At 31.2% G+C, this 70,879-nt stretch overlaps 9 protein-coding genes across 10 annotated transcripts; 4 read left to right on the top strand and 5 right to left on the bottom strand.

The window, feature by feature from the left end:
- Positions 1-7,516: 7,516 nt before the first annotated feature.
- LOC125849533 (uncharacterized) lies at positions 7,517-8,959 on the top strand. The gene is made up of 2 exons (XM_049529620.1): positions 7,517-8,288; positions 8,907-8,959. Exons 1-2 carry the CDS (start codon positions 7,517-7,519, stop codon positions 8,957-8,959), a joined length of 825 nt encoding a protein of 274 aa, XP_049385577.1.
- Positions 8,960-15,093: 6,134 nt separating this feature from the next.
- Positions 15,094-15,994, top strand: LOC125848163 (pathogenesis-related genes transcriptional activator PTI5). The gene has a single exon (XM_049527981.1). The coding sequence runs from the start codon at positions 15,219-15,221 to the stop codon at positions 15,765-15,767; it is 549 nt and encodes a 182-aa protein (XP_049383938.1). The 5' UTR covers positions 15,094-15,218; the 3' UTR covers positions 15,768-15,994.
- A 10,298-nt stretch (positions 15,995-26,292) lies between these two features.
- Positions 26,293-27,140, bottom strand: LOC125848859 (ethylene-response factor C3). The gene has a single exon (XM_049528803.1). The coding sequence runs from the start codon at positions 27,138-27,140 to the stop codon at positions 26,328-26,330; it is 813 nt and encodes a 270-aa protein (XP_049384760.1). The 3' UTR covers positions 26,293-26,327.
- A 3,461-nt stretch (positions 27,141-30,601) lies between these two features.
- LOC125849146 (GDSL esterase/lipase At5g45960) lies at positions 30,602-33,568 on the top strand. The gene is made up of 5 exons (XM_049529170.1): positions 30,602-30,911; positions 31,248-31,378; positions 32,293-32,526; positions 33,017-33,278; positions 33,375-33,568. The coding sequence occupies exons 1-5, from the start codon at positions 30,602-30,604 to the stop codon at positions 33,566-33,568; spliced, it is 1,131 nt and encodes a 376-aa protein (XP_049385127.1).
- An 820-nt stretch (positions 33,569-34,388) lies between these two features.
- Positions 34,389-37,442, bottom strand: LOC125849093 (GDSL esterase/lipase At5g45950). The gene is made up of 5 exons (XM_049529105.1): positions 37,090-37,442; positions 36,532-36,662; positions 36,042-36,275; positions 35,051-35,300; positions 34,389-34,649 (listed from the first exon to the last, which is right to left on the bottom strand). Exons 1-5 carry the CDS (start codon positions 37,361-37,363, stop codon positions 34,459-34,461), a joined length of 1,080 nt encoding a protein of 359 aa, XP_049385062.1. The 5' UTR covers positions 37,364-37,442; the 3' UTR covers positions 34,389-34,458.
- Positions 37,443-41,969: 4,527 nt separating this feature from the next.
- Positions 41,970-52,353, top strand: LOC125848459 (negative regulator of systemic acquired resistance SNI1). The gene is made up of 15 exons (XM_049528321.1): positions 41,970-42,158; positions 42,238-42,304; positions 44,212-44,305; positions 44,400-44,489; positions 44,586-44,663; positions 44,788-44,856; positions 45,787-45,868; positions 45,945-45,994; positions 46,117-46,338; positions 46,411-46,481; positions 46,561-46,630; positions 46,786-46,851; positions 47,978-48,130; positions 48,311-48,441; positions 51,797-52,353. Exons 1-15 carry the CDS (start codon positions 42,047-42,049, stop codon positions 51,867-51,869), a joined length of 1,428 nt encoding a protein of 475 aa, XP_049384278.1. The 5' UTR covers positions 41,970-42,046; the 3' UTR covers positions 51,870-52,353.
- Positions 52,354-52,464: 111 nt separating this feature from the next.
- LOC125848460 (uncharacterized) lies at positions 52,465-56,741 on the bottom strand. Its single transcript, XM_049528323.1, has 7 exons — positions 56,583-56,741; positions 56,386-56,477; positions 56,191-56,257; positions 54,428-54,458; positions 54,147-54,287; positions 52,915-52,940; positions 52,465-52,821 (listed from the first exon to the last, which is right to left on the bottom strand). The coding sequence occupies exons 1-7, from the start codon at positions 56,622-56,624 to the stop codon at positions 52,759-52,761; spliced, it is 462 nt and encodes a 153-aa protein (XP_049384280.1). The 5' UTR covers positions 56,625-56,741; the 3' UTR covers positions 52,465-52,758.
- A 763-nt stretch (positions 56,742-57,504) lies between these two features.
- LOC125848187 (peroxidase 19) lies at positions 57,505-59,786 on the bottom strand. The gene is made up of 3 exons (XM_049528009.1): positions 59,472-59,786; positions 58,875-59,075; positions 57,505-58,144 (listed from the first exon to the last, which is right to left on the bottom strand). Exons 1-3 carry the CDS (start codon positions 59,742-59,744, stop codon positions 57,563-57,565), a joined length of 1,056 nt encoding a protein of 351 aa, XP_049383966.1. The 5' UTR covers positions 59,745-59,786; the 3' UTR covers positions 57,505-57,562.
- Positions 59,787-61,432: 1,646 nt separating this feature from the next.
- LOC125849424 (glutamate receptor 2.9-like) lies at positions 61,433-65,876 on the bottom strand. Of its 2 annotated transcripts, XM_049529509.1 has the most exons (6): positions 65,601-65,876; positions 63,574-64,877; positions 63,088-63,400; positions 62,477-62,868; positions 62,179-62,368; positions 61,512-62,088 (listed from the first exon to the last, which is right to left on the bottom strand). In XM_049529509.1, the coding sequence occupies exons 1-6, from the start codon at positions 65,863-65,865 to the stop codon at positions 61,841-61,843; spliced, it is 2,712 nt and encodes a 903-aa protein (XP_049385466.1). In that variant the 5' UTR covers positions 65,866-65,876; the 3' UTR covers positions 61,512-61,840. The 2 variants fall into 2 exon arrangements, with proteins under 2 accessions (XP_049385465.1, XP_049385466.1); XM_049529508.1 differs by having other exon boundaries at positions 61,433-62,368.
- Between the last annotated feature and the right edge of the window lie 5,003 nt (positions 65,877-70,879).

Here is a 70,879-nt window from a genome sequence, read left to right as displayed (position 1 = left end):
AATTAATTTACTAATACAAATATAAAACATAAAATCAAGAAAATAAACAAAATGATTAAAATGATTTGAGGGATATTTTTGTCTTTACATAGACTTATCCCATGGTATTAAATCATATGTATTACTAATACCTCTAAATAGAAGATATTAGTAATACATCCTCTAATACCATGTAGGGTGCATAACTAATCCATGGATTAGTTATACATAGGCCCAAATTCTTACCAAACATTGTACTATATAATACCATACATAGTACATGAACTATTTCTCCTAATACTTCCTACCAAACATACCCTAAAAAAACTGATATATACATTGAGTTTCGAATAAATTTTGTCAATAATCCTTTGGTTATGTCCTGGGACTATTCACACAAAATCATGTTCTTTTTTTAAAAAATTCAAAAAATTTAAAGCTATTTCAAAGTTTTATAATGATTTTTTTTATAACAGAAAGTGCACTAGTCCTAAAGTTAGACTTAATTATGTGATCGACATTAGTCCACGTTCCGAGCTCGACTATTTTCCTTCTCGATATTAAAAAGGCTTTTGTGTCTGTTTAGACATGATTTTTTTTTCATTCACAAATTTTATATTTCTTGCAAATTAAAAATTAAATTTTTCAAATATCTTTTCTCAAACTTTTTTCATTATCACATTTTTAATGTCCAAACGCCTACTAATTAGTCTTTTCGTTTGGAAAAAAAGGAAAAATCTTCCTCTATTGCATACAATGGTATCGATATTTTTTTTTTTTTTGGGGGGGATGACGTGGAAAGGATTGAGAACAGTAATGCTATCGGTTTCCCTTTTTGTTTTATTTGATAGCACCTATATATATGATTGACAGATCAGAAAATGAAGTGATTTTATATTTATATTATTCTGCAGAAATATAATTATCCCTCCTCTCTTACGTACGTCATGATAACACTTAACAGTGCCTTGTTCTTTTTGTTGCATGAAACTCTAATTATAATCATCATTACCACCAAAGACTTTGGGCTAAAAAAATGTACAATTAGGAATATAGTTATGGTGCTTGAAATGAGATTCAAATGAGACAAGTGATTGATTGTTTTTCAAATTAAGTGGATTCAAAAGGAATTTAGGAGGAGTTGTTACTTAGTTGAAAAAATGTAGTCTTTCTGAATGTATCATACCTAGAATATTTGCCTTTTCACCTTATCACTCGAGATACATATATATTTCATCCGTTCCATTTTAGTTGTCATAATAATATTTAACATAATTCTTCAAAAGTTTTTTTAATAAGGAGTGTTATTTGATCAATACATCCCTTATTAATTTTTTAATCTTTATCTGTTTATATATGCCTCTTAATTCTAGAATAATTAATGTGACGGGCAAAGTTGGAAAAAGATAATTAATTTTCTCTTGATGTATAAATTGACAACTATTTTAAAACAAATATTTTTAATACAAATGATAACTAAAAAGAAACAGAAGAAGCATATACTAGCACATGATTATATTGCGATATCAAAGTCGGAGCTAGCATGTAATATACGTGCTCACATAAATTCAATTGTTTTTGTTTAAATTTCAATAGATGTATTGATGATAAATTTACTAACTATTAGTAAAAAAATGAATTATAAACTCAGTAATTATTATATATTATTTAAAATTACCATAGGACTAATAAACTTCAATTTCTTGGATTTGATTACATGCAGGGGCGGAGCTACAGTAGGCTTAGGGTGTCCAATTGGACATGCTTCATCGGAAAATTATATCGTATGTATAAGTAAAATGATCTTTTAAATGGTTAAATAACATATTTTAGACATCTAAAAAACAATATAGTCTTGGCGCATTGGTTTCAGTTACCCAGCGAAAGTTTAATGGCCAGCGTTCACCCGGGTTCAATTCCCTTAGCTGCACTTTTTAACACATAATTTTTTAATATAATATTATCAATTAAAATAATATTAAATTAGAGACCTACATTTGATTTTTTTTCTTTTCATTAAATTTTTAAATAAAATTTAAAAGTGATTATTTAATTTAAAGTAAGTAACTACTATTTTTTTTAATTTTTTTTATAAAGCTATTAAAAGTGAAAAAGGCTCCATATAGAATTTCTTTCTAAAAGAAAACTCGTTCGATTCTACTATTAATTTTTCATGTCTCGTTGTTAGTCCTCAGAGATTCGTGAAATCTTTAAGCATAAAAGTGATTTCATTCTAACTAAATTTTCTCTTTTTTTTCTTTGTTCGTTCACTTCCTTTTATATAAACATGAACATCAAAGCTAATTATTATGTAGTTTGAATTTATTTTTTTTGGTATATTTTTTAATTAAAATAAATTATCTTTAATGTAACGTAGTTTGATTTACAAAATTTTGGTACACGCATGCGTTAAATTAATTTTATTTACCTATGTGATTCTTGAACACCCTTCATAAAATTTCTTGCTTCGCCACTGATTACAATGACATATGCTGGTTTGTGAACAGAAACCACAATCAAAGATTGTCATTAGCCCATAATGCTATAGTACTACCCATCCAAAGGGTCTCATATTTGCTAGCACTTATGAAATCTAGGCTTTCAAGTCATAGAATAATAAGTCAAAAGGAGGAACTAGCCTTCAATAGACATTGACATGTTCATTTCTATCCAATATTCTAAATTCTATTTTCAATGTCTGGAAAGAGCATACCTACAAGTCTTTTGACAAAGACAAATATATATATATAAGCATGAGTAAAAGCTACTGAGTCTCGTAAATCTACAATCACATTCGTCACCTTTTCTTAAAAGAATTTAATTTATATATATTGACATGATTTAAGAATTTTTATATCATTAAAGAATTTTAACATATCATTGTAGTAGGTTATTTTTAACATTTTCATGTTATCAATTCTATTTTTCTTTATAATTATTTATAGTTATCTTTTACACACACACATTTATAATATATATATATATAATAAAATAAAATTTTAAAAATTATACTGTAAAGGTTAAACTCTTCCCAAAATTCATATCGTTCATTCGCTAGATATTCATTTTTGTAGAGGCAATTTTGGTGATGTCCGGCTCAACAGACTCTTACAAAAAATAAATAAGAAGTACACAAAGCATCTTGTATAAACAGAATTTGAAGAAATAATGCATCCCAAAAAGTGTAAGGTAAATAATCTATTCTAATTCAGTATTTTATTTGATTTCCACTGTGACAATGAGAAGAAAATATATTGGTTGTTGCCACCACATAGGAGAAACTACATTTACTAGTAAATTTCTAGTACTCTCTAATTACATTCCGTCCTTTTCTCTTTATATTCTATGTAAAAAAATATTAACAGAATTTTAAAGGTTAAACGCCGATTAGTTTGTGGTTGAATTATTTGAAAAAAAAAATATTCTTAATTTGAGTATATAACATAGAAAATAAATTGAAATTATAAAGATTTAAAAAGTATTATTTTATTTTTTTGGAAAAGATGATTAATAGTGTATTCTGAATAAAGTTAGGCCCCATAAAGTTTTAGTTAAGAGCCATTTCTCCTAATTTAATTTGGGCCGGTTAACATCTCAGGTTAGGTAGATCCTTGAAAGGCTGGGTCCTGCATTGGACTGGGCTTCAAAAGTCTTTAGGCTATGAATGCAATGATGTTTGGGTCATTCACACAAATGTTTCTATCTTGGGGTAATTTTAATTTTTGAAAATCAATTATAGTTAGGATTATAATTATGAATAATTATTATAGTTTACCTAATTACTATTCATACTTAAGGAGCGACAACCTTTGTCAAAAAATTACATTGTATATATTACATTATATAATTTTTGGTTTAATAAATATATATACAAGCATTGACATCTTTTAACACAAGTTAAAAATTTAATAATGGTTAGGTTGTGAAAATTCCTTGAGGTCATAACTCATGTGTTCTATCTCTACTAACATAGAGCTTTGATGATGTTGCTCAATAGGATGAATCCATTAAGTTCATAATTATATATTGGTTATTTTATATTTTTTACTACAATTATTAACACCCCTTAAAGAAAAGAAGTGTAAAGCTTTGACTATGTTGCTCAACATGATGAATCCATTAAGTCCAACCATTAACACCCCTTAAAGAAAAGAAGTGTAGAGCTTTGATGATGTTGCTCAATAGGATGAATCCATTAAGTCCTTCCTGTGGGAAGCAAAGTAGAGACAGGTAGTAGAGACAGATTCATGATTAAAATTTAATGAGCTTTAATCAAAGTTATCAATTTGAATAAATATATTATTGTTCATCAAAAAAATGATTAGTCAATTTAGAAGTCTATTAAAAAATTTGATGATGAATTCAATTTTGAAAGTCTTGTTTTAATTTCGAAATTAAGTATCAAGGTACCTTAAGAAAAAATATATTTATGACTCTATTCAATCCTTCTAACTTAACTTAGTAGCATTCCCAATGTAGTTTTGTAATTTAGTAGACTTCACAGTATAATTTAATTTTGTTCAAGGGAGAATCTTTGAATTAACACTTGTGTGAACCTCTTTGTATTTGTATTTCGAGTGCATGTAAATTGTATTTGTATTTCAAGTGTAAATTGTATAATATTTCGAAAGTAAATTGTATAAAATTAGATTGCTCCCACGTTAAATGTTTGTGTCTTTTTGTATAGTTGTAATTTCTCATCTTTCGATTTGCTTTGTTAACTTACGCATGACTTAAATCTTAAACGTTGTTAGCAAATCTCTTGGTGACAAGTAAGATTTCAGTATCAATTAAGTTTTCAGTAAGGAACAAATTTGTTGTAGTAAAAACTTATTGTAGTAATATACTTGAAGCAAATGTACTATTTGTCGAAAATGGTCTAGTGAGTGTGAGATTTTAAGTTTATTTAATATTGTTTTCTGTAAATATATTTGATACTCGTAACTTCTTAAAATACATTATCGTTAATTATAACTTGATAACTAATTTTTTTTCCAATTGATAATATAATATTTCTTATAATATTTAATAAGACATAAATAGACATATATGAATTATTGTACGTTATATAACACCACAAATGTTTAGATTTTACATAAGTTCTTATTGATTATATTTTGAAAACTTTTTGAATTGACTGAGTTGTTACACAAACTTATCAAAATTATTCTAGAAATATTTAAAAATAGAATTAACATTTCGCCTGATTGAGTTTGCTAAATAAACTATAATTTTTATTTGTATAATATTTCATATCATTTTTAATTACAAAATTAAATAGGTCTAAACAATATTATTGTAGTTATTGTTATGCTTTAGAAGACATCCAAAGATAAGATAGTGTCTTTTTAAAGTTTATTATTTGATAATCTAATTAATTTAAGCTTTAAAATATATGAGAAGACATCCAATTGAAGTGAACTAGACAAATTAGGAAGTAGAAAGTAAATTGCAAATTTATTTATTTATTTAAGCCTTTTAATTATAATTACATCAATTGTATTTTTTAAAAAAATAGTAAAATTTTGAAATATATGCATAATAATTAGAGCTGTCAAAAAGGGTCGGCTCATCCCCACCCGGCCCAAGCCTCGCGGGCCAAGGAATTTGAAGGGCTAGGGCGGGTCGGCGTTTCATTTGAAAGGACCTGAGAACACTCAACCCAACCCAACCCTAGAAGGGCCGAGGGCTAGGGCGGGCTATCCTTTTTTTTTCTTTTCAAACTTATAATTCTATAACATCAAGAAAATGAGAAGATTTTCAAATCAAATATGGCAAAAAATGGTGTTGTTTCAATAACACTAGCAAAAAATCTAGCGTAATTAGCATGTATCTCGCATACCAGATATACGAACAAGATAAAAAAGTCACAAACAAGATGGGAGGGAGGCGAGGACGCGAGATTTGTCTATGTATCCTAGATACATGCAAATCTACTTGGATAGAGTGAATCTAGAACAAATTAACCTAATTTTGAGTCCATATATTCTGAGATGTGCATGTATCTGAACGTATCAAAATCTGGTAAGACTAATAATATTACAACATAGCGTGTATTTAAGTAATTAGATTATATACTAGTGAGATTATTATAAGTTATCCATAAATAGAAAGTTTTGGCCCATGGGCTGACCCCGACCCGGCCCCGATCAAGCCTCAAGGGCTAATGGCTTTTATGGGCCGGACTTATAAGCCCTAGTTTTAAATGGCCGGGCTTGGAAAATCATATTCCAACGCTATCCCAATAACGGGTTGGGTTGGGCCAGCCCAATGGGCTATGCCCCTTTTGACGGCTCTACTAATAATTGAGAAAAAATGGACAACAAATTATTAAGAAAATTTCAATTAATACAAACAATAAATACATACTTCTTTTTAATATATTTTGTTGTTAAACTATAGTAGCTCTTTTTTTTTTACCTTTGTAAAAATAAATAAATATATTACCTGTATTAGAACCCTAATTGTACTCTTTCGCCTCCGTGTTTTGCTCTTCCCATAAAGGAATCATACTTCATCCATAATTAACTTATTATGCACCCTCAATAATGTTCTTTTTCCCAGAGCTTTTATACAAGAATATTCTACTACTCTGTTGTTTTGTTGATAGATCATCATCATCACCAATGCCGAATAACAACGACAATGATAATAATAATAATAGTAATAGTAATAGTGGAGAAGAAGAATTGCAGGAAGTAGGTAGCAATCGTCCGGCATGTGCTTCGTGCAAGCATCAAAGAAAGAAGTGTATTGTAGGGGATTGCGTTATGTGGCGCCACTTTCCAGCTAGCAAGATGGATGAATTTCTTGGAGTTCACAAGGTTTTTGGTATATCTAATGTTACAAAGAAGATTAAGAGTTTTGATGATGTTGCTCAACAGGATGAATCCATCAAGTCTTTCTTGTGGGAAGCAAAGTTGTGGCAGGTACTACACGCTCACTCATGATTTAAAGTAGTTTATCAATTTTAATATATATTATTGTTCATACAATTACTCAATTTAGAGGTCTGGTTAAAATTTAAACTTGATGATGAATTCAATTTTGAAGTTCTTGTTTTGAGTTGGAAATTTAGTATTTGTTGAAACTTTAGTGGGTTTTTACCATATCTATATATCCAATTTAAATATCACATGTATCTCAGAGCAGCAGATAGAGCCACAGAGAATAAAAGAATGTCTCCCGTTAGAAAATCTTTTTATGTTAGGAAAAGGTTTATAACTTATAACCTAGGAAACTATTCATTTCTTTTAATTTAGTAGCATTCACAATATAGTAAGCTAGAGAATTTTGTTTAGATGGAGAATTTGTGAGACAAAAGTATTATGTTAACAATTCTTTGTATTCCAAGTATATTGTGTGAGGATTTTTCTCTATATCTTGTGCTAGGTCGATTGGTAAATGTTTGTCTTTTGGTATATTTGTCGTTTGTCTTCTTACTCAGAGGTTTGAGCTTCCACATGACACCTCTCGATGACAGGAAGATCCAGTTCACGGGCCGTTAGGGGAATACAAGAAGTTGGAAAAACAACTTATGGAGGAACAAAGGAATAAACAACTTGAAATAGTTCAATTGCCTGATGTAGCCCAGGTTCCAATAACAACATCAGAGAGTACAACTAGGTACGTGCACGTGTCCCCTTTGGCAGTAGATCATAAAAATATGGTGGTACCAAGAGAAAATGGTGCAAATAATACTAATCATAATCAGCAAGATTATAACATGCTGAACTTAAGCGTACCAAATTATGCTAATCATTTGCAATGGCATGGACAAGGTGGAGAAATTCAAGGAATTACTAGTAATGGTCCTGATTTGATTAATATTGGTGGTGGCAACAATATGTTTGGGTATGGTAATTTACCATATCATCATAACAGACCAATCGAACAAATTCGAAATGGTTATATCCCAAGATTTCCAGGAACTGTTCATCATCAAGCTACTTACAATAACGGTGGACATGTTCAATTACATCAACAAAGATTTCCATACAACAATGTTGATTTGGGCCATGAAAGAAGAAGAAAGGACCAAAGTGATCAATTTGTGAATCCAAATTTTAGTGGTAGACATGTACGAGGAAGGGGAATTGGGTCAATTGGCCCAATGATTAGACATAATCCAATTATATCAAATTGTAGTTCTGGTCCTAATGTTGACTCGATTATTGTTAATGCTATGAGGACAATGGCGAATCATAGTGTTAATGGAAGACTTGTTGAAGATGGAAGAAATCAAAGAGCACAAGATGTTGCAACACTTCTTCAAGACTTCACTAACTATAACCCCGATGATTTACCAGGTAAATGTTTTTTAAGTTATATAGTGTAACTATACACCATCAGATTATTTTTGCCATACCTTTGACAAAATCAAACCCAATCCGCTCAATTCATGGGCGGGTCAATAGCTCAATCCATTTCAATTCAACCCATTAAAAAATGGTACATAGGTAATCCGAATTGGCTCATGAAAAATCTTGTCAAAATATTTTTAAAAAACTTGTTTTTCAATTTGATATGTTGTATATAGCCATAATAAAAAATTGTTTTTATTAGGTACTAAAATTGTTTGAAAGAACAAATAAAATAATTAATCTTAGTAGATCTTGACCCGTACTGTAACCCATTATGACCCATCCAAATTTGACGCAACTCATCCCGTTGCCACCCCTAGTAGGTAGGTAACATACTTATTTTCAAAATTTTAGATTGTACATTTTAAATATAGCTTACCTCTACGGTGTATAAAGATGAACTAGTTTCTTTCTCAGTTTTTCATCGCGGAGTAATATAAGTGCTAATATCATATTACTAGATGTGAAATTTTCAAGATTATAGTGATGCCTCCGATGTTTTAATTGTTAACCATAACGTATATATAGCTAATAATCATTCTGTTTGGTTCTCTATATTTGAAGGTGAACATAAGCAACGAGATTTGGATAATAGAGATCATTCAACCTCCAAATAGCACATTTTACATTATTTCTAAGATAGTTGCTAATGCTATGAGGGAAAAAAAGGTGGTAATCACAGATTCCTCCAACATTATTAATTTGTAAGTTTTCCTAAAATTCGTTATGTTTATTTTGTCCCATCATATTATATTACCCTGAATTTTATTTTGTACAATTTTTTTTTGGTAAGTAAGCATTTTATTACCAAAGAGAAGATAATCGCTAAAAAAAAACAACTAATAGCCTTCCATCTCCTAATCATCTATCAATATCTTTAGTTTGGATGGTAGTTCAAGATCGTCAAGTATTTAGTTAATTTCACTTTAAGACAACCTCTGAAATATACATCTTGAATTATTCTCTTCACTAGTACCGATACTTATCTTCTTTTGCCTTGAAAAACAATTTGGTTCCTCTCTTGTAAGACGATTCAATAATATATTGCTCAATATAATGATCCACTGCCAATGTAAGTACTTCCAAGTTCCAATATTGTTTTTGCTTGTCGTCTCTGTCCTAGCCATTGTAATAGCTTGATGGTGAGATCGATTCAAACAACCTTCCATGAGCAATCAACATTACAATAAACAACCATTTTGGGACAGAAGGGGTATTGCAAATTAACTTTTTCCATCTTACTTTTAGAAAACACCCCTTGCCCCAATTGGTACATCTTTTTTACCGAGAAATATTGCAATTTTTTGAATTGATCTTCTGTGCAATCTTTTGAATTTATCTTCTGTGTAACAAGTAACACACTCTTTAGCTTTGAAAATCTTCTTGATAAGTCAATATGCTTGTTTTGTCCGATATTATTATGCTTTTGATCAACTTCTTCAATATGTTGTAGTATTATATTAGTTTAATTTAGGCTAGTTCAATTTACCATTCAACAAGACGTCTCAATAAAATTAGTTTCCTAAAATAAAAAATCTGGGCAAAAGTATTGTATTAATTTTGGATTATTTTTTTGTTTTTGCATACTACTTGTTTTTAGTTTATAATTTTGCAAGACATCAAGCACATAACTTGACATTATAATATTATTATTTATAAAAGTAAGGATTAGTTTTAGTTAATAAAAAGTTAGACATTTGTTTGTAATATATCATGTTGAATTTTAATATAAAAAATATTTATTAATATAAAGATATGAATTGTTCAATTCAAAGTTCTATGGTATTCTTAATAAATGGTAAATATATTATAGGGATTATTTCAGAGACCTCCCCCCAGGTTTCGCTTTATAACACTCACCTCCCCTGTGGTTTACGATATTGCGTCTACCTCCCTTATTTTCATTTTCTTGTAACCATTCTTTAAATCTATTTAAAATAAATATAAATTAATTTAGATTTGACATTCTTACCCTTCTATGTATTAATTTCTTCATATTAATAAATATTATATAAAAAATACTCATTTAACAAATACTTTAAAAATAAATCAGCACAAATAAATTTTCTTAAGAATTAAAAGTCGTCTTCTCTTTCAACTTCCACTTTATCAGTCTTGTTCAAATTTTCAGCCATCTTCCCTGCAAAAGCAAGCAAATTAAGTATTCTTCTGCAAACCTCATATCATCACTGCTGCAATAAACAATTATGTCGTCACTTTAGAAATTACAAATTCAATTGCTTTGAGAAACTAACATCTTCCTCCATTATTGACCACTCAGGCAAGCTTAGATCTAATTTTCAACGATTTATCTCTATTTCTTGGATCATTTTCCTTCTTAGCTTGTGGAAATGTTTATCTAGAACAAAATCTGATCGTTCTTATCGGATTTCTCTCTTGGGGTTATATTCGATTTGAAGAAATTGTTGCCAAAAAATGATGGGTTATTATGGGGAAAAAATTATATGTGAATTGGTAAAGGTGAAATGAAGATGAAGAGTTAATATTTGGTGAAAATGGTGGGTCAGCTTGAATGAAGACTTTGATCTTTGTTTGATTAAAAAAAAACGCGCGCGCGTGTATATATATATCATTTACTTTTTAAAGTATTTGTTAAATGAGTTTTTTATATATAATATTTATTAATATGAAGAAATTAATATAACGATGGGTAAAAATGTCAAATCTAAATTAATTTATATTTATTGTAAATAGGTTTAAAGAATGGTTACAAGAAAATGAAAATAAGGGAGGTAGACGTAATATTGTAAACGACAGGAGAGGAGAGTGTTATAAAGCTAAACCTGGAGGGAGATCTCTGAAATTATCCCTATATTATAATGTTCAATATTTATTGTTTCGTGTGAAATTAAAATCATAAAATTCATCACTATAAATTTTTTGAGGCCTCAAAATTTTAGAGTTTAATCCAGACGTTTTACTAGCCTTACCCTTTGAACCACGAGACAAGACTACACCCATTATCTTGACTTGAACTATGTATACCAAGTTAAATGATTTTCAAATATACATGTCTCTTTTTAAAAGTTAAATATATTTGCACCTAATTTTGCACAACAAAATGTGGGCACAGTAGTTTGGCTTAATCCTGATCATGTGTGATGTGTCGTGCCTTTTGGGTTCAAATTTTCCACCATGTTTATGTTAAGAGGGTATGCCTAATGTTATATGTTGCAAGGCAATTAATTTTTAATTGTCGCTAAATATATATTTTTAGTGGTAATTAGCACTCTTTGTTTATGTCCCTAAAGTCTTTAGCGAGATTGGTTTTAATGGCACTTAATTAATGTCGGTAAAGACTTTAGCACTCTTTATTAATGTCTATATTTATTGCCGTTAAAAGTTATTTTTGTTATAGCGAGTCTTGCAAATAATCCACAGCAGAAAACACAATTATATATATATATATATATATATAATTCGCAGCCAAAGACTAGGGGTGTACATGACCGGGTTGGTTCGGATTTTTCAAATATCAAACCAAACCATTTGTGTAAAAAATTTAAATTTATAAACCAAACCAAACTAATAAAATTCCGATTTTTTCGGGTTTTTCAACCTCGGGTTGGTTCGGGTTTTTCAAATACCAAACCAAATCATTGTGTCGAATTTTAAAATTTATAAATCAAACCAAATTAATAAACCTCGGATTTTTTCGGTAAAGTTTGCATACAAACATATAATTAACTTGTGCTCCAAATATTTCTTTAGTCCAACCAAAATACTATTATCTAAGTTGTTTCTTAAGAAAATAACACAAAATATGAGATGAGTACTGATGACACTAAAATATTCAATAAAAAATAATAATGAAATCATCATATAAAATAAATATTGCAAAGTCATAATGAAAATGATCATAATTTGAAAGTACTAAATCATGCTAAAATAAGTTTAATAAGTATTAGTTACATTACTAAATATTTAAGAAAAATTAAAATTAGATTATGTATTTTAATTGTCTAAACCAATGTAAAACTAAAGAATAAAAATTCAATATTATTGTCATTCTTAGTGTTGAATTGATTTTCTTTTTGCATTAGTATTAATTTGATTTTAATTTAAGTTTTATTATAATTATCAACATCTATGAACTATAATCTTTATTGGACCATTCCAAATTCTAAGTTTTAAACTTGAAATAATTTATTAAAAGATAAAAACTATGAAATAGTATAAGAAATATTTTAAAATTATATCAAAGTAAATTTTTTTATGTATAAAATAAAATTTTAAAATTAAATATATAATGTCGGGTTGGTTTTTTTTAGTTAAAACCAAACCAACCCAAATATAGGCGGGTTTTTTTTTTCAATACCAAACCACTAGTCGGTTTTTTTTTTCGATTTGACTCGATTTGTGGTTTGATTCGATTTTCGGTTCAATTTTGTACAACCCTACCAAAGACTATTGTTTTTATAAAATTCTTATCCTATAGTATAATATCAAATTGAATGCCCATCATTTCAAAAAATTAAATTAGTCATTTGAGTGTCGATATCGTTGTTTAAAATATATATATATATATATATATATAATATTCGCAGCCAAAGACTATTGTTTTTATAAAATTCTTATCCTATAGTATAATATCAAATTGAATACCCATCATTTCAAAAAATTAAATTAGTCATTTGAATGTCGATATCATTGTTTAAAACCATGTGAAAATAAGATTGTTCTTCATCTAAATTACTCACTCAGTCGTTTTTTTTTTAGTTCGTTACAAAAAAAGTACTCAATTCTTTTTTTTAGCAACTCTTAAATTTTTAATTTTCCACATAGCATGTTTAAAACCACAAAAATAAAAAGCATTGAAACAGATGGAGTAATAATTATCATTATATAGATGAACAAATGGGTAGATGTTAGATCCAATTCTTACGACAAGAAGTCAAGCAAATAAAAGTCTAAATTATCACTTTTTTTTTTTTAATTTATTGATAATTCATGATTCATGAACCTTGTTTGTTAAATACTAGACTCTATATTAAAGTCAATTGTAAAACAAAATGTCTTGGAAAATTAGATCCTTTTATTGGCCCACTAAATAGACCAAGGAAAGCCTTACGAACCCAGTGAAGTCACATCGATGTGTAGTCTCTAGAACGTCAAATGTGAGTCATCTTGCTCATCCTTTGTGGAAGTTTCTTCTATTGGGTCAAATAACGAATATGTGCCACTCTAATCGCATTGAATTGTAAATATCCCCCTTTTGCTATCAAGAGTGAAGAATCTAATCAAACATACCATTTGCAGATTATTGAATTTGTTTTATTAATTCAACAGTATAAGTTTAATCATATGTATGTAAACACGAACTATAATAAAGAATCATACTCTATAAAAAGTTAGTGCAATGTACAATATTGAAGGAGTCCTTAACTATTGTGTCTTTTAGTTATTAATTTAAAACAAAAAATTATTTATATGATCTCAATTGACCAACACATGGATGACTTGGATCTAATTTCTTCAAAGAGCATTATATATCTCATCTTGTTTATTAGGAGTACTATCTTTTCTTATTTCATTGAATGACTAGAGAAAAGGCCCAAAATAGTCCCTCATCTTTGGGTTAAAATTTAAAGTCATCATTTAGTTTTCACATGTAGCATTAATAGTCCCTCATGTTTGCAATATTAATTGGTGCATTTTTGGTCCTCCTCCAAATTTTTTCTATTTTTAACATTGATTTTAATCATAATTTATGTATGGAATGTTCAATTGTCATTTTATATATTTAGTGAAAATAATAACTCCATGTGAGAGAATGTGAGAAGAAAAACACATTGTTTTGCTTAGTAGAAACCGTATTGCAAGTAAAGTCGAGAGGTTCATCACGACGATTTCACGTGCAATAGTACAAAATTTTCTTTTCTTCCAACGTCATATGTTAAGATGTTCTTAGATTAACTGCATAATATTTCTACTCAACAGAACAAAGTGTTCTACTTCTCACCTTCTCTTACATAAAGTTATTATTTCTACTAAATATATATATATAAAAAAAAATTGGACATTCCTTACATATAATAGTGGACAAAATTAATGTTAAAAAATAGGCAAAAATTTGAAGGAGGACCAAAAGTGCACCAATATTGCAAACACGAGGGACTATTAGTGCTTCATGTGAAAAGTGAAGGATAACTTTGAGTCTTAACCCAAAGATAAGCGACTATTTTGTGCCTTTTCTCGAATGACTACAACTAAGCATATTTTTGTTCTTTTGAAGATTAGCATGCACATAAAATTATAATCAAGGGCAAAGTTAAAGTGTCAGTTACAAACTCAACTCAATTTAATAACTATGATCCGAATCTCGTATAAAATAAATGTATTTCAAACCTCGTATCATTTTGAGCTATATGTAACTGAAAACGACGTTTTCACCACTAATATCCACCTCAAAAAAGGCGTCTTCCACGGGCAACAACTTCCCTTTAATTATTCTAAAGATGGTCAAATTACGTCCAACCTTTTTTTTAATAAAAGGCATCAATACTCTGGAAAATATTGTTTGACAGTTCTCTTAAATAAAACCAAGTATACATCATTGTACATGTACACAATTAACTAAACTTGAAATATCAACGCAAACAAGGGGTAATTAATTAAACCATGTCATATCCCATCAAGACACCAACCATATAATATATATTGTATAAATTGAAAAAGACTTGCACAATTTTTCACTTGTTTCCTCATACTTTCCTCTTTCTCCACGAGATAAATAAAATTCATAAAAATCCCACGATTAAACGATTACTTTTCTAGTATCCCTTTATGTTAAATACCTCATAAAACTAAACATTTTCCCCAACAAATTAACCAAAATCCCTTCTAATTATAGCTATGGTTCCAACTCCTCAAAGTGATCTACCTCTTAATGAGAATGACTCTCAAGAGATGGTATTATATGAAGTTCTTAATGAAGCTAATGCTCTAAACATCCCTTATTTACCTCAAAGAAATCAGTTACTTCCAAGAAATACTAATAATCTTCGTCCGTCACAGTGCATAGGCAAGAAATACAGAGGCGTACGACGTCGTCCGTGGGGAAAATACGCTGCCGAAATTCGCGATTCGGCTAGACACGGTGCGAGAGTATGGCTAGGTACGTTTGAAACTGCTGAAGAAGCTGCGTTAGCTTATGATAGGGCGGCTTTTAGAATGCGAGGTGCTAAGGCACTACTTAATTTTCCATCTGAAATAGTGACTGCCTCTGTTTCAGTAGAAAAATTAACTTTGTGCTCAAATAGTTACACTACCACTAATAATTCAAATTCAAGTTCGAAGGAAGTTTCAAGTGGAACGAGTGATGCATTTGAATCAAAAATTTCCAATGAGTTTTCTCAAGATGTTAAAACAGAGCTGTGCATGGAGAATTTCTTGGCGCTCTAAGCGAATAATGTGTTGACACGTAGGGAATATCTTTATCTATGTATTCAGGTGTACGAATCAACTGAACTACTAAAATTTCGCTGTTGTACTTATATTATGGGCTTCTCTTTTCTCTTATTTCCTTTTTTGAATTGTTTGCAGCGATGCACGCTATAATCTTGTGTAAAAAGATTGCTTAGGATACTTAGTATGTTTATAGGTTGTAATATACACATTCTATTTTCTAATTTTTTTTTCTTCTCAAAATTCAAATCAAACGAAATATTATATGTATAACCAAATATTTTTTCCGGTTTGATGGATAATTTGATATATTACTCATGATAAATAAAAGGAAAAACTTTTCTATCTAATTCGGTAATTATATAAATATAAGGATAAACAAATAAGTGAAAATAATTTTAAAGTTAGATCAGTTGAATTATAAACGACTTATCTTAACCGGCCAAGCACCTCACAATCCCAAAGTCCCATCTGTAATGATAATAACACTCGGACTTATATTAGCTCTGATTTTAAAGTTTATAAATTTTTATAATAATAAAATATTTTTCAATAATTAATACTATAAAATAATAAATGCATTTATAATTAATAATTTATAAATACTTTGTAAATTTTTAAATGTAAATATATGAATAAAAATTAATGAATTTTTCCGAGCTCATACTTTAAAGGCTAGATCTGTCTATATTTGTATAATGGAGAAAAGACAAAATTTGGTGAGAGCACTTTGCATATTGCTCAGCAATCAAAAGACACAATTGTCTTGAATATAAAGAAAGGATTGAGATGCAATATCTGCCTATTGACTTTGTAATTATCTAAAGTTGACTCTTGATTCCCCAATGTAACCGCCATATAAAAAATAAATGTATTATTTTTTTGAGTTAAAAAAAATTGTTTTAAGAATAGAGACTAAGTTATACTTTTAATATGATAATATTGACATAATATATAAACATACTCTTTAACTTGATTTTAGAGGTTGATATTTATATCTTTCAATTTTTGATGTGCATAAATAATCACTTAATTTTGAAATAAATTTGAACAAGTAAACACACAGGCTCTACGTGACATAATACACATAGGACGCCATATGGGATGTATATTGACCACATAGGACATATATGTCTACTTGTTTTATTTTAGATAAGTTTAAGTGTCTACTAATACACATTCAAAGTGCGAAAACATATATATAAACTGAAATCAAATTAAAGAGTATGTTGATCTGTTATGCTTGTTAATGTTGATTTCTCTCATAGCTTCATCTCCACTTTTTCTAGACTCCTCACATAATAAAAGAAATACTAATATATATATATATATATATATATATATATATATATATATTGTTGACACCCACTTTTGACCCTCCACAATATAAATTAATCATTTCAAGCTTCTCCAATTTCAAACGATTTAAAATAATTAGTTTTATAAAGTTTCCAAAAAATAATAATATAGTTTGCAAGATTTTTTTGTAATAGTTTTGTCACCTTTCATAAATTTTAGATGATGTACATGTTTTACATAATTATGTATATAATTAGTATATTTTATGATTATTCGAAAATCGTCAAAAAATAATAATTATTATTATATTTTAAATATTAGGGATGGTTATAGTTTTGAGTTAATAAATTTTATGAAATTCAAAATACTTTCAAGTAATTTTTTTAAAGTAATTTTATCACGTTTTAATAATAAGTATGTATATTTTTGCAATCACGCTATTTTATAAATATTTGAAAATTATCACAAAAGATTTTACATTTTAGTTAAATATTTTATTAATTTGCTTTAAGTTATAGCTAAAATTTCGAGTTAATTAGTTTGGTATTTGAATTAATTAGTTTATAATTAAATTCATTATTTTTTTTATTTCGTTGAGATTAAGAAGCTCATTGATTAATTTATATTAACTCATCTTGTTTAAATTTTAATCAAATTCACCGATTAAATTCAATTGGCTATAATTTTAATCAAATGAGTTAAATTGTCAATTCAAATTTAACCTCCCCCTTACTTCACACTAAGCCATTTGTGATAAACTGACCTGGGCCCTATTTGTAAATTCTGGCGGCCCATTTTGTCCAATTCTTATTTCCATTCCAAAATCAGCCCATTTCCCTTTTTATTCCTCAAACCCATTTCTCCACAATATTCCCAGCCCACCCATACATGCCACAATACAATAATACACTCCCAAACAACAAATACATACATAACAATACAAAAAGACCTTCCAGCCGCCTCAACCCACTCCAAAACAGTACCCAGCCCCTGTTACTCTTCTTCTTCACGCGAGCACCGGCAAGCAACGTTCAAATCCCAACAAATCCGGAAGTCTCGTCCAACTACCCTGCAGCGCCCATACTCACCCCATCCTTTCTACTGTTTCCGGAAAAAGAGGGATTTGAAATTGAAATTTTTAATCCGTTTCCCCTTTAATGGAATTCATTTTTTTCCTATATAAAATCCATCTTTGTTTTCGGTTTAGAAGGGGGAGATTTTTGAGTTTAGTTCTGAGACAATAGTCACTCACACGCTTGAAAATTTCGTATCTAACTTCCTGAATCTAAGCTACGAGAGGATCGACGCTTGGATTTTTTTTAGTTTGCCATCCTATTCGAAGTTCGTGGTAAAGGAATCATTGCTCTCAAGCTTGTTGTCGTCCAGTCGCTGCTTCGAGAGAGGTAAAAATTATTTCTAAATCTCACTTTGGATTCAATTAATGATTATTTAATTAGAAAATTTAGATTTGTTTCAGCAGTATCTTTGTTGGTTACATTGTTGTGTATGTATGATTACAACTCATTAAATTTTAATAGGATTAATTGAATTTATTTGCTAAGTGTTGTTTCGGTTTAAGCTCTGTCACACTTTCCCTATTTATGTAGCGCATCATTATCTTCTGCCCTTCTCACTTTACATCCTTACCTTGTTCATCAGCATCATATCGATATTTGAGTATAATCATAGCTTGAAGTGTTGTCCGTGATGTTATGTTAGTAGCTCAAATTAGTCTTGTTTTAATTTGGGTCATAGGTTCACTGCTAAATCACCTCTAAGTGTCTGTTTCTTTATTTTTTTTTTAACTATTTAAGGTCTCGAAATGGGCTGCCTCGGTTTGTTACTTACTAGTTAAAATCCGGAAATCTTATTCAACATTGTAGTTGTTCCTCCTTTAAATAACCATTTTTTACGTTAATACACTTCTTTGAAATCTGTGGTTTATTATAGTATCGTGTGAATATAATTTCATGTTTGCTTGCGTTAAACAACGCGTTCTTAGCATAATCTCTCCATGCATCCTTTGATCTCATGTGAGCTTCTATCGGTTCGAATTCGTCATGTTTATGGTTTTTTTTTTATTATAAAAAATCAGCTTACTATATTTTTCTTTTAGTTTATAAAATCTTCATGATAATTGGGTTTAACTATTGTTCGATGTATGGCAGACTGCCTCATTAGCAGGCCCTTTGTACTTCAAGTTGTTATTGAATGCTAATTACTTGTTCAAAATGAGATGATCTAATCCTATAATGCCCATGCTAATTTCCTTACAGCTTTCATTGTCATATCTATGTATGTCTCTATGTCTAGAACTTTAATAGTTTGGTGTTAAGTTTTTTTTTCTATTTTTTTTTTGCTTTTGTTTCATTTTCTCCTTGTTTAGCCTGCTTGTCATTGTTAAAGTTTTAGGTGTCTATATATAGCTAGTTCATTTTTGTCTTCTCAAGTTGTATGTCATTTAGAATAATGACTTTGGTGACCCTTTGAGTCTTGAAATACTTAAGTTATTCTCATTTCACTTCAAATCATGTCTCATTTTTTATTTTATTTTATTTTAGTTTGTTTATTATTTCAAATACTAATTTTGTTCTCTCTTTCGTTTCTTATATGAAACCCCTTTCGAGTTCATGGTGGAATTATCTTCCTCGTATTTTCAAGTTGAGCCATAAAGGCTTGATTTTTTGCTTTCCCTCCTTCTCGAGTCAGCCCCTACGTATTCAAAAGCTATTACAGGTCCTGGAGACCCAATATACTGCTGGAAATTAGATTATAATGTTCAAAAGCCCAAGAAATGGGCAGTATGCACGTCATACACAGTATTATACACTGATATACAGGTTTGGAGCAGCAAATATGTGAAAAAAAATGAAAATGAGGGTTGGAGGCGTCAAATTGGGTTGTATACAGTTAGTATACAATTCGGTATACAGGAAAAGGGCAAAAACACAGCCCATATGCAATGATATACGATCAGTGTATACACTGATTTTTGAACGCGGAAATGGGCTAAAGCCCATCCTTGTGCACAGCAGGTGGCCAACAGCAGAGTCAACTCAATGGGTCAAAGCCCATTTTTGGCAAATAATAGATTTAGGACAGGTTGGGCCTTTGGCCCAAATTGGATTATCTTCCTTTATCATTCATTTATTTACATTAACTCTCTAACTTTTTATTTGTTTTGATCTAATTTAATTAAATTCCCCAAAAGATGAACCATATTCCTTATGTTAGTTTATTTTAATGTAATTAATTTTTATCAACTCTTACACTTATTTAAATACTTTTAGTCAAAACTTTCCACTTATCTTTAATTAGATTAAAATAATTTCTTGGTTTATCTACTAAGTCGGCTCGAATTGTTATTTCTAAAAAGTGATGTAAATAAATTTTAACTAATCTAATTTTGTTAAAATCCTAATTGACCGAGTTGTTTCAATTAAGGTCCTATTTTCTTAAAAAATTAAAAAATTATTCTTTATTTAACTATGTTTATCAAAGTTAATCGAATATCGTAAAAATATATATATTTTGTGTTAAATTATTTTCCTAAATATTTTTGAAGATGCGTTCTTTAAGGGTTTTTCTTCATTTAAATCATCAATTTTTATTTCAAAATTGTTCTAAGTTAAGGATTTTTTTTATTTTGTTTTATTTATTTTTAATAAACTTTAAAAAATGCGTTAGTCAAAACCTTTTTTTCAATTGATTAATAATAACGATAAATAATAATAATAAAAAAGGTTAAACAAAATAAATATATATATATATATATATATATATATACTTAAAGCATTTTCTCAAAAAAGGTTTAGTCATTTAATAAGAAATGATTTTCATGCTTTAATGTATTAAATAGGTTTAAGTTATTTTAAAATGAATTAAATAAATTATAATTAACCTAGTTTTATTAATATTCCAATTACTTGTATTTCGAGTCGAATATATTATTTTGGATCCCTTCCTCTAAAAAATAAAGATGAAAAAAAAATGCGTCATTTATTTAATTATTTTCTTAATCAAATATGTTATAAGTTATTATTATTATTATTTTTTTTTATGTTAAATTATTCTATTTTTTCTAAAAAATAGTCAAATATATTTTAGTCAAGTCGCAGGTCAACCGCATGTTAGCGGACACTTCGAATGCTTAAACCCTTCTCGAAGTGTAAATTGAACCCCGAACCCCCTTTGGCATTTTCAAATGATTTTTTCTGTTTAAATCTTTGAAAATTATAAGTTTTCTTAATTTCTTTAAAAAATTAAGTGGCGACTCTTTCTAAGTATTTTTCTCAAATTGTTTTATACTTAGAACATTTCAAAAAGTGATTTTTTCTAAAGATAGGAAAATTACGGCACAACATATATATATATATATATATATAGTAATTGCCAAAGGATATTCTTTACAAAAAGGATAAATCTTTCCAAAACAAAGATAACGTTTTTTTGAAAATTAAGTTACTTAATAAGCACACCTTGATGACTTTTCGTTTTATAAACTACTCGAGAACAATAGGAATAGAATCATAAAAATATTTGTCACACGTTTACCATAAAGAGAAGAAAGAAAATTAATGCTGTAGATGTATAAAGAAACCAGGACCAAATTAAGCACGTCTAATTTTTCTAATTATAGATTTCAACGGTCTTCCCATCTAGAAAAACATTATACGTAATCAATGAAGTGTGCAATATTTATGTTAGATACCTACCAACTTTTACAGAAGGATCCATATTGCATTTTTCTTGTCAAGAAATAAATAACAAGATGGTTAGTCAAGCCTCTTGTCTATATGCGCGATCGGATGTATCATTATCGATGCGAATTTAATTGAATTTATAATTACTTTTAACACAAAACATAAATTTATATATAAAAAATTATTTAAATTGTAATAAATAATAGACATGAATCTATATATAACTTTAAAATGTTTAATACTAAGAATCACAAGAAATTGAACCCACAAAACTTAAAGGAAAAATTACCAAAGTATACACCATTAGTTACGGTATTCTCAATATTTCCCTACCATTTTAAAATAATACAAAAATTCCTTCTTTTCACTCAAAACCCAACTGTCGGATACATTATTTCATTTCCACTCCAAACTCACGTTTCTAACTCCTATATTTACTCCTTCAATTTCTCTCTCTTTTCACTCACATAATCAAATCAGTTACCACATTAATCAAAATTTGAATTTCAAGAGGTTTCTTTCTCCAGTCAACTACTTTCAGATTTGTAGGTACTTTCATCTTCTTCAATTTTCTTCTTCGTTTTTTCTTGTTTCATCATTTTGTCTAATACATATGAATGCTCCTTCATTTAGCATGGGGATTACCCAAAATAGTTACACTTAATACTAATCGAATCTTTGATTTTGATAATCTCAAATGGACAAAAAACAAATCTAAAAGGTTGCAAGATCCTTTAACAATGGCAAATCAAAGTTTAGAGAAGGCAAAAGCGAAAAAGGAAGTACATGCATCAACCTGCATCAGCAAAAGCGAAGGTTGAAAAACAACAACAAAAAAGAGGTAGAAAGGTTGCCCTTGCCATATCTCGACCTACACTATCCAAGGTATGTATTTTGAACCATGTATTTTAATATTTATTTATTTTGTTTTAAATTTATGTCTTCCCCTGTTGAACTATTGGATCCACAACATTCGTTTGAGGTGAAATTTGTTCAAGATATTATGCAACAAGAAAGCGACAGTTTGTAGCCATTGAAACAATTTTTCTTTACTTACACATTTGATATGTTTTTATATTGTATCTTCTTTTGTAGTGACTGTAAAATGTTTTTTATTGTTTTTGTTGAATTTCTGAGCGATGAATCAACATCCCATCTATAGATTTTCGAAGTGACTATCTTCGCACAAGATATGCAACACTGTTATGAAAGTATGGTCTCAACAAGGCCAAGACGGGATATGTTAGCGAGAATGATGATCCTACAAGGCCAAAGAATGACTACACTCCACCAACAGAAGATGATCTTGTTAATGTAGAATATATTTTTATGTATCGATTCACCGACAGTTGTTGATGATCTATTATTTTTAATACACATTAATTAGTGTTTTTGAGTATTTCTTCCCTTTTGAAGATACTACTTCTAAATGTGAAGAGTTTTTATGTTGAAAATTGTTTATTTTGTTTTCAATATATTTAAAACCTTGTTAAATTTTGTCTCTTATAAGTATAGTACACATCACTATAGTTGATACTATATTATTAGCAGATACAAGATTTTCCAAAAAATTATTATGTATATGATACACGATTACTTTCGATATAACAAATTTGTATGTATTAACACCTGATACTATATTTTTATACTTGATACAAATTAGCTAATTTTCAATATATTAAGTACCTTTTAACATTATGTCTCTTATAAATTTGGTACAAATAACTACACTTGAAACTATATTATAAGCTAATACAAATTTGTCAAAAAATATATTATGTATATGATACACATTATTATTTATCATGTTTTCAAAATCACAAATTGATGTATCTCACAAAACCTAATACTATATATTTACAATTGTTACGATCCTCTTAATTTGTAATATATTTAGTACCTTTTAACATTATGTCTCTTATCCGATACACATCACAACTCTTATCCGGTACATATCACAACACTTGATACTATATTATCCGATACAAAAAAATTCAAAGAATTAAGTATCAGATTCATTATGTTAAACAAATCAATGCAATGTAATAGTATTTTCAGTACTTATTAGCAATTACAGATACATTAATTACTTAACCAACACAATGTATATTTTAAAAATAACTTTGTATCAAATACAAAACAATACACAATATGTATACCAGATTCATTTTTATCAGAAATTAACAATAAAAAAATATAGGTAGAACTGAAAAACGTAACATTTCAATTTATTGAATCAGAAATTAGTAAGCTAAAAATACTTTTCAATGTAAACATTTGTAACAGTGGAAAGAAATGTTATAATTTGAGAATTGTTAGATCTGAAAAATAAAGTACTCCAAAAAAGTATTGATCAAGATTCTTTCAGGAAGAAAGTACAAGTTCTTCGATTGTGACCTTCTTGTCCACAGCCACAACAGTTCGTGTTTGATGTTAGTTTTTCATCTGGATTTTCTTCCTTTTATTCCTTGATCTACTGGACATTCTTTTGTATCTTGATGGCAAGACAACTTCTTCCAAAACACATTTCGAAACTAACCAATCACTTTTGTCTAACATTGATTCCATTGGAACTGCATAACACACTAATACATAACTGCAATTGTACCAAATATATTTTAATGTTTATTGTATCATTCCAAAAAAAAAATTACACTTCAAGATACATTATTATAACTCAGCTCAATGGATCATATATATTCTTAGTTTATCATACATATTATTACTGTCACCACAGTTTTACATGTTTTAGATACATATAAAAAAATGATACAAAACACACCCATGTATCATAATTACCCGTTTCTATTCATTGATACATTAAAAGAACGAAGAAGTATTTCAAACGTATATGATACTTTGTAATTATCAAGCAATGATACACAAATCTAAACATCTTACACATACGATGCAACACCCAATACATAAGATGTAACCTAATTATGAATATAATTTGCAAATAACAATGTATCATGAAAAATATAGTAACAAATAAATTCAAAAAAAAACAAAGAAAGTTATACAATCTGTGTATCACAAGATTATTTGGTCACATACCTTTTGTTATAAGATCTTTTAATTCAGCTGCAATGGCGGAAATAAGGTTCACGAATGAAATATTCTCCCCAATCACTATTCCATTACTTCTGTATCGCTCGTACCTAACATCACTTTTCCATATTCCGAATGCCTTAACAATATCAAAATATTAATTATGAATCTTCACAAAATTTCGCTGCAATTTTTTTGAATCAAGCTTCTGCAATTTTTTGGAAGAACAAGGAGACACAATTTGACAATTTGAAATTTTAATTTCCTAGTTATGTTACCTATTTGTGAACGACTGATTGTTAGAAGAAAGAAATGTACGCTTGATTTATGGGATTCAATTATATTTTTTGTTTTTAGTCCTTAGTTAGCGCAATAAACTGATAACATAAGTGTCTAAATTAATGTATCCACCCTCATAATTATGTATCCGAAAGGTATAAAAAAGAAGGATTTTTTATAATTAATAAAAGAGTAAGAATAAGATGTAATTTGTCTATTACACTATGTGATTTGCATAGTTTTTACAAACTTAAATTCTAAATTCATCTTGCGATCCAAAGAAAATGTATTCTCTTGTTAAAAATTAGGACTTTCTTTTTTTTTTGGTGATCTAGAGTTAGATCTTAAAACTAAGTCAAAATCACAGGGATGGTGGACGGGTAATGGCGTAAGGCATAAATATATCTAACATATTATATTACTACTCCTCTGTTCTATTGTAGTTGTCGATTTATCTCTCTTATGTTTATTAGAAAATAATAATAATAGAAGATATAATTCATTATGCTACTCTTATTAGATAAAAATAAATTGAAATGATTATCAATTTTAATTTTTTAAAATAATAATGATTTTAGGATAATATTTCCAAACTAAAGTGTAATTAATTAATTTGGGAAAGTGGGAGTTTAAAATTTAAAAAGTAAAAATATAAAAGACTCCTCGAAAATTAATCACTCAAAAAAAGGAAGTGGTATTATAAAATCAAGCAGAAATACTTTGATGATTATTCCAACAAAGTAAATTATCCGTTTGTATCCATTTATAAAATTGAATCCGATTTCTCTCCGTTACCCTCCAAGGCAATTATGTACATTATATACTTTTGAGCAATGCAATTCGCATTTTACTACTTTAATGGTATAAAAATTGTAAGAATAATTGAATCACACTGCTGTATACTTTAAACTATATGAATTGTATACTTCAAAAGTATACCACTTAAATATATACTGTATACTCCTATGTATACAAAATACTAACCGTCAATTATGTTCGACAAAGACGAAAGACAATAATATAAAATTTTGCAACTCAATATATGCATGAAACATGAAAGATAAAAGAGGTGGTGATTAAAAGCAAGTGGCACATAAGTTAATAAAAAATCATGATTCATCCAATAATTAATTCCTATACATATATAATACCCAAGAATTTTAATTTCCCTTACCTTGAATCTCCCCTAATTATATTTTGTATCTAAAACTTATTATTTCTTCTATTACAAAGAGGATAATAAACTATCCAAATAATCACTTCCAAGATCCTCAAACTCTAGGATATCCACGTCATTCAAAAGATCCTCCTCCATGATTTTCATAATTTTCTTCTCCTTAGGCAGTTGATTAATTTCATCCAAATTTTCATACATGTTCCAATCTCTTGATACCCTTTTTCTTGAAATATATTGACTTGATGATGAAAAGGTCCATTCTTTTTCATTAGGACAATTAGATATTCCCATGGCTTGAGCTACAATTTCATATGGGAAATTTAAATAGGCCTTTGGACCTCTAATTCTCAAAGCCGCCTTGTCATAAGCCATAGCAGCTTCTTCAGCAGTATTAAATGTCCCTAGCCAAACCCTAGCTCCTTTTCTTGATGAATCCCTTATCTCAGCCGCGTATTTTCCCCATGGCCTCCTTCTTACCCCTCTATAATGCCGCGTATTATTAATTACCATCTTCTTCTTCTCCTCCTTCTCAACGTTGACAACGTCTTCATCATCTTTATTTGTTGATTCGTCGTTTGAATTTTTGTTGTCATGGGGAGGAATAATAATACCATCAAGAATATCTTCCCAACTTTCAGCTCCCATTGATATCCACCTTTCTAAGCTTGGTAATCTTTCAAGAATTGGAAGTTGTTCCCAATATTGTTCACAACAATATTCATTTGTCACCTTTTGAGAATTTTGATCATTCTTGGATATGAAGTTTGCCCAAACATTCTCTAGAATCTCTTCACATGCTACTTGATCTTGTTGGTGATTATTCTTTTCCAAATGAGTAGGCATCTTTAAAGAATGTTTCATATGAAAAAAAAAATATTTGTTGAAATTAAATTAACTTGAGGACTATTTATAATATAAGAGATAGCACTCTTATCATATAATGTGCAAGGCTAGCTTCTTGTTTAATAATGACTAGGAATTAAATAACAGCTCAGCAAATGGTTTAATCCAATTGATGAATTGGAAGACAGTAGGATACTTGTATTACAAATTATGACTAAGCTAAATTCAAGGATGTTACTAGAATTTAGACATGAAGAAAGGAGTTCACTTTACTGTTTTTAATATTTTCTTGTTGAATGCTTTGGTTATGACTAATCGTTTTGTGTGTTGTTTGCTGGAAAAGCTATTTTTTAATATTTATTTATTGTGAAATTCGCTTTATTACTAAATGATTAATGAGATAACAAGCAAGTGAAGAGTATGAAAAAACTTGTTAAGTTGATTTTTTTTCGTTTTTGATCGCAATAAGTCCACATCTAATTTAATTTTCTTAAACTTCTTAGTTAAGGAAGGAATGTTCACATTGAATCCCTAAATTGGTTTTAAAAGCCCCCAATAAAACTTTAAAAGAGGTGAAAACTTACTGTTTTTATATCAAATCAATAGATGGATGATATGTGTTTGCACAATACTAAAATTATAGTTAATCATATTATTATGTTTTCTTACTTCATTAAATCACCGAATCATGTTAATATAGTTTGATGTAAACATTCTGTGTGGATAAAATTTTCTCTTCTCACTTAACCTCAAAGAACTAGAGATACCTTTGACATTTGTTTGCGTTGCTGGCTTATCACGATTTTATTTGTGTATCCAGAAAAAAGCCATTTCTTGCGAAATACTCTTCAAAAAATACAAATTAATTGGCGGTTTAGTGGGAAACGAACTTTTTAAGTTTATTCCTACTGCCTTTTTTTCCATGGCATTAAAGGTTTAAAGGTACTGTTCTTTTTCAAACCATTCCTGCTCAATGTACTAGAACTCTAATTGTATTTCCTTAATTTTTAAGTTAATAGTAAAAAAACAAATTGCTATTATCTTTCTTGAGTTTCACACTTTATTTATCGATTATTCTTTTTTTTTCTATCTGAACTATCATACTATTTATGTGTTAAAACATACGTCGAAGCTGATTAGATCAATTATTAGTTGTTCTGTTCTCCTACTTAGATTATTACCATCTACTCAATTAAGTGTGTTTTAGTACATAAATAATATTTAAAAAATAAAATATTTAGTAGGTGATAGTTCAAATAGAGAAAAAGGATACAACTAATAATTGGATATGAAATTAGCTCACAAAAATAGTGATAATTCATATGTATATTTGACGGTTATCTCTTAATTTTTCAATATTTTGTCACATACCATAAAACTTTTCATTATTTCTATCCCTCATTTATTTCTCTATCTCCGGACATTTTAGAATAGATTTGATTGGCAGATAGTGAGAATGAATACAATGATTTGACTGTTAGGATCTTAATAGACGAGCCGCAAACATACTTTTTATTCATATATATACTTACAGATTGAGTTAAGAACATAAAATAGGTTTTTGAATTTTGTGGTTTTAAATTAAAGATATGTAAAATGTACTAAAATATCATTTAATTTTAATGTGTGGAAGTTGAAACTAAGAGTTACTTGGAAAAACAAGTAAGTTTTTTTTTTTTTTTTTAAAAAAATGAACTAAAAAAGAAAATAAATTAAAACAAAGAAATAATTATCTTTTTAAATAATTGATCGTGTAGATACATGTGTATAGGTAGAATTTAATGTCCAAAGGTGCATCAATCCTAGATATATATATTTAGTGGAGAGTACTCAATATTGTCCAATTATAATCATAATTTATTTTATACAAACTCATGCAATGAATGGATTATCCAATACTACTCCTATTTTTGTGGGACTTCGACATTTCGCCCCCTTAAAATCCGACTTCTTTGTTTAATTGGTCCTCTTCTTCATCTTGGTTCAAAAGAAAGATAATAAAACACGGGATCTCCAAAACAAGCCACACGCTTCTCCTAGGAACGATGAATATTCATTTTTATTTGTTCAGTATTTAAAATAATTTTTTTATTATTTTTTATTATCTTTAACATATCAAGTAAAATAATATTTTTTTTCTATATTTAATTTACCCTCTATATTAATTACTTATTTTAAAATTATATATTAATCAATATAAATATTATGATAAGATATTTATAAATATTATGATAAAATATTTATATTAATTATTATTTTGGACGTGAAAATATAAAGTGAACGGAGAAAATAAATTCTAACACTTAATGGCAAAGCAAAATATTGAAAAGATGCTATTGCGGCTGTTAACATTCGATGTATTTGATTAATAAAATACTACTAGTTCAATATTAAGTAATTGATAAGGAATGTTTTCACTATTACTATTCATTTTATAACTTTCTTTCGTTAGTACTAGTGTTTTTTTTCTCCTTATTTTCTTTTCATGTGTAATTTCTTTACTTGGTGTTGCTTATATATACTTACAGATCGTGATCGTTTTTTCATCTTGGTGGTAGATGGGCGTGTTAGGTTGAATTTCGACGGGATAAAATTGACTAGTTAAGTAAAATGAGTTATAATTTTATCCTTCCGTATTTAAAGTGAGTAATTCAAAATAAGAATGAATAATTAATAATGAGGGAGATTGAATATCGCAAAGGTCATGACAAGATCTATCCTCCTTTTACCTATCTGGTCTATTATATTTTATTTTAGCTAGTCAATTTTAAATAATTTTCTATAATGATATTTTTAAAAAAAAAAATAGTCATGTTCAAACGGGAATTTAATTTCTTGTATATATCATCCTCAATGTACATATTTGATTGAATCTATTCTTGAACTTCCCCCAAAAATAAAAAGGACGTAAGAGATATTTTTCATGTAAAGAAGTCAAGCTAAAAATTAAGGAGAAGAAAAGCATAGCAACAATAAATAATATATAATATAATGTAAGGAAAAAAATAAATAATAATAAAATTGAAAAATGAGTTAGGTAGAGTATAATGATAACATAACAACATTGATAAAGAAAACTAAATGCGACCTTCATATTTTTCTATCTAGGAACATGTCGTGTTTAATCATCTTTCTCCAATACAAATTCAAAAGGTTAAAATTCACAAATATCAGTTTTATTATATGTCAAAATCTCTTTAATTGTAATACATCTACTAGCTAAGTTTTTCTCGAAAGAACCAATACTGGACTTGACTATAACCAATTGTATATGCAGTACTTTAACATGAGTTTAGACTTTTTTAACATAAAGTTAATTAGACATCAATGGTATAAAAAAAAAAAAAAAAACCAAACCAAGGTCCACTTTAATTACTACACCTACACAAAATAAGTATATATTACACACAATTCCACTCAAAGTCCAATTTGTGTCACCTCTTTTATTTTTATACCGTCTTTCAACGATTGGACCAAAAATGAGATGTTCTTGTCATGTCATGTTACTTCGATATTCTCCAATATTGTTATTTCTTATTTTCATCAGCATCATCAGTAGTAACATTAAAGGTGAAACTGGACCATTAACAAAAAAGAATGTGCTAATTAAGCCCTTCAATAATACCATTTCAGCTATCTTTGTCTTTGGAGACTCCACAGTTGACCCTGGCAACAACAACTGCAGAGCCACTGTTACAAAGAGCAATTTTCCTCCCTATGGAAGGGACTTTGTCAACCACATTCCCACAGGAAGATTCACCAATGGCCGCCTCGTCACTGATATGATGGGTACATTTATTCTAACTGTTATTCTTTTGTTTCAATTTATATGATTAGACATCAAATTTAAAACAAGTTATACGTACATATTATTGTGCTTGTAAATTAATCTTCTGATTAAGAAGAGAAAATTAGAATTTTAAAGTTATATAAGTGTGACATTCTATTTTGGACAGACTAAAAAATAAAAGTGTGACACATAAAATGTTTACAAGGGTCACAAGAAAGAAAAGAAAGAACAAATAAACAAAAATGTTGGTGTTTTATTTTATTTATTTATTATTATTATTATTATCTTTTGTCTTTAATAACGTAACCATGTTGTTTTTGTGTTGTATGGAACAGCTTCATATATAGGACTCAAAGAATTCGTGCCACCATATTTGGATCCAATACTTAGCTTGGAGGAGCTGATGACTGGCGTTAGTTTCGCCTCCGGCGGCTCTGGCTTAGACCCTCTCACCGCTCAAATAAGCGTATCTCTCTGTCAAAGAATTCTACATTATCGTGATTTACTTGAACTTATATATACTGACCGTATCGAAAATTCTACGATATAGATTTATATCAATTTATTGCAATAGTTTAGATGACCAACTGATAGTTATTCGAACCGTATATAAAAGTTAAACGCTTAGATTTATGATCAGCTTTAAATTTATAGCAGGGGGTAATCAACACGTAATCAAAATTGTGCATAAAAACAAGACAAAATTTAGTACTAGTACAAATTAATAATTAGTGCAAAATACACACATCACACATGCACTGGCTTTTTCTTTCTTAAGCAAATTGCTCTATCGCACATTTTTAAATAAATTTTTAATTAGAGGTTTATTTTTTTATAAAAATTACCTTAGTAATGTAATTATATAATACTAAGGATAATATGGGAAGAAAAATTCAATAAAATTTTCTCAATTTACTAAAATGGAGAGGTTAAATAAAACATCTATTTTAGACAAGTAAAATAAGAACATTTTAAGTAGCTTTCGAGTGAGGTCTATTAAATGCATCAACAAATAAATGTAACGGATCAGGTTTAATTTACATTAGTTCTTGCTTTTCTTTAACATTAATGAGTCTAGTAGAAAACAGTAGTAATATGGTTTTACTATATATTTTCCAGGCGTTACAATTTTGAATGTAAACTTTAGCAGTTAATATAATTAAGCTGTTCTTTTTCCTACAATTACTGTTTTGACATTGGTAAGATTATATACACATAGCAGGAGTTATGTTGCACAGTGACGAAGCTAGGGATTCCAATAACGAAATTCATCAAAAAAATCAAAGAAAATTCAACAATGAGTAAAATGATTCTCGAAATTTGTTTAAGACTTTTATTTGTCCATAAACTTATATTGACAAATATATATATTTGTGGCAGGGCGTAATTCCATTGGAACAGCAGCTAGAATATTTTAAAGAGTACAAAATTAGAGTTGAAAATGAGATTGGGGAAGAAAAAACAAAATTGTTAATAAGTAAAGCAATGTTCCTTATAAGTGCTGGCACAAATGATTTTGTTATCAATTATTTTAACACCCAATTGAGAAGACACTCTTACACACTCCCTGACTACCAGCAGTTTTTGCTACAACTAACTCAACAGTTTCTCAAGGTACGTAATGTCTCTTTCAACTAATTTTAAAAAATAAATTATGTTCTATATATACTACTCACTATATAAAAAAAATATTTTAACAATCGAGTTACTTATAAATAATTTTTATAACAAGTATTAACTTATGATAAATAAAAATAGTCATTAGTCTGTTACACTCGCATATTAAAGTGTTAAAATTCACATAACACTTTGTCATGTGTTCAGATTCTCAACTGAAACATATTATAATTTTATTGTCTAAATGAAATTTATTAAAATTGGATTTAACGATTGTAGAATGTATTTCTCCCTAGATTATATCACTCCACATCAATTTAATATGAAGCATCATATCATTGTATTAAATGTATGCTTGGTACGAAGGAAAGTATGTCTTTCATTGAAAAATGATTTTTCTTTGTAAAGAAAATGTAAGTAGTTTTCTTACTTATTTTCTTGTTTTCTCATCCTGAGTATATATATTTTCAATGTTGAATTGATTTAGGATTTAATGGCTGAGGGAGCTCGAGTCATCGGAATAGTAGGGTTACCACCGATGGGGTGTTTACCGGTGGTGATCACCATGAAGACGGCCGGCAGCCCATTGCAACCACGTCAATGTATTGATTCATATTCCGACGTAGGAAAAGAGTATAATCAGCTTCTTCAAAATATGTTAAAAAATATGAATACTTATGGAACAAAAATAATATATGCTGATATATACAATCCTTTATATGACATGGTACAAAATCCCAACAAGTATGGTGAGTGACCAAAATTTAATTCTTCTTTTTTTTGTTTAAGTAAATTATTTTTTTCTGATTAATTAATAAATGTATTTATCTTACCTTTTTTTATAGGTTTTAATAACGTCTACTCTGGTTGTTGTGGAACTGGGCTTTTCGAGCTTGCACTTTTGTGCAATCCAAATTCACTTGTTTGCATTAATGCTTCGGAATATATTTTCTGGGACGCAGTCCATCCAACTCAAGCTACGTATTATAATTTGTTCAATTCTCTGCGTCCCACCGTTGATGTTATGCTTAAGTTATAAAAAAGTATTTCGTTGTGGGGTAGATGTGTTTGATGATTAATTGGATATTGTCTTTTATGAAATATTTTATGTTGGATTTAAGTAAGATGTGAATTGAGATTTTGATTTACTATTCTGAATACAGACCTAACTGAATTAGATTAGAGGTAAGATATAAGCTTTATCCTATTGTTAGATGGAATACTTTTTTTTTTTTCAAAATATAAACGGAAACTCAGAAGTCAGAACAATAATTATTTTTCAACTATAAAGACTTAAAAACTAGGCTAAATACATATGCAGCCCCTTAAATTTGTCCTTAAATTTCATTTTGGCACTCCAACTCAACCTTGTTCTATTTTAACCCTTAATGTACCATTTAAACACAAAATTGCCCAACTTGAGGGAAGCCCATTCTCTGAAAAATGCCCGAGTGTAATAATTGGATGATTTAATTTATACTTTTTTATATTTTTCATGATGAAGTGAAATTATTCAAACTCTTAATTTATGTTTCTTGGAAAAAATTTCGAGTACATTATTATAATGACATCCAAAAATTAAAGTCTCAAGGTCGATAGCCTAGGTAATTGACCTCCATTAGATCGGCTCAAGTGGTCGATCCTATATTGTAATTTGTGGCAAGGCTTGCGTTCGCACAATTCCTACTTCTAAAACAAATTAAAGCAATTAATAATATTCTTGTAAGTAAAAAGTACACATTTTAAAAAACTGATAATTGAAGGAAACCACACGTTCGAAAGTTTCCAATAGCATAAGCTAACTTCCCTACATGCTAATTAATCTCGAATAATTAAGGCACAAAGCATAGAAGAAAACATGACTACAAACTATTGGTAGGAAACAAGCAACAATAATTAACAAAATGATTAAAAAGAAAAAGATGATTATTAGTCGAGTAAATCAACATTAATAGCTTTAAGAGCTTCATTAGCCATAATCTTATGCATTTTCTCAGAAGGATGAACAGCGTCCCAGAACACAAACTTTGTTCGATCACCACAAGTTTTCAACCCCTTACAACTCTCTCCATACTCTACTGTTCCTGTCCCACAACACCCCTTACTTGTCTCTGTAAAACCTGTTTCATTATATTTATAATTCATTAGCAACATATATAGTATCCATATAAAAATACCAAATATATTTTCTTGAAAAATATATTTTTTTGTTTACTTATCAAATATCATAATCTATGTGAGATAATAATGACTGAAACATATTTTTTGGAATACAAAAAAGTAGATGTGACAAATGGGCGGATTGAGTTGAATTTAGACAAGTCAAAATGAGTTGAGTTAATAAACCAGTGGGTTATTGATCTGTCCAAAAATTATTGGGTGGGTCAAGACCTAACTCACTCAATTCTTACTAAGTTTTAATTGTTTATTTTTTCTTTCATGCTTTTTAGTATCTAGTACAAATGATTTTATGATATATATTGTTACCTCTGACTAAGAACAATAAACGTAGATTTCTTACCGAATTTTTGGGGATTTTGGACAGCTTCCAGAATGATGCTATAGATGTCAATGTAGGCAACTTTAATCCCAAATAATCTTTTAAGAGCTTGCAATTCTCTTTTGATTTTGAGATTGAAAGTGAAAGCAACTTTGTTCAAATCATCATCGCATTTGGTTTCATCATCTCGAATGGTTCTAATAAGTGGTTCACACCCAAGAGGAGGAACTCCAACCACTGCTAATCTTCTTGCTCCTTGACTATGAATTATCTGTCGAAAATAGAAAAATTTACTGTCAATTTATATAACTTAAATTCGTAAGTATTAAGCCATTATAAATTTATAATAAGTGTGTAGGTAAACTATTGAAATTTTTCTAAGGGGGGCGGATATACTAAATTAGGTTCAATAAACAAATTGCATGTTGATTTTGTTTTCACGGTATGTTATGTTTTTTTGGAAATAACTATTGAAATTTTACTAAGGGGAGCGATATATATACTAAATTATATTTTGGTAAAACTTTAATTAGAAAATGAATTGAAAGGGAAGTACAGTATTCAATATAAGTTCCAAGAGAACACATTTCTTTTTCTATGCCTTACGTACCCCACGCTTTGAATCTTTAGTGGGACTAGGCAGCTGGAACAGGTAACGTATGTACGTACAAGTCATTTTAATTCCACCAACCAAACTTCGCTGAATTTAATTATTATCATTAATTCAAATAGAATATCAACAAGTTTGGTTGCATATAATTGAATTGGTTTTGGATCCTACCCCAACAATGGTGAATCTTTTTACTAAAAAAATAATAATCTAGAAAAGGGGAAATAATGTGTGTAATTGCGACTGTGGTCCAATGGTCAATGAAATATCTAAATTTTGATAGATCGAATTATAAATTACTTTATACTTATGTTGATGAATAAATAATAGTATTTGGTGAAAGAATTGAAATGTATATAAGGTGTCGGATATCGATCAACAAAAAAAAAGAGAGAGGGGTACCTTGACGTGAGTAAACAAGGAACGGATCAAGAAGTTCTGATACTGTTCCACTGTGTATTGCATAGAACGTATAACTTCCAGAAAGTAATTTTGTAGGAAGTCATTAGTTCCCATACTTAACATATATAGTGCATTTTTCATAGTTTCTCTTGCTTTATCAACTCCCACCATTTGGCTCAAGTGGATTTCATAGTGCCTCAGATACTCCCTTTGCTTCGCTAGTGTCATTGCATTCTGATTTTTCAGCAAAAAAAAACATATAAGGCCAAAATGTTGAACAAAAACGGGACTACGTTGTTTTTTTTAAAAAGAAAAATTGAGGTAGGGAAAGGGGATCACAATTCACAAGGTGAGGAATCGACCAACTGAGATATTAAGATTTCTCAAACCAACTTTAAGATTGAAGGTTCGAGTGACCATAGAGCAAAAAAGGTGGGAGCTCGTAGGAAGAGGTTAAAAGATAATTTCAAAAAAAAAAAAAAAAACGTACCGAGAAATTGGCAGTGAGATCATCATAACCAGAGCCAGCTGAAGCAAAACTAATGCCGTGTAGCATATCCACCTTATTTATTTGTGGGTCTAGAAACGCTCTGGTCATGTTTACGTAACCAAGTGCCTCCGCTGCAAAACCATTATTTTACTTCAGAGACCCTCTTTTTTCAACTGATTAATATATTAATTAGACAGTAAATATAATAGTATAATTTAAAAGGTCCAAATATACTTTACAAACTGACTTAATATCAGATTTAACTTTTTTACGGTAAAAAAAATTGTTAGTGGAGAATATATTTGAGATGAAAAAAATTAGTGAAGATTTTCATGGATCAAAAGGTAAATTAATATTCTATTGTCAAGTTAAACAAAGTGGAGGCACATTGTTCATGAGTCAAGCATAACTACGAAATGGTGATCAGTATCACTATTTTACAAATTTGTAGGAAAAAAAAAAGAATTAATTCACTAGCAAAAAATAAAATAAAAATTAACTAGGAAATTTGTGGTGAAGAGATGGAATATATAGTAGCAAGATTGAGTAAGTAATTACCAATGAAATCTGTGGCAAGTTTTCCATTGGAGAACCTGCCAGTAGGTTGAGAATTAAGGTCCATCCCATAAGGCAAGTAATTAGCCTTGTCTATAGTAGAAAGATGGTTGTTATTTCCAGGATCTACACTTGAATCTCCAAACACCAACAAACATGTTACATTGTTTTTGGCTGCCAATTTCCTCAGCACAGCTACTTCAATACCTTGTACTACAGTATTATGATCATGTAACACTACCAGAGCCAGAAACAGGACAATCACAAGCCTCATCATTTTCACACACTTAATTCAACGTAAAATATGTAAGTTGTGTAGGTAATAAAGGTGAACTAGCTCTACTCGTCCTTATATAGAGTTAGGGGGCTGTATTTTTTGGTTCCCCAACCCAGTGTCCGTCCACATTGACTTCGTAACCAAGGGGACTCAAACTCGTGACTGATTAAAAATAAAGGAGTACTTATCACTCCACCACAACCTTGTTGGTGAGTTAAGGAACTTTAATATTGTTAGGTCGATTAATTAGCTAGCATAAGACGTTTGTATGATCCATGTGGCAAAATAACTGGCTGAGATACATGAGCATGCTAATTTCGTATATTTCCGTTCAATTTCACACACTAAGGAAGACTTTCTGCGAGATTTGACTTTATAACGCTATGGTTTGCATGTAATATTACAACTTTTTAAAGGTTCTATTTACTAGTCACTTCTAATTACTTTTTTTTTAACATCCATTAAAAAAATTAATAATAATCTCAATTATTCTCTCCAATTTATATTACTTGACTCATATTAATTAACTTAACATATGCCTCTTAAAAAGACTTTAATATGATTAGAGGTGTATTTTATTATATACATTATTAATGATATTTTGCAACTCCAAATTTGACTACTAATACTATTTTATGTAGTTATTTAATACTAAAGGGTAGTATGAACAATTAATAATAGTTTAACTTTCTTAATTTTGCTAAAATTGACAAGTACTTCGATTCCTCCGGCTCATATTAGTTGTCTACTTTATCCTTTACACATCCCTTAGGAAATCATAAATATAAGAATAATAATTTTACTGATTTACCCTCTTAAGATTTATTTTTTAAAACTTTATAAACTCGTTTACAATTTCAAAAAGAATTAATTAGAAGAATAAAATAGGAAAAATGTAGTCAATTTTATCTTAATTTTTTTAATTGACAAATAAAACGAGACAACTAGTTTTAATAATACTGCTCTAAAATAAAAAAATATATATTTAACACGAGTGACAAGTAAATATGAACGAATGAGCGCACCAGTCCCCTTCCTTACCTCTTCTCCTCCCTGCCAAAACAGAAAGGACAGCAAAATAAAATGCTTTATCTGTAATTAGTTGGGTAAAGCCCTTGATTTCAAATCAATTGTCATGTGACAATTAATAAGCGGTGGTACATCTCATAAATTTTTCAGCCAACCTTGAACAAGATTAATGGCCCAGCTGGTCTTCATGTCTCATAGTGTGTGTGTCTACAACAAATTATATAATCGGTCAAAGTGGAAGCAAATAATTCAAAATTTATTAAAATTTGTGATTGCAGATTTATCACACTATCATTGACAATTAACAAAATCACCAAGTCATGCAAGTAGTTGTAACTCGTAACGCTTAGCTAACATTATCTGTCCATTTGCTTATTAATGCAACACAAACATAATTTGACAGCTTTTATTTCTACTGAAATCTCGAAACGTATTTCATTTGAGTCGTCCTACTAATTTTTGTATTCATTGTTATCGTATAATATATTCTCACTTTTTTCTTTGAAACGTTTATGAGAACCTAAATTAGTGAAATTCAAACTCAAAACCATAAAATCAGCGTCATCAATCATCATATCATGTTAATGAAGAATACTTAAAATGGAAGTACAGATAATACTTATGAAATACCAAAATTCTAAAACTACTTTAGTACGTTTGTTAATTGTAGCAATGTGTTTGCACATGGTAACTTACAATAAGTGTATTTCATTGGGATTGTTCCACCTTTAATCAAAGATCTTTGGTTTGAGCCCAGGTATGGAGAAAATTTTGTTAGGAGCATTATCCCAAAATGAGCCTTGCAATGCTAATTCAAAATTAGTCGGGACTCCAATCTGAGCTCCGAATCGGATAGGAAACCAAAAAAAGAAGAAGTGTATGTCAAATAGGTTAGGCAATTAATTAAAAGCTTGAAAAAGTAGGTATATTTCAACTTCTATAGTTGACAATTGGTCTTAGCATTCCATTACTTTGGGCAAACAGAGTGGGTCAGCTAGGACTTGTTAGTACGTTTCTTACTACAATCAAACATAAATGAAATTTCAATTGCTACTCCAAGAAGTGTGTGTGGATGTTTTTATTTTTCAATGCAGGAAGGAATGAGAATATCACGGTGTCCGCAAGCATGGGTGCACCTCGAGTACGAGCTTTTTGGGGTACATGTTACATTCTTCCATCAACATTAGTGCTCGATAATTTTGTCCACCAATTAATACTTGAATAAAAGGAAATTACCCTAGTGTTTTTGCTAGCTAGAATTTGATTATGCTAACTCTAAGGTGCAAGAATTGGAGTTTTGTGTACTATATTAGACATTAACTATTAATTACGTGTTATACTGCTAATTAGCTACATTAGCACACCTTTCTCATTCATCAAGACATTAAGGGGTCGTTTGGTAGGCAACATTAAAATAAATAGTCAATGTATTATGTATCGTATTATTTAGTACTATGTTTGGTAGGAATTTGGGCCTATGTATAACTAATCTATGGATTAGTTATAACTCCTACATGGTATTATAGGATGTATTACTAATACCTTCCATTTGGAGGTATTAGTAATACATAGGATATAATACCATGGGATAAGTCTATATAAAGACAAATATATCCCTCAAATCATTTTAATTATTTTGTTTATTTTCTTGATTTTATGTTTTATATTTGTACTAGTAAATTTATTTAAATAAATTAGCTTACCAATTATTTATAGAGAGTTGTTTGTTACTAAATAAATTCAATACAAATTAATACAATTTTTGAAATGTGAGTTGTTTAACATTAACTAATTAAAAAGGCAAATATATCACCACATGCCGTTTGTGATCTTAATTGAATGAATAATTTGCTTTTATAAATATATATATATATATATATATATATATATATATATATATATATATATATATATATATTTGTCTANTCTCTAATTAAAGATAAAGTAATAAATAAAGTAATAATCATCAGTGACCACAACTCATGTTAATTTAATAATCACACTTTGGAAGAACAAGAGCAAGTTAGAAAGAGTATTATTAACCTTAGTTAAAATTGTTAGGTTATAAATCTGGTCTGTTGAATTGTTGAGAACTCTTAGGATCCATTTGGCCATAGATTTTTCAAGTAAAATTTGAAGAAAAATTAGGCAAATAATGTTTGTCCGTATAATTTATCATTATTTGACAAATATTTTTGATATATAACCCAAATTTCCAAATATAAGAAAAAAACTATATTTAAATCAAAACTCATTATTTGGAAGCTTTTAAAAATTCAAACTCTATACCAAACTTTCATCTTTTATAAAAACAAACTCTATAATAATTGTTAGAATATTACATAATTTTTTACATGATCACCAAAGTAATAATGAAATATTAGTGAATATAAAAGTGATGATACGATTAATGATAAAAATGATGAACAATCAACTTAGGATAATAAAGTCGTGTGTTTCTTCTACTTCATAATATATAGAATGACGATTGTTACTCCAATGTCATGAATACTAATTATTTGCTGCAAATATCCAATTGACTTGTTGCACAAGACATGAATCATGTCACAACTTTTCTATCTTGCTAAGTAATATAAACATATGATTAATTGTGATAGTTTTAAAAACATAGAATTTATAAGCAAATTACATAAATCACACTTTTAAAATAAAATTATAATTTATCCCTTCAAAGTTTATAATAACAAAAATCTATCAACAATAATATAAGCATTAATACATTTTTTTAATGCGCGAAATACATTAATCATTAAATAAGATACATTACATTTTATACATAATACACTAATCTGATGTACATTTTATACATGATACACTAATCTGATGTGCGAAATACAATAATATAAACACTAATACATTAATCTGATGCACGAGGTACATTAATTTAATGCACAAAAATGAGAATTTTGAAAATTTGTAAAACCTACAGAAAATAATGATAATAAATAAACTTGGAATTTCTATAATTTTTCCATAATTCTATGCACTGGTTATTTTTCAGGATCGTAACTAAATTGGATGAATAATTATTTTGGAAAAAAGTAGCAAAATTCAGATAAAACGTGAGCTAAAAGAATAAAACAACCTCCTAACACGAAATTCACAGTTACTAGGTAGATATAAATGTATACTCTCATAATTTATCTCTAACCATTGACAATCATTATCTATTTAGATTCCTAAGAAATCATTAATTCACAAATGATAAAAAATCTTTTGAAGAAAATCAAATATGTTCATATACAATTTCACAATAACAATCTATTGTAGTCTAGTTGATCAGGATATTTGGCTCTCACCCGAAAGACCTGGCTTCAAGTCCCGGCAAAGGAATTTCTTTTTTATTTTGTTCTTTTTTTCTCCTCAAACTTTCTTTTTTATTTAGTTTTTTTTTTCTCCTCAAACGTTCTTTTTTATTTCGTTTTTTTTTTCTCCTCAAATTTTTCTGGGATCCAGTGACAAGCCTGTGACAGATGCCAGGACGAAAGACCAATGAAATTAAATGATTATAAGTTATAAATTCTGAATCACCGCATCACAGTGGCGGGAAAAAAACCATAGAGGCATCAGGAGTGCGTGAGTCCACTCGGTTTTTTCCTAGGGTTTTGAAAAACGAAAGAAAATCGAAGGAGAATGGAAAAGCGAAAGAAAGGAGGAAGCAACAATGGAGGAATTGAAGAGAACACAATGGCGATTCTCGATACTTCTGGTTTCAATAGAGATTCTCACCACCGCCATGACGACAGTACGCTTTTAGTTTCTTTCTTCTTTTATTTGTTTACCTGTTTTCTTCTTCGATTGATACATTGAAAAAAAATTCGCAGGTCTTGCTTTTCTAGAAGCTGTTCGCTCTGCTTCATTGCTACCAGAAAATGGAACACCGCCTTCTAGGTATTTTACCCTCCTTTTCTCTGTTTATAATGGCTGATGTTGTATGATTATGATTTCCTGTAAATTTATATGTAAACTGAACTATATAGATGCATACACACACTGCGTATGCGTGTGTGTGTTTGGAGAATTGTACGGATAGTGGAGAATATCTAGCTGCTTTGGTTGATTGGTATGCGTACTTGATATTGTTGCTGTATCAGAAATTTAAGATCTTAATGATGATTTTGAGGACAAATGGAGTTCAAACCTTGTTAGTTGCAAATGAAGAACAACTAACTACACAAATTCGTTAGGTCTCAGTTATCCCTAAAAGTAGTGTCCTCTTGTATATCTGGTCTGTTTGCTCTTACTTCCCATCTTTGAATGGTTCAGTATTAAGTTCCTTTGCAGGGTGTTACAGAAGTTGTTGGTATATACTCATTTGCACACATTGTTTTTAGAATCATAAAAGATGATACCTTTTGCTTCTGCTGTCCGGCTACTGAAGCTTTAACCCAGCTTGTCCTTTTCCCCTTTCCATTTTCTAATTATTTTTCTTTCTTTTGTTATAAGAAATACATGATACTCTTGTTATTGTGGTTTGTTGCAAGTCTTTGATTTTGTCAATTGACTTTATTAATGCAGAGTTCCTTATTACATCTACTGGTTGATATATAGTCTCTCTCTCTTTGTCTACTAATAAGGAAATAATGTATTCTTTACCAATTTTGCATGAACTTACATTCTAGTCTTAAATGGTTATTTTTCTGTAAGCTCTTGGAGTGCATAGAACTTCTCCCTTTGTATAAATGATTGTGAAAACATCTTTTTGTCTAGGACTTTTGCCTTTTTATGTTACTTGTATAAGTACTTGGTACTATGATCATTGGGGGAACAATACCTAATCCCAAAGATGCATCTTTGTTCAGTTTTTGTGGCAATATAACCTTTTGCTTACTCTTCAAAAAGAAAAAGCAAAGAAGAAACCTTTGTTGCAAACTTGCAATGTAGTTGGCATGAATGATCTCCTCCCCCCTCCCCCATCCAGTGTTTTGGACGGCGAAAGGCGACAAGGGTCTGCCTCGCCGCCTAGCGGCGTGGCGAGCGGCGAGACGGTCGCCTTTTTGAATTGAGGTGCTAATTAATACCAAAAACTTAAAATATTTAATCGCATTTATAAATATCCAAAATCTCAATAGCAAATAACATATATTAGCAAATACTATATTTTTTAGTATAAAACTAAATTGTGTAGGGTAGAAATAAATATAGAAGGATTGATTTTTTTTTTTTAAATGTAGGCAGATTGCAGAAATGCAGTAGCTTCAAAATAAAAAAACAGCGTAAAAAACAGAACCTGATCTTCTTCTTCTGCATATGAAAGAAGAAGAGAAGAAAAAAAATAATCTAAAACCATACCTGCTGAGTGCTGAGCAGCTGAGGTCTCATCGTCAGTAGTGAGGAGAACTGGAGAAGAGAAGAAGAAGAAAGTCGCGAAGTAGTGAGGGAGGAGAACTGGAGAAGAGAGTCACGAAGTAGTGAGGGAGGAGAATTGGAGAAGAGAGGGTCGCGAAGGTGCAAGGAGAGTCGCGATGGAAAGAAGTCCTAGGTTTGCAAAAACACCAAATAAACCCTAATATTGCCTTTTAATTATTAAATCAGATCTTTTTTTAAAAAATAAAATAAAAAGGCGACGCCTTGCTGCGTCACCATTCACCTTTTGTCGCCTTTCTGAACTCGCCACGCCTCACCAGTAAAAGGCGACGAGGCATCGCCTTTGGTGAGAGGCGAGCGCCTTTCATAACACTGCAGCCCCATCTTAAATGTGTGTCAATTTAGCTTTCAAGTTACCACATAATGTTTGATAAAAAAAAAGTTACCACATAGGGTTCCTATTATCTGATATCACGGATATGCTGGTACAGCACGATGTGTGAAGCGATTTTCCAAATTTTGAAGGAAGAGACTTCACTTGAGCTAATAATGGGAAGTTATCAACTTCTAAATGAGTTGGATAAGGTAAGAGCTTGCCTTATTCCTTAGGTTTAACTTTTTATATTATTACTGCTGCATTTGACTTTCTTACATGGGATGGATTTTCTTTTGAACCTAGCGATTTCCTAGGGTGTGCTTGCCCAAAATGGAGGAGCAAGCATCATGTCTGCAACCAACCATTCTCAATGAACCTGTTGTAGTTGAAGAGGTATCTCCATCCTCTCACAGATGAAGACACAGTTGTTCACAGACGCAGTTGTTTTCTCAATATTAACTTCAATAATGATCGGCTACTCTATGTCAGGCCTGGTGTCCGTTTACTCTAGGATTGGATAGGGACGATGAAATAAATAAAGGTTCAAGTGGATCAATTGACCCCTTGGTAAGTCAGACTGTATGTGATGGCTACATCACACATTTACACCAATTTCCTATGTGTTTTTTACTGAACTTTATTATTCCTCTCACATGTATTTCGGCAGTGTTAATGTTTCTGGTGATTTTAGGGCTTTCATTCACTGATACAAGAACTTGGGGAAATGATCAACCAGAGGTCAAAAGCATTAGAAACAAAGGTCAGTCACCATATTGAAGCTTTCTTTCAATCTCTATGCCTTACAATATTATATGTTATTCCTATATTATCATAGTGTATCAGCTCATATATCAGCAGACATGACAATTTCAGCTATACTTACTAGTTGTTTGGCCAAGCTTCTACCATTTACATAATTTGGAGAAGTGATTTTTTGTCAGAAGTACTTTTAGAGAGTAGCAGTTTGTGTTTAGCTAATGAATTTCAGAAACACTTTTGCTAATATTAGAGTAGTAATTTGTAATTGGTCAAGGTTCCAAAAGTGCTTTTTTAGCTTGTATAAATTAAACTTTTGTTCTCAAAAACACATATTTTTTCCTAAAAGCTTGGCCAAACACCTCAACTCTCTAAAATAGGCATTTTTGTTTATTTTGAAAAAAGAAGCACTTTTGGCTCTCCCGAAGCTTGGCCTAACAGGCAATTAGTCAGGTGACCGGGTTCTTTTGGCCCATATTGTCATTTTCAGAATTTCCTTGATTTATGAGAAGATGTAGTCATTTCCTTGGGCATATAAGAAGTATTTAAGTTATTTGCCTTTCACATGTTTTCGTTGGAGCAGCATCTCGGGGTGAGGATTTAGTAATTAACCAAGTGCTAGAATGTGCAGTTAGCTTATGACCATTCTTGTCCAGTGTGCATTTTTAATTGAGCGTTAAACTCTGAATGTATTGACATATCAAATTCCTTTGTGGATGTACATTTAATTGAACAGCCCTCTGACAATCTTGACTAATAAGATAATTTTATGAGTTGATTTTGTAATTATTTCTTTAAGAGTAATAAGATAATTCACAGGTCAATTTTATATCTTTTGTCAGCCAGTTGGCTTGTGATTTGTGCCTAGTGTCATCATTGAAGAATTATCCTGCCTTTGTATCTTCATCAAATAGTCTGACAAGACCTATTGCAGATATTAAGGAAGATGCTACTACTTCACTATCTTGTCAGTGTGCTTGAAGGAGACTTTGTGCCTCGTAACAAAGCATTCAAAGGTAATGATTTTCAGAGGATTCTAGTTTTCATTTAGTGTCATGCACCTTAAGAGGTCTTCTCGAAACCATCTTGCAGAAAAGATGAGTTGGACCCTTTTGCGGGATTCATTGCTCAACATGCTTCTGGTATGTTCTCATTTTCAAATGTCACCATTATTATTTGTCTGTAATATTGCTACTTAGAAGTGTGAGTTTACTGAGGTATGCTTAGGATGCCACTTCTTATTTGTCTTCCTCTCATTGTTCAGGGGTCAAGAAAAATAATCTATAAAAGCTTAGTTAAGGACTGCCTGTTGGTTATAAGTGATGTGTTCTCTGACTTATATGATATATCTGAGTCCTCCTCTGACGTGGATTCAGTGGCACCTCCTTCAAACGAGATATCGCATAATTGCATTGCTGCTTTTGCACTGGCTTTACCTGAACTCAAACGGTCTACTTGTATCATTCTGAAGAATGTCCTGAGAATGGTGGATTCCCGAGCTATTACTCTTTAAAATATATGTTTGACCAATTCTAACTGTGACTTGTTTCACAATTAGATGATGGAGCTGGATACATCACGGAATGTGGCAGATGTTCAAGGCCTTACCACCAGAGCTGATGGTGTGAGGTATTTTGTTGAATGAATTATTTTACTTTAAATAAAACCATCAGATTGAGAAATCCAATTGATATCAGAGATAGTGCAGATCACCTGCTGCAGAGATCATTTTGGATGAACTCGCTTACAATTCTGATATGCTCTCCCCCTTTTTTCAGGTAATGTCCTTTCCTCTTAAGTAGGATAATGAGATGAAACTTATGTTTTTATTGGGACGATGTTAACATTTTATCCTACATGTTTCTTTGTCATTCTGATGTATCTTGCTTGTCAAGTAGAATGCTGCATAATATGATGAAATAATTTTCTGCAGGTCTTTGATGACCCTTGGTGGAAGCTAAAAATGATCATGCAGTACTTTCAGAAGTACATTCCTAAGGTAAATGTATTCTTCTATCATCGTGCCATATCCTAACTAATTTTTAAACCGACAGTGGAAGTATCTTCACTTAATTCACCTGGTACAGAGTTTGTAGTGGAATGTTGGCTAGATACAAGGATTGGGGGTTTGTTTTAGCTTATTGAATATATTTTCATTATGAAGCTTAATATTTTGTTATTGGCCTCTTTTGTTATTGTCGTTCTGTTATATTATGCTTCGATCTCTGTCTTATTTTCTTGGATCTTTGAAGCTGTCTAATGTTGTATACATTCTAAATAAGTCTTACTTGAGGAGTCCTCTGTAGATATTGACCATCAGACTCTTTTATTCGAGACATTGGCATACATCAAATGACTCCTTTCTTATTCTAGTATTCCATATACTTCCTAAATACAACTTACCGTTTGTGCTCTTTTAGGCTATGCTGTGCTGATCTCTTCATTTTGTTTTTGATGGCAGAAATGCAAAGTCGTCCATGCATGCATAGGAAAATCCTTGTCAAGATATTACCTTTAACCAGACTAATCATAAAAGATAACTATTTACTTTTAACCAGTCCGCCTGCCAATCTCCTTTTGAATTTAATCATGAATTCCCTACAGATTTCTAGACTCTGGTCAATGCATTGTTGAAGTACTAGGCATGATTGTGGAACCCTCTGTTGCTTGGTGCTTTGATACCCAGGAGCTTTTGCTTTCAATTCAATCATAATCAAGAAGTATGGATAGAGGTTGGACCCTAGATGCTTTATGGAAAATTTATATTGGGAATTAGGAAAATCTGGAGCATTAATTTTCCGAACCTCCCAGATGGGGAATGGTGTACAAGCAAGTTCCTTGGAGTGTTACAAAAGTCCTTTGTTTTGACAACTAAACCATTTTCAGCAAATTACTAGTTTGCATTTCCTTTTCAGGAATTCCAAAAGATCTATGCCCCAATTTTGTTTTTTGGTTCTGTTGGTTGTTTTCCTGTACCCTATATTAGTTGAGTTGTCATCTATCAAAAAACTTTCTCTATTTGGTTTTCTCACCTTCTTTGTTTGATGTTATCTGGTTTAATACAGAGGTTACAAGCTATAAGATTTTGAGAAATTAATACTACTTTAATGTACTTTATGTTGCAGTTTCCTGTTCGTACTAGGAGATCAAATAGTACCGTGAATGATTCCACATTTGAAGGTGTTTTGAAGTGCTTCTCAAACAGCAGGAGCACAAAAAATATCATCAAGAAAATTGGAATGGATGTTGCTCAGCTGCTTCTTGGGCATGCCTTTTTGGTGATTAATCCTTCTTGCAAACCAATTTGTTTACTTCTAGGATATCCAATTTTGATTCCTTGGATAGTTCTTTCCCTCGCAGAATTTCGATAAGATGCTGCAAAAAGATCTTTGAGTTCAGTTATAGATAATCATTTTGATTTTTTTTCTCACTAGGATAAGTATTTCATCCTCTTATAGGCTTACTTGTCAGTATCAGTGGATTCTTCTGCTGAAAATGATGATTTTGAAGAGATGGTGAAAGGAAGCTCTCTCACAGAAATCTGCAAGCACATAATAGCTGCTTTTACTTCTATCAGAAAAGAATACAAGTAAGATTCACTTTTTTTTTCTTCTTATTTTTAAAAGTAAGATTCACTTGATGTGTGTTGATTAGCCTTGCTTTCACCTGCTGAAGTTATACTGAATTTCGTTGGAAAAATTCTGCCGCCTTCTCACACATCTTTGAACCACCCATTGCACAAGCTTCACATAATGAAATAGGCACCTCTAACTTTCAGGTTCTATGGACAGAAATGTTCACTAGCACCTGCAACATGACAATTGAAGTACCGTATTTCTATTCTTTTTGTGAATTTTGTATGAATCATGTTCCTCTTAGCAGTTTAGCTTCTTTAGGAAACATGATGCCTTGCTTAGTTCCAACTTCCATATAGAGCTAAATTGGATGAGCAAAAAATTCAGAAATAGCATATTATAAGAACCTGTATAGAGAAACACATCAATGGAGACCTTCTTATAATAATGTTGAATGTCCAATGTTGACTGAAGGGGAAAAAATATCCCTGCAAGGCAGATTTGAGGAGAATGAAGTTCTAAATTGCCTAAAGCTATGTGCAGCCGATAAGGCTCCTGGTCCAGATGGGTACACAATGGGTTTCTTCATCAAGTGTTGGGATGTACTGAAGAAAGACATCATGGACACATTTCAAAACTTTTATGAGCAAGAAGTCTTCGAGAAGAGTTTTAACGCTACCTTCATTGCACTCATTCCAAAGAAAAAAGGAGCCAACGAGTTAAGGGACTACAGACCAGTTAGCCTCATAGGGAGCATTTACAAAATACTCTCCAAAGTTCTCACAGAAAGGTTGAAAGTTGTGATAGACAGACTGGTGGACTCACAGCAAATGGCTTTTATAAAAGGGAGACAAATTATGGATGCAGTGTTGATTGCTAATGAAGCTGTAGATTCCAGGATTAAGCAGAAGAAACCTGGCATTCTATGCAAGCTGGACATAGAAAAAGCATATGATCATGTGAATTGGAAGTACCTTCTGAAGATTTTAGAGATGATGGGATTTGGACAAAAATGGTTGAACTGGATCAGCTTCTGCATTTCTACAGTTAGCTTCTCTGTTCTGATTAATGGGTCCCCTGCAGGGTTTTTTCAAACTCAAAGAGGACTCAGGCAGGGTGATCCATTGTCCCCTTTCTTGTTCTTAATTACTATGGAGGGGCTGAATAATATGCTCAAGACAGCAAATATGAGAGGATGGGTAAAAGGTTTTGATGTGGCTAGAGAAAATACAGAAAGCTTGGAGGTGACACATCTTCAGTATGCAGATGATACACTGATTTTTTGTGGAGCTGAGGAAGACCAACTGAAATACTTAAGGGTGATCCTGGTGCTGTTTGAAGGGGTATCCGGGTTGCACATTAATTGGATTAAAAGTTCTATGTATACTATCAATGAGGTCAACAACATAGACTTGTTAGCTTCAATTCTAGGGGGTGAAGTAGGTACTCTACCTACAACATATTTGGGTATGCCATTGGGAGCAAAATCCAAGTCCTTAGAAATTTGGAATGGTGTGATAGAGAAGTGTGAGAAGAAGCTGGCCAGATGGAAAACTCAGTACTTGTCAAGAGGGGGCAGACTGACCCTCATTAACTCAGTCCTGGATGCTCTCCCAACTTACATGCTGTCTCTATTCCCCATCCCACCAGGGATCACTAAAAGACTAGACAGCATAAGAAGGAAGTTCTTGTGGCAAGGAAACAAAGAGAATAGAGGCTTTCATCTAGTTAAATGGAATGCAGTGACAACTGGAAAGAAGAATGGTGGTCTGGGAATAAAGAATATGGAGCTACATGGCAAAGCACTCTTAATGAAGTGGTTGTGCAAATACTCAAATGAAAACCAAACACTTTGGAGAAGAGTGATAGGTGCCAAATATGAGAATGAAGATAGTTGGATGACTAAGATTGTGACCACACCTTATGGGATCAGTTTATGGAGGTCCATAAGAGCATTATGGGAGGAAGTTAAACCCAAATTCAAGATGAAAGTGGGGAATGGGAACAAGATCAAATTCTGGAAGGATGAATGGCATGAGAAAGGTAACCTGGAAACTCTTTTCCCTGATATTTACAATCTGGCAATGTTCCAACAAAGAACTATTGCAGAACTATGGACACCACAAGGGTGGAATTTCATCTTCAGGAGAGAACCAAATGACTGGGAAGTGATGAGGTTGGCAGAATTCCTCAACTTGGTTGGAAACTTTACTGGACTTCAAGCATATGAGGATATGCTTTGGTGGAAAGGCAACAATAAAGGAGAGTTCAAAGTGCATTCAGCTTACAGGCTGATGGATCAATCAGGCCAGCAGAGTCCCATCTGGCCCTGGAAACAAATATGGAAGTGTAGAATCCCACACAAAGTCTCATGCTTTATCTGGCTGCTAGCTAAGGAAGCTGCCCTGACTCAGGATAATGTAATGAAAAGGGGGATAACCTTATGCTCTAGGTGTTTCCTATGTGGGGAAACTTTAGAAACTGTAAATCATCTATTTCTACACTGCAAATACACTCGGCAGCTTTGGAGGATTTTCTTGAGTCTTGAAGGCATATCCTGGACTATGCCTAGGAGAGTTACTGAGGCATTGTACAGCTGGGAGGAGGCAGGTGCCCTTGCAAAAGACAGAACTAGATGGAGAATTATCGCTGCTTCAATATGGTGGGCAATCTGGAAAGAAAGGAATTCCAGATGTTTTGAAGGCATAGAAAATAGTGTGCAGGATGTTAAACTAAACTGCATTTTGTTGTTATGTTTTTGGTGTAATCAATTAGACTCAAATGACACTGCCTCTATAGTTGATGTTTTAGACTCATTATAGAAATAGAGTAGGAGTGTCTAGAGTGCATCTGTATATAAGGTTTGAGTACAACCCATGTACTCTTGTGATATAATACATCGTTACCATTTTCAAAAAAAAAAAAGATCAGAAGGGCACATCTAGTCCAGGAAATTTTGATTAGAAGGTCTTACTTGGATTATTACTGTAGTTAGAAAAACAACTGGGTGAGACATAAGTCCTCTAAGAAATTAGAATTACTGGTATTTTAAACAATTGTTCAGATCTGGAAAAGAAAATGATTAAAGATGCAACTAGAGAGGATTACATGGTGATCTGCATTTATAATTCATTCTGCCGCTTCTGAGGAACTGTTGAAAAAAACAATTTAGCTAGTAAGTGATTAGAATAGTCTCTTTTCTGCAATGCTGGCTTTCCTATCCTTACAGATTCGTGGTATTAGAACACAACTTCTTTTGATGCATCAGATGATATACTAATGTGGGGAACTGTTGAAGTGAATTTAACATAAAAGCTTTTCTAGTTTCTAGCTCTGCACAAGTTAATAAGTTGACATATCATGATGCAGGAACACAGAAATTCTATTTTTGGGTAAAGAAGCGGTGTTTACAGCTGCAACCATTCTCTCAACCAAGTCATAGGAGAAACAGCAGTTACTATTTATTGTTCATGATGTATATTTGGTCAAACGGGGCAATTAGCAAAGCCTCCTACCTGAAGTCGGCGAAATGATGTTTCCACACAGCCAGTAGTGGTCAAATGCTGATCAAGGAAACCTCAGTGAAAGCTTCATTTGTGCCTTCCTCCCATGGTGATTGGTGAAATTTAACTTTCACCTCTATTTTGTAACGGCACTATATGACAGCTAAATAGATTCACATTTTTTTTTATGCCTTCAGGCTTGTGTACTGATTAAGGCACTCTTTAATAGCCAATGGAACTGTCCTTTGTAGTTCAAGGAAAACCAAAAAAGGGTACCTCTAAGGAATTTGGTGTATCATGTATGAATATCCGTAGCTCTAAGCTATGCGTTAATGCTAAATGGGTCATTCCAATGTTATTGTATCCTGTCCAATGATAGTCATGAAAACACTGAACAGAACAAAATGGAAACAAACAATGAAACTTGTCTGATGAGTTATTTGAAGCGTCATGTTCTCATGAGAGGTGTTGATGTGCTCTGTGGATGATATGCAGGATGTTCTCAAATAATTTTGGTGCAATGTACTACCGAAGTAGGTTTGCAGCTACTTCAACAAGTGATAACAACTATAAGCTGAAAGTTCATATTCGTGACACTTCAATCCAAGTTTGAGAGTTAGGAGTATAATCCTGTATGAGTAATAAAATTCCACCTGGGTATAACAAATAGTTTTCTTTTCCCTCTTTTGATTCCTTTCAGATTTTGAGATTACTAAAATTTTATAAAATAATAACCCAACACTTATTGGTGCCTACTTTTAGAACGCTAGATTTATCATTCAAATTATAATAGAAGTGCTAAGAATCACTTCCTCAATTGCTTCAGTCTCATTTTGACGGTTGTGCTGAGTCAAGATGCATCGTGACAGGCCCATCATTGACCAAGTTGACCTACCAAATTAAACAAATACCCAAGTCTGAGAATATCCTCCAGTTCTACAGAATTTTAAGGCTAAAAGAAATCATTTTTTCAGAGAACCTCACCTTCATTTTTGCTCCGAAGACACCATCTGCAATAAACAAAAAAATATAGATGGTCATCTCGCATTGTACAATGTCTGTAATTTTAGTATTCTCAAAAGAACAAAACAAAACTAGAAGTGCAGAAGTTACTCCTGTGGATTCATTATTCACAGAGTAAGCTAGTAAGGCGTTTTGAAAACATTTCAGTCTAATAGCTGAAGTTCTGGGGATTAACTAAGGTGAGTAAAAACTAGTATGACCAGAAAATAAGAGGATATAATACTTTAGACCTCATCAGTAAAAACAAGAGCATCAAAGCCAGTCAATCTTTGACCATTGCACAGAGAAATATAACTTCTTTGCACGTGCAGAAGAACTATCTGAAGAGAACAGTAATACTAACGAAGACCTTTTTTTATTACTAACATAGACTACAATATCTTCAAGAATTGGAGATTTTGAAAGAAAGCAGATATTAGTTCAGCTTTAACATCTATGATACTGATCTATGCTTGTGCCATTTTTCAAAACCAAGCAGATATAAGAGCCCCAATAATGAGATAGTTGACAGAACAACACCATGGATAAAAAACCAATAGCATTATCCAGTGAATAGTTATCAGATGTAATTACTATGACTGCATGGATGATGTTGAACGCAACAATTTAAAAGCTTAGGCTTTTCAAAAGCTCATCCAAACACTTCAATTACTTGGAAGAATATCTCACAATGGCTGGAGAAATTTAGCCTTGTGTTCCATATGTAATGATATACAAGTATTCTAGTCTGAGGAAACGATTACTAAACGTTCCTTCTCACAGAAGGGAATAGCTATTATATCACAACATTCCAGATTAGAACATATTCCAACATTACAACACTAAATTTCTTTAGTTCAAGGAAAAATTGTTAAGGGAGAATTAAGGCAAAAATAAAGTATTAGCATTCTGTATTAGAACCTTCATGGTTAAGTTATCAAAATGTATAGTCTGCAAATGGAGTAAAGATAAGCAAGTAATCCGCATTGGGGGAAATGAGTGCCCCCAGAAAACAAAATAGTTGTGCTGACAGCCTGGAACTGGTGCTGACTTGTTATGAAAGTAAGGTAGGAGTTCAGTCAAAAATATAGAAGCCCATTCAGCAAAAGAACAAAGAGAGACAAAGAGTTGATATCCACTTTTATCTTTCCATAGGACTATTGATAACAGAAAAGGAGATCAAAACTGAGAATGCACGGAAAAAAGTTATTTACCTTTGATGGCATCCTGTTTGTAAGCTTTCTGGAATTTCTCAACCAGAGAGGCATAGAAGGGTTTTGCTTTCTCAGGAGGCATCGCGACATGAAAATCAGGCTTGTTTCCCTTCAAAATCCCATATAGTGTAAACTGACTCACTGCACCACCCAGTAGAGACAAACAAGTAAATCATTATACATCCTGATCAAAGTTTAACTTATTTTCCCATCATTGAGACAGTCAAAGCATCATCTTTAAGACTTATACCACTGTGAGACTTGTACAACAGATCAGTTACCTAATAGAACTTCAAAATTCTTCTGAACTACCTGCCAATGGACAATAGAGGCCGACAAACTTAAGACTGAAGCAGTGACGTAAAACTAAGTAACAATTCTACACAGTAAATAATATATCTTTGGTCCAAGCCATGAAATACTATCATCATTTACAAAGATGCATCAGAATCTCTGACAAGATATAAAAAGGCAATGATATTTTATACTCTATGAATCCGCAATGCCTTAAAATAACTAACATGGTGACATTTCCGAATTAGTCTTGAGTAAAGATTTAAACATTAAACTTCTTCATACATGTATTACTAGTGGGTCAAATATCTTCTTCTATATCCTACTTTCGGCTTTTTGGACATTATCTTCCATGACAATGCCATTCAATTTTGGTAGAATTTTTTTTCCTAATGTTTACCAACATATGTTTTCATGAAATGAGAAGTCTTTATGATGTTTGTTGTTATTGTGTAATATGTGCCACATTTTCTAGTTGGTATTTGATAATACTCACATGGATAAATGTACTCCATCCATCCCAATAATCTAAACCCATTTGACTTGTGGAGTCTAAGAACAAAAAGTTCAATAGGTAATCACATGAGTTCAGTTGAAAAAGGAGGATCTTTGTCATTTTAAAAACTAGGCCAGACTATTTCAAATTGACCAAAAGATAGGTCTAATTAAATGGGAAAGAGAGAGTAAGGTCAATGACACAAAGGAAGTAAAAGAAATGACCCATTTACATTCTTTCTGAGTAGAAATGCAGTTCGTCTTATAGTTCAGTCTAAAGTTTGAGCGATGATTTTATTTCAAAATTTGCAGTTCGTCTTATTGTTCAATCTCCTATCTTTCGTAGAATCTCCAATAGAAGTTAAACAGCCGAATGCAAGCAATGAATTTTCAAAGTAAGAGAGGTAAGAATTGAATATGCCAATACATTGCAAAGACGAACTTCTCATTTTCTTAACAAATGTAACCTCCAGCTAATAACACAGGGAGTAACTTATCCATTTTATCCTACTTCCTTTTACAGTTTATAAGGTAGCACAAGTTCAATCAATCAGCTAGACCTAAATCCCAAACTAGTTGGTATTGATGATATGAATGCTCTATATGTTCCACTCTTTCTTTTCCCCTAATAAATTGGATATAGGATACTCTTGTAATGCAGCCAAATGTTCATCTCATGAGATGAACTGTTCTATGTCAATGCTTATCAGTGGCATATCTTCTAAGAATCAACTAGCATAAGAGGTCAATTTATTTACAAAATAATAAAGCATTGATTCAAGCAAAAATTTTTAGTCTCCAATCAGATAATTGGTTAGTAATGCTTAGGCAGTATATAGCTGTAAAAATCAGCACTCAGAAGCCACACATTATATCAGGCAAAAAATAAATATGCAATTCCATCACATAGCAACAAAAGCTCATGATGAAGGTGTTCACTCTAGTCTACAGCAGGAAGCTTCACTATTACATAGACAAAATGGATAAATGAATGAGTTGATTTCTCATATGGTTACTCAACTAATAGTTATCATCTCAGAAAGTACTACTGAAATTTTAAAGTAACTATTTCCCTATCAAAATGACTATTCAACCATTACTTCAATGTATTATTATTCCACAATACACTAGTTAAACTAAAAATTTAAACTCCATTCCAGTAAAATACCACCATACAAAATGAATCAGAGGGAGTAATGTTGTTCAAAAATTATTTTAACTACCACAACAGAGAGTGAAACAGAGAGAAAATTACACTGTGATCCCATGTCTTTCCAGTTTCCTCATTTGGGAACAGTCGCATATTCAACACTTTCCGGCATCTGCAAAATTACAAACATTAACAGAACCAAAAAATGAAACTAAAGGAAAAAATAAATTTGATTCAGAAATATTTATTTTCTATTAAGCATTTCAAAGTACCATTTTTTACTATACACAGTTCACTTACATGTAGTCAGCATCGGAATCGACGTCTGATTCATGAAGCCCGACGAGAACCAGCAAGCCCGGCCCGATTGCTGATACCGTACGCCCCTCGACCTACAAAAGAATTGGTATTATGCAGTAGGTGAGCAATGAGCACTATTATTCTAGCTAGTATATACATAATAAATAGAAGAAGAAAAAAATCTTCAAAGGTTTCACCTCTACACTGGCTGAAGCAACACGCTGGACTACGGCCCTCATTTTTGGTTCTCCCGATTCAGAACTTCTTCGTCGCCGGCGAGACAAGTCAGGTGGAGCAATTATGGCGCAATGTAGCACACCCTTGCTGTTCTTATTCCTGGCGCAATTTAGTCCGCACTCTAATTTTTTCCTTTTAGTAAAACAGAAATAAAAGTATTTTTTTCTTAACTTTTGACTTTTACTAGTCGTTTATTTTTGGAAAAATTATTGAATTTGAAATAGTCAAAATTATATAAAAAAAAATATATGAAAAAAAATTCTTTTTCCATAAATAATACATTTATTTTAATTTGTTTGTCTGATTTTGACTTGTCACGAAGTTTGAAGTTTAATAAGAAAATAAATTAGATTTTTGAATCTTGTAGTATTAAACGAAAGATTGATCGTACAATACACTTTTAAAAAAATATATTTTTAAAGGATACAATAATTTTATTATTGGTAAAAAATGGGAGCCCTTAAATTTGGGGCCTAAGACAAGTGCCTTGTTTTCTGTTGCATAAACCCGCCCTTGTTTAGAGATCCCAACCATCCATCACAATCGATGTTTGTAATTTAACGTGCTTATTTTGGTTACTCCTACTTATTATTTATTGTAAATTAAATTACCAATTAATATTATTAAATAAAATTAACTGCAATTTTAAATGATATGTTTGTGTAAATACTCTTTTACAATGTTATTGCACTTAAAAACACTTTTTATTTTCCTCATTTCCATTCATGTAATTGAGGGAAGCCAAATGAAAAATATATAAATGACAAAAAAAGGGAAATTTTTTTTTTCTTTTAATCTCAATTCTCCTCTGTCTCGGAGGAGATATCATAGATGTGTTCAAGCTACAAGATTCATTCAACAAAATTAAAAGAAATAATCAAATAATAAATAATAAAAATAAATAATTAGGTGAAAAATTAAATATCCAATAACACAAAAATCACATATGATGCATAGTGCAATCTTTTCTAAATTCCCCATGCTTTCTTCCCCTTTTCACCCCAATACCTCCCATTTTCTCCATAGCATCAGCAAAAGCTTGAAAAAACTTATGTTTATCCTTAGCCAATTCTTGGACCAATGGTTTAGTCCTAGGGTCCAAAGATAAAGCTTGATCAGAAGCCAATAATCCCAATTTAGCCTCTAAGTTCCCATAATAAGCATTGTCAAATGAGAAAGGTGTTGTCACATCAAATGGTGCTACAATATCAACATTTCCACCAAATTGTGGACATGACATTTTTAGGGCCTTGAAAAGCCTAGGATCCATGTAAGGGTCAGGTTTCTTGGTCCCCTTATAGTTATAAATTCTGTTCACAAATTGCTTGCAATGTGCAAAACCTATTGTGTGTGCACCTGAGAGGACTACAAGGTCCTCTGAGGTAAGTCCTTTAGAGGAAAATAGTTTTAAAAGTTGGTCCACTGTTGAATTTGATTGTGGAAGATTTTGGTGCACCCTTGATGCCTTTGATAACTTTCCATCCCATCTTCCTTTCTTCACTTCATAATAGGGTCCTCCAACCTATTCATCAAATCAACAAACCTTTATGATAAGATTTTAAAACAAATACAAAGTCTGAACCAAAATTATTGAATTTTGACGAACCGTGATTCAAAATGCTATGGCCATTGAATAAAGACAAGTCAAAAGTTTGTTATTATCCCAAGAATTCATTTGGAGTCCTCGGAATTATTAGTAGATTAAAATATGTAGCTCACATGTCATTCTAAATCTATTTGATCAGGTATGTTTTTTAACTGCCACTCCAATTGAGCAATCTTTACTGCAATTTGGTACTTTCTTGCCTACATATACATAGATGACTAATGTACTAATTGACAAAAGATAAAAAGTATGACCTTTGTCTTGTTTATCATATCATGCCAATTGGACAGCTATAAATTTGAACTTTTTATATGTCAAAATATATATATTATACCGTACGATTTTGGACTATTGCGTCCAATATATTAAACATTCGTCGAGAACCGTTTGATTCTTCTCATAAAATTTGGATAATATGAGAAGGAGACGATTTCGATGAAAAAGAAAGAAGACAAAATGACTCACTTTTTTCTTTTTATTTAGACTTATTTTGTTGCGTCTTTTGTGCAAAGTTTAGTACAAAAAGGAAAGGTTTTATTGAAGCAAAAATATATAGGAAAAGAAAAGAAAAAAAACTATAGTCTATAGTGCCATTTAAATTACAGTAGACTTTTAATTTGTGTGGTATTTGAGTTAGTAGACTTACTAAGTGGACAAAATTTCTGGTAGCAATGGCAAGAATGTCTGCACAAGAAACAACACCAGGACACTTGCTTTCTACAATAGCTTTGGCTTTATTTATTCCCTCAAATGCCTCTTTAGCTATATCCTTGTTATCTTCTGCATCTTTCTCTGCTAATTCTTTGCTTCCTGCTTTACTTGATATCAATATTGACCCATCACACCCCTGCATTCAAACAATGAAGTTAATAAAAACCATTTAGTATAATGTTTTTTCTTATAGCAACTGTGTCCGGGCGAACTTGGCACACCTTGCCACCATGTAATGGTACTCATAGACGGATGCACAATATTATTTACGAATTCAGTAGAGCTCAGTAACTTAGCTCAGACTCTATATATATATATTTATATTAAGAAGTTTTATAAAATATGTACTGATATGTGAACCTATAAAATTCAAATTCTGAATCTGTCTTGAGTAATTTTATTCATCAAGACTGAGGATGACAAATGGAAGGGATCAATTCACTTATAATAAGTAGCATTTTTGAACCTAGCTAACACGTATAAAATTCAAATTATGGTGAAAAAAAGCTACTACTGGTAAAGTGTGACTTACTTCAACAAAGCAATCATGGAAAAAAAGGCGAATGATAGCAGGACCAGAGGCAGGGGCTTCTTTGAACATGTTGGAGGTTACAGAGCCAACGAGAGATTCAACTTGAGGGCATGATTTGGCATAATAATTAACGGAGAGTTGTCGAGGCGTCCGCCGGGCGGTTGCGTTGATCAATGGGGACTTGAGCAGAGAATTGGAGAAGGGTAAATTGATAAAGAAGAAACAAAAGAACATAAAAATGGTGGCAGGGGAAGAAAATGTGGGAGAAGACATGGTTGTTTGGTTTAGTGGCTAAGACAAAATAGGAAATTGTGGAGAAGTATATAGGTAAAATCGAAAGGTGAGTGCTATAGACAGACAATAAGTAGCCATGTTCCAAAGAGGAATCATGGACCCATGAGGAGATGCCCAATCAATAAATATTGGAATACATAAATAAATATGATAGGAGACATCAAGTGAATATATACTTCTCAGTCATTTTCTATTTTTCCCCCCTATATCGTTACGGTAGTTGTGACCACTAACCAATGATTTTTTTTTTATTACGGTTTGTCGGCGCACAACTCAATTAATTCCATGGGATATCTGTCACCCCCTACCAACAACAAGTACTAGATAACTCTGTACATCAAGCTTAGGATAAATGAGCGCATTTTTTTTTTTGTCTTCATTGAGTTTTGAATCTGAGACTTCAAGATTCTTAACGATTTCATTGACTACTACGCCACACCTTTGAGTTCCCAATGATCTATTACACTAGCATTTATTCAAATAGGTAAATATTTATTTTACACCGGGGAAGGAAGAAAGGAAAGGAAATGCTATGCTACCGATGTGATTTAAACTCTTCACCTCAATTGTCAGTTCATCAAGTGAGCTAGCCCTCAACCTCGTTGATTATAGTATAGCTAAACTCTTTAAGTATCTTGACTAATTTAACTTCTTAATAATATAGTACGATTTGCTCTTTTTTTTAATCTTGGGATGGGGATGGAGGGGGGAGGGCACAAAAGAGATGGAACCATCTGTTAAGTTGTACACTTAAAGAATCTTATGTTAAATTTAGTGTAGTAAAAAAGGGGTAAGTAAAAGGTTAAAGGTGAGTGGAACAGTGACTAAGCTTTATGTCATAAAACACAAAATTTAACTGATTTGCTTTCTATGGTACAACAAAGAAAGACGTAAAGTAAAAGGTAGGTGGTCTGGTGTCTTTAGTCAAACATGATCAAATTCTAATAATATGTCCATGTTCACTAGTTACTTTTTCTCATTTTTTCTGTTTTATTATGCTTTCACCATTTCATTTTTATAATTAGTAATAATATAACCAACACCAAAAGAAGAGGAAGCTAGACAAAACAAAAACTTAAGCAAAAACAACTTGTATTTCAAGCAAAGAAATAATTAAGCTCGTGAGTATTCCTTTCTTTTCACTACCTAAAAAGCCAAAAGATAATGAATCTTGGATCTGTTAATTTTGTGTTTGCTTTAGTGAAATTGTTTGTTATGAGAGAACCTATTTTTGTTTTAAAAAACAAAAGTATTTTTACAGCATAACATGTTTGGTTTGAAATGGGCCAAATTCCATGTAGATATGCAAATTGTGCTTCAAAGGAATATTCACAACACAATGACGCACTTAAGAGTATGACCAATACGTCAATGAAGTAGGTGAAAGTCATCAAAAACAACGGTTCAAAAACAAAAGACGTTAGTTGATTTCTTCCAATTTGTCTTGATGAGTAGAGATATCCAGTAATACCCCATTTTAAGAGAAAATATTCACCTCAAAAGGAATTCCAACAGCTAAAGAAGATTTCTCGAAAGAACCTTTCTGAAGCTCAGATCACTTAAATGCATAGCATGTGCAAGTGCAATAAGAGACCTCACTTTCACACAAGTCAGCAGGTCACAGAAGATGCACTTTTTACTCTTTGTATTTAAAATTCAATCATCCCTTTGTTGACATCATTCAGAAATGAGCTCAGTAAATGCTGTGGACCATGCACTTTCAGGCTTCACATTTTCTCATGCCTAGCTTTAATTGTGGCCCTGAAAAAGGAGATATTTTAAAAACTATAAAGTCCCTTTCAAGTATAAATTTTTTGTTTCCAAGTGAGTGACCACTTTGTGAGAGTACATAACATTCGAACTTTCATGTTGTCATGATCATTCCACTTTTCCTATCCATTTGTCCATGAGTTGGAATCATATTCTACAATTTATAATTCTATCGAAACCTTTACATTTAGATTGATTCACATTTCAGAGGAATCAATGGTTACTTACAATAACTTAGTGCAGAAAACTGAAAACCTACATAGTCAAGTATGTTTTGACATTATGTTACTCTGAATAATCCCACTTCAATCTGACCATGAATTCCCCAATTCTATAGCAAGTTGAGGATGCTGGGAAGAACCATCAAAAATTTGGGCAGCGTCTGAAGGACTCACTAAGTGCCACTTACGCGAATCAGCCCTCTCGTCTACCCCAAGACCTGTTGCCCGGGCAGACGTTACTCTCCTTAAAGTTACTGTAGGCATGTCATTTTTGTTATACCGTATAATTCCAGCTGTCTTTGTCCAGAAACTTTGATCAGTTGATGGATGAACTATATTGTCACGAAATGCTCCAGTCAGTTGCCGGGATTTTCTGAATAAATGATACACATAAAATAGCAAACAGAGAGTAGATGTTGCACCAGAGACTAGGTATAAGCCCCAGAAGCTCCCAAGGGTGAGGCTTTCTGTTTCACCAGTAGGATCAACATTGTCACAATTCTTCGACAAAGCAAACCAGTGTTCTTCCAAGCGGTTAAGCGTACCATCTTGTGTTAGAATCAGTATGGCTTCAGATACATCATGAGCTAGCGGAGAGCCTTTCTGGAATGCCTGGTAACATCAATAAAGTTATGCAAATCAGAGATACAGACTATAAACAGAACTATGGGACTGATCATGGTTTTAAAAAGAGCAAATGGTGTAGTTATTTGTACTTACAAAGGCTAGTCCTCCAAATCTGTAATTAGGACCAGCTACAACATACTGGTTGCAATGCTCTCTAAGGAAAACCTTCTGATATGGGATTTCAAGAAAGGCGGCTTTGATGTTTCCACTTTCAAGTTCCTTTGGATAATCGTCCTGATTGCTAATGTTCTTGATATTTTGAAGCTCCAGGACTTGCTTCAAATAATCCTTAACAAAGGAATCACCATCACATCCAACGGTTGCGTTTGTTCTCTTTATCCACCCTATATCTTTCACACTTGGTTCCAGTCTTGGAAGAGTTAGCATTGATGTCAGAGAAGCTGTATAACTCGAGGTCAACACAAAGACTAGGAAAAGCCAAACCACTACTACAGTCTTCGTGTAGTTGCTTTTGATGTTTTCCCCTGATTATCAGCCAAAGTAAAAAAATGTTATCTCCTTGCAAGTTCTACTGTCTAAACAAAGCTAATAAGCTTACCTTATCGAAAAAAAAGTTCTACTGTCTAAACAAAGCTAATAAGCTTACCTTATCGAAAAAAATGAATATTTCATGGACACTTCATTTAGCATTAAAAATCACAAGTTGTTCAATTTCAAATAATATGTAGGATAGCAAAACTTACTGTGAGCAAAAAATAGTGAAGAGAATGTAAACCACATTACAGTTCCAAGTTGATCTTTCCACCGGCCTCTAAATTCAGGATTGGACTGATGCTCCATGAACCAAACTACAAGCATTGTGTAAACTAAGACAGCACCTGTCGCTATCCACATGTTTCCAGTGAAAGGCTTCAAGAACATCCATGCCTTATTCGATCTATCAAACTTCACTGGAACCACCATGGTCAACCCTGACTCTGCAAATGGCTGTGTGAACTCTACATATTTTGTCCTTTCAGCTAATATCGTTATATCTCCAACGATAGCATCATATGTCTGACAGAAGGAAAAATAACAAAACATGAAAAAATTACATGAGTCCAAAGCAAAGCCTCAAGTACTAAATGGTTTTTTGCCTGGTATAACACAGGGTACTGTGCCATAGAAAAGTAGGCGACAAGATGAAAACCTAGATACAGTATTTAGGATATCGGAAACAAAATGCTTACCCCATTAATCACTTGCTGAACCAGATCAGGATATGAACCATTATATGGTTCAAATTCATAAGGTAGTGTATAATTTTTCTCCAAAATTTTAAGTACTTCTTTGAAAAGATCAATACAGAAACCAGTATACTTCATTTCATTTGTCTCTGCCACTGTTTCAACCTTTACAAATTTCTCAAAAGATGTTCTCCCTGGAACTCCAATAATCAATGGTTTTGAATCAGTAGGCATTGCCCACCCTTTCGGAACACGTTTCAATTCTCCTGGCCATTTTACCACACTAAACTTCATAATATGAGAACCATTAACCCCAATTATCTCCCCATTTTCAGCTACAAGAACTTTCGAGAATCCAAACATTGATGACCAAAAGCCAAGTCCATTGTACCTGTTTCCATCAACGTTTACAATCCTAAACGTTGGAGGGTGTGACAGTACTCCATTGACAAAACTAATATTGCCACTCAAACCTGTGAAATTGCTGGAAAGAATTCTGTTTTTCATCAACACTGAGTCATTGGAACTTTTTGTACCCAAACTGTTCACAGCCTTAGCAAAAGCTGTGATACTGTCGTATGCTTTTAGAGCATGAATTCCAGGCTCTGAGTGATCTTCCATAGGATATTCAGAGCGGAAAATCTTTTGAAATTGACCTTTAAAATGTCGGAAAGACTTAGTGGCTTCTGGATAGTGATTTTTGATTCCTAAAGCCCCTTGGATAGATGAAATAAAGGCTGTGTCAACAGAATCCAAGAGATCAGCAAGAGAATCTGCAAGTATCCAAGCTGAATCTCTTCCCATAAGTCCAATTTCCTTGGCCTCTTTAAACAGATGATTGGCTGTGGATACTGATGAGCGAAGAACAATAAACACCCTTGATTGTTTCTGTAGTAACTTGACAACCTCTCGTCGAACAACCTCCCTTGGATCGGATAGAGAAGAGAATTGTGGAAGAATTAGTTGATGCTCTACTTCTACACCATGACCTTTAAGCGTTTCAGTTAGAACTGCAAGCATACTAGAATCACTATACATGTCATCTTCATAAATTACTATGACTTTCCTCCACTGGTAGGAGCTAACTATAGATGATGTACAACTTATTTGGTCCAAGCTACTCGTAGTCATTTGCACCAGGAAAGGCCATTTAAGTTGCACCAATTCTGGTGTGTAGGAAGCTGTAACAAAAGAGATAATTGGAACTTGATGCCTTTTCCCAATACCAGCAATTAAAGCTGTTTCTTCCCAAGTCTGCATGCCAATCACTATCATCTTTACATGTTTTTTTTCAACAAGCTCTTCCGCTGTACCACAGTTGTAAAAACAACTACGAAATGAGTTTTAGTTCTATGCACTAACAATCTAAAAAACTATTTGTATAACTAAATCGCTATGATAAACATTAACTACTAGTAATATGTTAAAAATCAAAGTATATGTAAAAACAATCCTGGTATAAAAATTTGTATTGTTTTATACAACATATGGTATGAAGAACAAAACCCTGTCTTACCATCTAATCCCCATATACCTTTATATTATGTTTGGTTTTCCTATTAACATCCGCATAATTATGCGGGTCTTAATACTGGAAACCTAACGTTGCATAACTAATATTGGTATAAGTTATACAGAAATCTATATATTATTTTATATGGAATAAAAGGTGGAACAAGTAATATCCCTACAATAGGTTGTCCCTATAAAACAATACTTGTATTCTTTATTCACCATATAACAATAATCCATGTGTTATTTATTCTTCCTTTTTTTAAAGAAAGAAAAAAGAATTGGGTGTAGGGGAAGGGGAGGGAAGGGGAAATTGAACCCTCATTGACAAGTTGAAAGTTCACGTAGTCAACCAACTTGAGCTACTAAGATTCCCAAATTTGTTAGTTATTCTCCATATAACAATTCCCAACGTATAAACAATCCATGAACTATAATCGTTACGGATTTAGATTCTAGACGAGATAGAGATACATCAAATCGATAAACGTCAAAAGAAAAATCAAGTATCAAATTACCTGTGAAGAAATCCTGAATAGTGTCCTTGCGGGTGTGTCTAAAATGAACTGTTATAAGCTGCTTCTTGTTTGTTCTGTCATGGTTATAATTCTCAACTGCTATATTTATGGCAGTTTTCTGTTCCTTCCCTATACGAGAATTTAAGTCAATAATTGCACCTATTTCTATGGTTTCATTTGCAGTTGCTTTGACAGTTACAAGGGACATAAATATACAGGCATTGAGGATGAAAATTAACATAGGGAAGGGATTAAAATTACTCATGATTTATTATTTTTTCTACTTTAGCTGAAAATATATCTTTCTTACAAAATTAACCACTATATATAATCCTATAATGTTATGTACTTGTCAAATGGTTTTTTCAGTTTACAGTTGACTTGACTATGTGTTTTGTAGTTTAAATTGAAAAGTAAAAGGATGGTCATACTTTGCCTCCAAATTAAATTAAATTGAACCGTGTGGACTTGTACAAGTAGGAGAAATAGACTCATTATTTTTTCTAACTATGGGAATTTTAGTCGGAAACAACATAAAAGAAAAATGCATAAATCTACCTTCTTGTTTTTTGGGAGCAAAGAAAAATCGTTTCTTTCTGAGTGAACCATGCAAGATATGCCTATTCATGTGCAATAGCTCGCAAACCACATATATAGGAGATGTAAACCACACTAAGAGACGAGCTAGCTTACGAACTAAAAAAATATAAATCTCCGATAGCGATGAAGCTGACTGTAGTTACAATTTACTTCCACATAATCGACTTATTTTCCTTTTTGTGCTACTTATCTTCTAGGCATTTGTTTATTATGACGACTTTCTTATGGGTAATATATACTTTTAAGAGGTATACAGAGTTGTAGAGACGATATTAGCATGCTTTTACTAAATAAATATTTTTGAAATTCCAATGAAGAAAAAAAAAAAGATCCTGGAAATCATCCATCCCAAAAGAATATATTTTATGAATTTGAGATAGAAAAATTAAATTCATGTGGTCTAAATCTAAAGTAAAAAAAATTGTACTATAAAAGTTACTTGGACCAAATAAAAAAAAATCTAGAATACCAGTTTCTCAAATTAAAGACCATTAGTTTTTAATTATTTTAATGCTTCTATTTTGCACTAATTCATAATCTATGGTTCAAAGAGAAGCTTAGGAGAGTCAAACACCTTTAGGTGGCGTTATGGATTTGGTTTGATTTGCCTTGTGGAAGAATTGATTGTCAAAATGTGTTAGTAAAATATTTATAAAATAGGATTAGTTTATTCATTATGTCTGGATTAAGTTGTACTGCAAATTAAATGCGGAAGGACCTGAAAGAGCCTTGTATTTAATTCCGTTTGTAAGTTGAACCCTTATACTTATGACTTTGTCAACTGAATCTTTAAACTTCTGAAAGACAATATTTTAAGCCATTTTCTCATCCTATGTGTGCGTGTGTAGTACACCTGTTTACACATGGAATTCCATGTCATTCTTAATGACATATAAGAAATTAAATGTCAAAAAATAAATAATAAAACTATTTTTCATATTCTGGAAAATTTTGAACATAATATTCTCCATATTTGCTCTCAAATTGAGCACCAAATTCATGTCAAATGGGTGAAATTCTTACCTATTTGACTTTAATTTCACATTCACATAAACAAACCCAACAAATTTCCATTACAATTTTGAATTTATTTCATAAAAAATCACAAAACCCATTTATTTTTCTTGAAGCTTCATCAAGCATATTAATGAAGTTTTTTCAATTTTTAAAAACCCACTGTCACCCTTCACATTAGCTCATACAAAATTCAAAAAATACTCACGAAATTGATATTTTAGGGTGGAAATGTGGAAAACGAAAAGGACTACAAGTGATCTTGATTTGCCACAAAAGAAGAAATTTTTGAGAAAATATTTCGGGATGGTGCAGTAAGAAGAAGAACGGAGTGAAAATAGTATGTAAATCCATAAAAAAAAAAGAAGAAGAAGGGAATGAGAAGAAGAAATTTGGTTGGGTTGGATGGAGGGAGGGACAGTGGCGTCTCTACGAAGAAGATGACTTACCATCTTTCTATTTTTTGGCGTTCTTTTTTAAACTTTTTTTTTAATGATGTTTAATATAAAATATTATACTCACTCGCCTTAACACGCGTGAAATTAACCATTATTCCAAGTCAGCAATATTGGTGCCACATGTATTCAGTCAATGGTCAAAAGTGTTTAAAATATTGTGTTTCAATAAGTATAAGAGTTCAGTTGACAAAATTATAAGTACAAAAATTCAACTTACAAACAAAGTCAAATACAAGAGTCTCTTTGATTATTCTGCCCAAATTAAAAGTCAAAAAGTTCTGCATCATTTTTTATTTGAAAAATCAAAATCATTTTAATTTAATATATAACTGAGTTTAATTGTGGAAAAGTATTTTGATACTCCCTCCGTCCCTATTTACTTGTCCATATTTCCTTTTTTGGTTGTCCCTATTTAGTTGTCCATTTTGACAAATCAAGAAAAGACAATAAATTTTTTCCTATTATACCCTTATTTATACTTCTTGAAAATTGTAAAAGTGTATGTTGTTTCCCTCCAATTTATTTCACTTGAATTCAAAGAAGTGGTTGTAATTTTGAAGTGACAAGTTGTCATAAGGGTAAAATTGTAACTTCACTGTGCTAATCATTGTTGCCTTAATCTGTGTGTCATTTCTAAAGTGGACAACTAAAAAGGGACGGAGGGAGTATCAAACAAGAATGCTTTTTTTCTAGATGTACCGTATAGCCAAGGAAAGAGAAAATTAAAAATTATACTCCCTCCGTTTAAAAAAACATGACCTCCTTTTTTTTTGATTTGTTTAAAAGAGAATGACCTTTTTCCTTTTTCGGTAATATTTTATTTTCAGCCATCCACGTGGCATGTTTAAAATCATAAGATTAAAAAATAATTTTTTTCATTTGACAAAACATTAATTTAAGACCACAAAATTTAAAAAAATTCTTTATTTTTCTTAAATTACGTGTCAAATCAAACTAGACCATTTTTTTTAAACGAGAAAGTATTATATCAAGCATATAATTGTCAGAACGAATACATTGTCAAAAGAATAATATGCTTTTAATAGAATGAAATATCAAAACTTGTAGTCAAGCATTGACTGTGTCCCAAATCCCAATCAAATGATTATTTCATAGGATATTCGCAAATACCAAGAAAAACTTAAATGTACATAAACAAAGAATTGTATAATACAATTAGCATAACTAACTATTGTAATGTGTCAATTTTTATGCACATCAGTATACCCTTGGATAGTTCGAAACGTTTCCTACGTAACTATACAAGTGACGAAAAAAAAAATCTCAATAAAATGGTCACATGTATATATAATAATGCATTGATATTTTATAAATAGTATATAACTATGTATATATATATAAGGCCAAACACATACACAACCTCTCAAACTTGCCCTCATTTTTCATTTTTGCACTCCAACTTAGTCTTGCTTCATTTTAACCTTTAAACTCCATTTTTCTTGTACCATTTAAACACTAATACTAATTTTTATAATTTTTTTTTATTTATATTCTTCAATTGTAATTTTTTATTTTTAAAAAATACACATGTGTCTGTTAATTTTCGTAAAAAAATTAAACATTCGCGAACGAACATAAAATTTTTCAAACAATAATATTATTTTTTGAGATTTCTCTGTATTTTTGCATGAAAGTAAATTGACGAAAGTTCTTTGATTTTCTTTCTTAAACATTCAATTAAATTAAATAACACTACTTATTTATTATTTCTTATCGTCTAGGCTATCTAAATTTAACGCAAATACTCACTTTTTATTTTTAATAAGAATCAATGCGAATAAAAAAACTCACCTTCAATACGAGTAAAAAAGACTCTTGTTCATTGCTAATAACACTACTAAAAAATGTTAAAACTCGACTGACTTTAATTTGTTAGATTGTCGGTGATTTTTAAGAAAGAAAATCAACACAATTTCGTCGATTATTTTTCACATAAAAATACATAAAACTCTTAAAAAGAAATTATTATTTTTTAAAAAGAATTATTTTTTGTTATTTTTTATTTTTTTTAACTAAAATTAACTGACACATGTCGATTTAAAATAAGAAGTTGCAATTGAAGAATATATATATAAAAATAAAGAAAACATAAAAATAGTATTTTGTGTTAAAATGGTACATAAAAAATGGAGTTTAAGGGTTAAAATGGAACAAGGCTAAGTTGGAGTGCCAAAATGAAAAATGAGGGCAACTTAGAGGGGTTGTATATGTGTTTGGCCTATATATAAAGTATAGCTATATGTTATAGATGTATATACATCCATACATGTTGTTTATATACTATTTACATATACATATTTTTTTCAATCTCAACCAAGTCAAATCTCCTCTAAACAATTATAAATTTTAGATATGAGCTCACGGCATGTCGAATTTTAAAATTAAGATTTGAAACTTGAAATGGCTAATGAAGTCTTTTAATTCTGACTAATTCAAAATCTCTTCAAAGAAGTCTCAAATTTCGAACTCTCTCGATGTTTCGATTCATTTGACAAATTATTCACTCAAAACGATATTTGTTTGAGTCACATCGAATTTTAAAATCAAGCGCTTTAGGGATAATGGAGTCTTTCAATCCCGACCAACTCAAAATTTCCTCTTTATAGTTTCAAATTTTAGATATGAGCTCCTCTTTACATATTGAGTTTTTCTGATATTTTTCGCTTGTCAAATTTTAAAATTGAATTTTGAAAAAGTTTTAATGGCTCAACGTGGAAGAAGGAGAAGGAAGGAAGGAAGAAAGAAGAAATTTTGACCCAATACATATTTTGTAAAGTATATTGTAAAGTATCTTCATTGATTTAGTAATAGAACTAGATGGCGTCATGCGTGCTATGCACGGGACCAATAATATATATGATGTATTTTTTAGGCTAATAATAGAGTTTAAGTTGTAGAAGCAATAGTAGACTATACAAATCCAACAATAAAATGTCTTTGGTATTATATTCGATAGTCAGATTTTGATGTGCACTTGAAGATGACCTAAAACTGTCTACAACAAAAACAAAAAACAAAAAAAAGGGAAAAGAAATATCAAGTCCTAGGAACGAAAATGGCAATTCCAATAACAAATTAATCATCCAGTACATCCGTGAAACCTATTGAGTTTAACTAAAGCAATAAAGAAAGCAAGGAAAGTGTCGAGCAATATGTTTTGCAATTTCGGATCTAAAAAGTATAGAT

This window comes from Solanum stenotomum, chromosome 12, assembly GCF_019186545.1.
Source record: "Solanum stenotomum isolate F172 chromosome 12, ASM1918654v1, whole genome shotgun sequence".
NCBI classification, from domain to species: domain Eukaryota; kingdom Viridiplantae; phylum Streptophyta; class Magnoliopsida; order Solanales; family Solanaceae; genus Solanum; species Solanum stenotomum.
This window is presented reverse-complemented; position numbering and strand designations above follow the sequence as displayed.

Excerpts from the sequence above, each read along its gene's own strand:
- LOC125848187 (XM_049528009.1), bottom strand. The coding sequence starts at position 59,744 with ATGTCTTCTCCCACATTTTCTTCCCCTGCCACCATTTTTATGTTCTTT. Across the intron at positions 59,076-59,471 it reads TCCATGATTGCTTTGTTGAA|GGGTGTGATGGGTCAATATT; the intron begins GTAAGTCACACT and ends GTTTGAATGCAG. Across the intron at positions 58,145-58,874 it reads CCAGAAATTTTGTCCACTTA|GTTGGAGGACCCTATTATGA; the intron begins GTAAGTCTACTA and ends TTTGATGAATAG.
- LOC125848163 (XM_049527981.1), top strand. The coding sequence starts at position 15,219 with ATGGTTCCAACTCCTCAAAGTGATCTACCTCTTAATGAGAATGACTCT.
- LOC125848859 (XM_049528803.1), bottom strand. The coding sequence starts at position 27,140 with ATGAAACATTCTTTAAAGATGCCTACTCATTTGGAAAAGAATAATCAC.
- LOC125849424 (XM_049529508.1), bottom strand. The coding sequence starts at position 65,865 with ATGAGTAATTTTAATCCCTTCCCTATGTTAATTTTCATCCTCAATGCC. Across the intron at positions 62,869-63,087 it reads TTCACTATTTTTTGCTCACA|GGGAAAACATCAAAAGCAAC; the intron begins GTAAGTTTTGCT and ends GCTGATAATCAG. Across the intron at positions 62,369-62,476 it reads GATTTGGAGGACTAGCCTTT|GCATTCCAGAAAGGCTCTCC; the intron begins GTAAGTACAAAT and ends TGATGTTACCAG.
- LOC125849093 (XM_049529105.1), bottom strand. The coding sequence starts at position 37,363 with ATGATGAGGCTTGTGATTGTCCTGTTTCTGGCTCTGGTAGTGTTACAT. Across the intron at positions 36,663-37,089 it reads ACTTGCCACAGATTTCATTG|CGGAGGCACTTGGTTACGTA; the intron begins GTAATTACTTAC and ends ATGGTTTTGCAG. Across the intron at positions 34,650-35,050 it reads CCAAAATCCCCAAAAATTCG|GTTTTACAGAGACAAGTAAG; the intron begins GTAAGAAATCTA and ends ATAATGAAACAG.
- LOC125848460 (XM_049528323.1), bottom strand. The coding sequence starts at position 56,624 with ATGAGGGCCGTAGTCCAGCGTGTTGCTTCAGCCAGTGTAGAG. Across the intron at positions 56,258-56,385 it reads GATTCCGATGCTGACTACAT|ATGCCGGAAAGTGTTGAATA; the intron begins GTAAGTGAACTG and ends GTAATTTTGCAG. Across the intron at positions 52,941-54,146 it reads CAAACAGGATGCCATCAAAG|ATGGTGTCTTCGGAGCAAAA; the intron begins GTAAATAACTTT and ends TGTTTATTGCAG.
- LOC125849533 (XM_049529620.1), top strand. The coding sequence starts at position 7,517 with ATGGAGGAACAAAGGAATAAACAACTTGAAATAGTTCAATTGCCTGAT. Across the intron at positions 8,289-8,906 it reads TAACCCCGATGATTTACCAG|GTGAACATAAGCAACGAGAT; the intron begins GTAAATGTTTTT and ends CTATATTTGAAG.
- LOC125848459 (XM_049528321.1), top strand. The coding sequence starts at position 42,047 with ATGGAAAAGCGAAAGAAAGGAGGAAGCAACAATGGAGGAATTGAAGAG. Across the intron at positions 45,869-45,944 it reads TCGTAACAAAGCATTCAAAG|AAAAGATGAGTTGGACCCTT; the intron begins GTAATGATTTTC and ends ACCATCTTGCAG. Across the intron at positions 46,631-46,785 it reads TGCTCTCCCCCTTTTTTCAG|GTCTTTGATGACCCTTGGTG; the intron begins GTAATGTCCTTT and ends AATTTTCTGCAG.
- LOC125849146 (XM_049529170.1), top strand. The coding sequence starts at position 30,602 with ATGAGATGTTCTTGTCATGTCATGTTACTTCGATATTCTCCAATATTG. Across the intron at positions 31,379-32,292 it reads CTCTCACCGCTCAAATAAGC|GGCGTAATTCCATTGGAACA; the intron begins GTATCTCTCTGT and ends TATTTGTGGCAG. Across the intron at positions 33,279-33,374 it reads ACAAAATCCCAACAAGTATG|GTTTTAATAACGTCTACTCT; the intron begins GTGAGTGACCAA and ends CTTTTTTTATAG.